Raw genomic sequence first — 72,089 nt, forward strand, 5'->3', positions numbered from 1 at the left:
TGGATTGGAAAAAAACACTGGATGCGATTAGTCTAATTAATAAATGTCCTAGTTACGGCACATATGCCTTTCTTTCACTCTTGTCGATGTAATCGTTTTTTACCTCGGAGAACCAGAGAGAGAGAGAGAGAGAGAGAGAGAGAGAGAGAGAGAGAGAGAGAGAGAGAGAGAGAGAGAGAGAGAGAGATTTGGCTCACTTCTGCCTACCTAACTCAGGTGGGTGCAGAGAGAGAGAGAGAGAGAGAGAGAGATAACTCTTGCTCCCTGCTGTATAACGCTCATAACCTCCTCATTGACTTTGAAAATGCTAAGACTGACATCGAAGGAATCTGATCCATTTGACAGGATCTGTTCAGAATTGGATCTCATCGCTACTGCTAACACCATCGCTCAGTATGGGCAGAATAAGTGTCTTTTAAACCGTCACCATGATTACCGTTTTTATATTCTTCGTGAGAAGGAGTTATCAATAATAACATAATTTCCCTTGCATAATTAATATCAGGTCTTAAGGTTAGACTTAGTTGACTGACATTACATAGAAAAGTCATCGACGCCATGCCTAACCCTTCTGGGGTAGGGTAGGTGCCTGAGTCCGAGCCTTTAGCTCATAAGACTGTCATTCGCATTTGCTCCCTTGGGGCGGGGATGGCAGACCAGAGAGGCCTAGCTTGTGGCTAGGCCTGGGGACAGTTGGTCCCAAAGATGAGGAGGTACTTGTGCCTCCTCCCATGGGAGACTTAGGTCTCAAACACTCCCTAAAGAGGGAGCCAAGGCCGGGCCACCACTTGGAAAAGGCCCGGGCCGGGAGAATACCGGCTAATCTTTAATAATAATAATAATAGAAAAGTCAACAGCTCATCTACCAGTCATCGCATCTGTTACAACGCTGTTCATGTAGACACACGTATTCATTCATTAGTAAATAGTGTTTACAACATTTATAAGTTACTAAATACATGTATCTTCATCGGCTTCCTTCGTCTCGTCTTCCGTCTAACCTAATTTTATAAGTACCAAACGTTTATCACTGCATTGATGCTACTCGGCAGTTTGTTCCACCCCTCCGAAACTCTATTGCTAAACTAGTGCTATTCTATGTCCTTACTAGAACTAAATTGGTCTGATTAGAGCAAATTGTTGCGAACCTGGTTTTGGTTGTATATTTTCAGTACGCTGTTTATATCCACCTTATTTATTTATTTATTTATTTATTGTTTTCCGTTTGCGCACTTTCATCATATTAAACTAAATTTACGCCTTTCCAGAGCGTACAAATTCGGTGTCCCAGTCTGTCCTCACAGGAAAGATTTCTGATAAATGGAAGACACTTCATCATCCATCTCTGTATGTTCCCAGCACATTTATAACAATCCTGTGATGTGGAAACCATAACTGAACAGCATAGTCTAAATAAAGTCTAGCCAATAATACTTAAATTATGTAAATGGTATAGAGAACCAGCAAGCTTATGAACGCTAGTGTCTCATTCATCAACTTGTCCGTTTTCTAAATCATTTATATAGTAATACCTGTCTGGCACAGCAACGTCTCAGTATCTTGTTTCAGAGAATTAATTCTTCAGTATTTGCCTACCCTCTTGGTATAACCTACTTCCACTAGTGGGTTTTGTCCACCATCTACCTCCAGCAGATTTGACTCACCTGTCTCCATATGTGAGTCCCTTCTCCGCGCACTTGTACATAATATCTTAGCACAAGGACTGATTTCCACAAACTCCTTCTCATCTTCCACTGTTCTTCTGTATAATGGACTGATGAAGGCACTGGCTGGCGTAATGTTTTCACAACAGAGATAAGCAAGTGTTCCGCAAGTGACGCATAAATCAGTTGTATATAAAGCTGAAATATACCCTGTTCGCCGTATTGCGAACAATTATGCGCTGTCTTGGTTTCAGTTTTTTTGCTAAATAGAACACCTAAATCTTTTCTCGCATTCAGATATTCCTATGGTGCTCTAGTATCCTCATCAGATTTTATTTATTTGAAAGCCTATTATCAGCATATATGCTTTTTTTCAATGTTTCAGAATTTATGTCGTTTAACAACAGAGAGCCCAATACAGACCAGTTGTAACTCGTCCCATTCAGATTTTCTTCCTCCCTCGAAGGACGCCCTATTACACCTCTCGAGTAGGGTAATAAGGCACAAAATGCGTGCTAAAGGATTAATTGGAAGTGTTGGCAAATGGATCTTTAACTTTCAAACCAACAGAGACAAAGAGTAAGTCGGAGGCTGCCACAGTGAAAAGTTCTATTCCACAAGATTCAGTACTCGCCTCCATCCTGTTCCTCATCCTCATATCAGACATTGACAGAGATATAAACCGTATCATTATATCTACTTTTGAATATGAGACTAGAACCTGCATTGTTCAACGAGTACAATTTTCAATTTTTCCGTTATGGAAAATTTGAGGAAATAATAGCTTGAACAGAGTATATTACACACTCTTACCACGCGATATAGCGAAAAACTAATGTGAATGACTTAGGAATGTTAATATCAGAGGATATCACCTTCAAGAATCACAACAGTGTTACTATCACATCTGCGGAGAGGAAAATGCTAGGATAGATAACGAGAGCTTTCAAAACTAGGTATGCCATGCCATGCCAGTGATGATCCTTTTTGAGTCACTTCTCTCTCTAGGCTGGAATACTGCTGTAAATTAACAGCCCTATTCAAGGCAAGTGGAATCGCAGTTCTGGAGAATGTACTGAGAACCTTCACTGCGCATATTAGTTCAGTCAAGCAACTTAATTACAATGAACATTTGAAGTCCCTTGACCTGTACTTCCTGGAATGCAGACGAGAAAGATACATCATAATCTATACTTGGAAAATCCTAGAGGAACTGGTCACATATCTGTGCTCAGAAATCACTCTCTAGGAAAGTAAAAGTCTAGGCAGACAGTGCAGCATAATCCTAATGAAAATCAGGGGTGCCATTAGTGCAATAAGAGAAAACACAATAAGTTTCCGGGGCCCAAGACTCTTCAACATCCTCTCATCACTGTTGTAGATGAATGGTTCAGAGAACCGACATGTTGTTGAATTAGACACATGTGCAACTCTTGGGTATCTTTATTGAGAAAACGTTTCGCCACACAGTGGCTTCATCAGTCCATACAAAGGAAAAACTTGAACAGGAGGAGAATGAGGTAATCAGTCCAGATATGGTAAACACGAGGAAATTAAATCTTCATCAGAGTACAAAACAAATTCTGGCCACAAAATAGAGCGAAACACCAACGTCAAAGACCTGGGAGTGATCATGTCGGAGGATCTCACCTTCAAGGACCATAACATTGTATCAATCGCATCTGCTAGAAAAATGACAGGATGGATAATGACAACCTTCAAAACTAGGGAGGCCAAGCCCATGATGACACTCTTCAGGTCACTTGTTCTATCTAGGCTGGAATATTGCTGCACACTAACAGCACCTTTCAAGGCAGGTGAAATTGCTGACCTAGAAAATGTACAGAGAACCTTCACGGCGCGCATAACGGAGATAAAACACCTCAATTACTGGGAGCACTTGAGGTTCCTAAAACTGTATTCCCTGGAACGCAGGCGGGAGAAATACATGATTATATACACCTGGAAAATCCTAGAGGGACTAGTACCGAACTTGCACACGAAAATCACTCACTACGAAAGCAAAAGACTTGGCAGACGATGCAACATCCCCCCAATGAAAAGCAGGGGTGTCACTAGCACGTTAAGAGGCCATACAATAAGTGTCAGGGGCCCGAGACTGTTCAACTGCCTCCCAGCATACATAAGGGGGATTACCAACAGACCCCTGGCAGTCTTCAAGCTGGCACTGGACAAGCACCTAAAGTCGGTTCCTGACCAGCCGGACTGTGGCTCGTACGTTGGTTTGCGTGCAGCCAGCAGCAACAGCCTGGTTGATCAGGCTCTGATCCACCAGGAGGCCTGGTCACATACCGAGCCGCGGGGGCGTTGACCCCCGGAACTCTCTCCAGGTAAACTCCATGTAGTCCCTAAGCCCCTCCACCTCTCCTGTCCACGGTTTATAAGCTGTTTCTCCGCTCATATGCCGTATTCTATTCAAGATTGATGGACTTAACACATCGACTCAAGGCTGAGGGACTGATTACCTCATTCTCCTACTGTTCTTCAAGTTTCTCCTTTGTATGGACTGATGAAGCCACTGTGCGGCGAAACGTTTCCTCAATAAAGATACCCAAGAGTTGCACATGTGTCTAATTCAACAACATCCTCTCATCACATATAGAAGGGGTGGGGATTACGAATAGAGTCCTGGCTGCCTTCAAGAGGGAACTGATCAGATACCTAGAGTTAGTGCCAATCAGTTGGTCTGTGATTCGTACTTTGGACTGGGTGAGACCAGCGTGCAATACAATCCACTGAAAGACCTCTTCGAGAACTGGGCCGCGGGGGCGTTAACCCCCGGGACAACCTCCAGGTAGACTCCTCGTAAGTAGATACGAAATATCGTATTCGTTACCATGATCTATCTACTTGAATACCATAGCAAGAAAAGTCACTAAATTCTTAAGGTATGAAAACCCCAGTGAAAAAACAGTGCTGATGATGAATTCATATTTTTCAAGGCGACTTCGGAATGCTTATGCATTTATTATTTCCATCCATTTTCAGACAATAAAGGTTAGGTTGACTGATCGAAAACTGGAACCTAAGGATCTATCTCCAGCTTTGTAAATGGGTATCACATTTGCCATTTTCCACTTATCTGGTACGAATCCCGTTTGTGGTGATCTTTGAAAAAACTAACTAATAGTTTGCTAAGCACCGCTTTACATTCTTTTACGAGCCCTGTGAAAAGCCCATCAGGTCCTTATGATTTGCTGACAACCATGTCACTTGTGATCTGTAGTTTTCTTTTTTTTTTTTAATTTTCACTTGAAACTTTCTCCATAAAAACAGAGGAGAAATAAGTTTAGAAGACTGTACACATTTTTTCTCACTTATATTTTTCCCTATATTTTTCATCTATATGTTTCCCTAATCTTACTCATGTATATGTGAGTGAAACCTTTTGGACTGGATTTTGATTACCTTGTGACTTTAATTAAATAATCTATTTTGGCTCTTCTCAATCCTTTTGTTTTAATTTCTCCCTTTTACTGAATGTATTGGTCTCTTTAAGTGTCTCTCTTCTTTGACTGGCTTGTAAAACCCTCCTATTTGGCCTATGAGATGTTTTAACCTATTGCTTATCTATTTAGGGCCATTTTTGTTTGAATATATTCAACCTGGGAAGTTTGTACAATCCTCTGAAAAATATCATATTTACAACCATTTCCGTTCATCTCCAGAAGATAATCTCCAGTAAGGTTACCCAAGTTTGTTCTGCCCAGATAATTCCTTAACCACATAAAATCGACTGGAGGAAAATCAGGAACCTTGACTTGGTTAGGTTATTAAGGTAACTATGTGAGCTACTGTGATGCGTGATCGCTTTCTTCAAGTTCATTGTAGTCATCAGATCTGGCACCTACACCCGTAGACATGATGTTAGCAGAAATTCAACTGTAAATAGAGGTTCTGGCGGCTCCAAGAGCTAGGCTGCGATCACAGCAAATGAAACTGACAGTGACGATGTAGTGGGTGACAGAGTGTCGCCGGCGAGGTCACGCAGCATTGAAATAAATGTAGAACTATTCGTGACCGTATTAAGTATATACTTCGTGAAACTCTGGTTTTACCTGACAATCTCCAGGAAGAACTTTGGAAGAGATAATATGTAACTCTCCTGTGCACATGATCGCCAGAAGCTCTCCCTGCCATAAATGATTACAGACATATTACTGAATGATCACGTACCGCGGCGAAACATTTTATTTTCCTTGTTGCTTATTTGTGTACGAATAATCATTAAGGAGAGCCGAAGCATAGATACAGTGTTGAAACGTTAATCTCTGCTAAGCGAGGAATCGCTAGTGATTCTCTGCACTGTTGAAATTATTCACAGATATATTTTACAAATTAAACTTGTGGACACTTGATGGTCAAGTCAGGTGACTTTCAGGGTAGCCAAAGTAATGAAAAAAGTGAAGTCCAGCATCCGAAACACCCTGACATGACCCAATTTGGGCTTGGACTTCCAGCAAATGTGCGTGAGCGTGTTAGATAGGAGCCAATAGAGACATGGTTTTTAGGACTTGATGTACTGTTGGAGTGTGAGCAAGGTAACATTTATGAATGGATTCGGGGAAAGTAGTAGGCCGGACTTGAGTCCTGAAGATAGGAAGTACATTGTCTGCGCTCTGAAGGAGGGGTGTTAATGTGGCAGCTTCATAACTGTAGTGTAAGTGCGCCTCTGGCAAGACAGTGAAGGAGTGAATGATGAGTTTTTCTTTTTTTGGCCACCCTGCCTTGCTGGGAAGCGGCCAATGTTTTAATAAAAAAACATTGAGAACGACATCGATCTTCAACTGCTGATGCATCGTATGAAATGGACAGATCGTTTCATGTGTTTAGGGTGTGTAGGCACCATTATTTTTGTTATGTGCAATGACTGTAAAATGCATCTTTTGGTGAGTTATAAACTTGTAGTGTTATTGTGTTTTTCTCAATGGAAACAATTTCTTGATGTCATCTTGTGAAAGTGTTCATGTGCCTGTTTTAGTAATGAAATTAGTTGTGACATAATTGGAGATGTCTCTTCTGATCAGTAATAAATCACAGAGTTTGACTTCATTTGATTATCCTAACTTATTTAAAACTTTTATTTTTTTTTTTTTTGGTCTCGTTGAATGGTCTGAATAAGATCTGGACTGTGTAATATCATGACTTATGAATGCATCTTCTGATTCCCTTCACATGCTAATTGCGAATATTTATTTGCAATATCAACTTATGCTTGCTCTACACAATTCTAATCGCGTGTTGGGGTTGTGGAATCCATGGATCCCTTTATGGGATCGGGCAGTAACTGAAATGCATCTAGTTTTATAATAGTTAAGGACTGATAACTCGAGTGGGGGCCAGCGATAAAATGCTCACTTTACCCACATGTAAATCCGGCCCAGAAGAGAGAATTTATTAACAGTTGCAGATCATGTGGCATTACACCAAAATCCGGCCCAGCAGAGAGAATTTATTAACAGTAAGGTCAGCGGCAAAAGGTGTTCTAGAACGGTAAATCCAGCCAGCGAATACAAGATACACCTTAGCTGTGTAAGTTTCTTGACGGCTGAGTTTCTAAGGTTGAGCTCAAACTCACAGTTGAAAAAAATTTAACATCCTGGATATCAACCACATCAGTTAGTACTAAGTCTCTGGAAAAAAATGGTATGGTGATAGCGACAAGATGTGGAAAAAGATACTTTTGTTCTGTTCAGGACATTTATTAGAGTAAACGTTTCGCCACTCGTGGGAAATGTTTCCTCTAATTAATATCCTGAAGTGTATATGGATGTGTAGGACTTCACTCGCCAGGTTCACTGGTAAGACTGGGCATGATACCACTAGTAAACAGAAAATGTGGCTCTATATAGTTTTAAACAAAGAAAATCCCAATGAGCGTCAGTCCACTCGAGCTATCGACTCAGTACGGTGTCACGGCAATTTCCTCCTCATCAACTTCCTTGCTTGTCAGTTTTACAGCAAACATTCTCCTAGACAACATTTCCTAAGGATTTGTTGATGTTAATGTCTCGAAGCAATGCCGCTGTGACGGTTAAAAACATGTATTTGGTTGTCAACGCCGTCAGTTGTCATCTTTTCCTCTATTCGTCAATATCCTATCTTTATTTCTTCGTCCACCTTAATTTTATTCACCCTTTCTTTCTTTCTCCATTTCCTACCTTACTCTCTTGTCCAGTCTTCCAGCCTTTCATCCCATTCCTGCCCCTTTTTGTCTTTTAACATTCGTTCTCTATTTTTTATCTGCCTCTTATCTCTCTCAGGTTCACCCATTTAATTTACCTCTTTCTTCATGTTCTCTCTCTCTTTCTCTCTCTCTCTCTCTCTCTCTCTCTCTCTCTCTCTCTCTCTCTCTCTCTCTCTCTCTCTCTCTCTCTCTCTCTCTCTTTTTTTTTTTATTTTTTTTTTTTTTTTTTTTTTTTTTTTTTTTTTTTTTTTTACACAGGGTTTGACAAGGTTAAGGATCCCTAGCTTTATTGACAGCTATTTACAGGTTAAGGATTCCTAACTTTATTGGCAAGCTAAGAGATGCTACCTACATCAGCTCATTTGAAAGCATTTTTATTGTTATGAGACATACAAGTAGGAAACAGGATGAAGTTGGAGCCATCTGTGGGCCAGCATTTTCATTTGATCAACTGACTTTATCTCGTTGACATCATTATGCTGTACGAATGTGTTCCATACTCTAGTCATCCTGGGTATGTATGATCTCAGATGGAGTGATGTTCTGGAGAAGGGTACAGCCAGAGTGAAGTTGCTGCTTTCTGCCCGTCTTGTGGCATAAAAGCTTGTTTCACGCTGTCCTCGAAGTGGATCCAAGGGTGGTATTTTGACAATATTGGCCTTGTACATAACAGTAAGGCCACCCACATCCCTCCTATGTTGAAGGCTCTGCTGAAATGACAGATCTATCCAGGATGGGTCCAGGCGAGAGATGAGACGTCTTGCTCTGTTCTCTACTCTGTCAAGCAGTCGCAGATGAGAGGGGGGGCAGGCAAACCAAGAAAGTGGAGCATACTCAAGGTGCGAGCGTACTTGTGCCTCGTACAGGATCTTGCTTCCCCTACTGTCAAGCAGATGGGAGATACGGCGAAGTGCTGTAAGCTTCCTGGCTGCCTTGTTTGCAAGATTTACAACATGTTTCTTCATGGTTAGTTTGGAGTCAAATTTCACCCCAAGGATATCAACTTCTTCTCCAGGTGCCAACATCCTCCCATTCATCCTTACTACTGCACCAGCATTACCATCATGGTGCCTAGAGACGATCATCATTTGCGTTTTCTCAGGTGCAAATGTTACTTGCCATTTATTTTCCCAAGCTGATATAGCTCTCAGCTGGTGATTGATGTAGCTTAGAGCAGCTGGCATTTCTTCTCTTGGATAAGTGAATGTCAGTGTACAGTCGTCTGCATATGCATGTGATTCTGGGATGAGATGAAGAAGGTCGTTGAAGTAGACATTCCATAACAATGGACCCAGCACGCTTCCTTGTGGAACACTTGCCCCAATAGGATGTCTTGCTGATTCCGTTCCATTGAGAACTACACTTAGAGATCTACCATGAAGGTAGTCACTGAGGAGACATAGCGTAGAGCCTGCAATTCCCAGTGCTTGAAGTTTTGCTAAGAGGCCCTGGTGCCACACCCGGTCGAAAGCGCCAGCAATGTCCAGTGCTACCACACAGCTGACTTTGGATTCATCCAGTGACTGGTGCCACTTAGTGGAGAGGTTTAACAACAGATCAGCAGCAGAGTAACCTTTCCTGAAGCCATATTGACGATCACAAAGTAGTGAGTGGTAGTCAAAAAACTCTGTCATTTGTCTTGAGATTATTGTCTCAAGGATCTTACCTGTGATTGACAGGAGTGACACTGGTCTGTAGTTGCTGATTTCTGCTCTGCTCTTCTTTTTGTGAACAGGGACTACATTCGCCTCTTTCCATAGAGAGGGCCATTTACACTGTACTAGGCAGTGCTGAAAGATGCGAGTTAGAGGTGCTGCTAGCTGGTCTGCACATCTTCTCAACAATCTTGGGCTCAACTTGTCTGGGCCCACAGCCTTTTCTTGGTCAAGCGATTTAAGTAGGAAATGCACCTCCTCCTGCCTTATTGTCACCACTGACAGTTTTGACACAGTTCTTGCAGCTAGCCAAGGAGGGTCCCTTGCTGGATCAGGAACTTGCATTTTGGTAGCAAAGTGTTCAGCAAAGAGGTCCGCCTTCTCTTGACTACTAGTAGAGGTGGTCCCATCCTGTCGATTTAGAGGTGGAATAAGTTCATCAGGCAGATAACCTTGTCTGTCCTTGACCAGGGACCACCAGGTTTTGGAGCCTACCCTACCTGATGCTAACTTTCTTTTAGTGTCCACCTCCCATTTAGCAATGGCCCACTTTTGAACATCACCCATATGCCTACAGGCTTGCATGTGCAAGTTCCTGTTATAGGTGGTAGGATGTCTCTTATACCTTCGCCATCCTTTGTACTTAGCAGTAGCAGCCTCTCTACAACGAAAGCCAAACCAAGGCTGATCTGTAGGCTTCGTCACATATTGCCGGTGAGGAATGTGTTCTTGTTGTAGATTAAGGATGTGTCCAGTGAAGGCTTTCACTTGGTTGTCAACATCCCCTTGGAGAAGAGCATTCCAGTCGGTGGTGGCGAGCTCAGAGCAAAGGGCTGGCCAATTACCTCTTTCCCATAGCCAGGTTGTGCGTGTGGACTCCTCACCTCTTTCTGTTGGGATCTTAAGTGTCGTAAAAACAGCCTTGTGGTCAGACGATCCAACGTAGCCGAGGGGTTGACAAGTGACTATGCCTTCTGCCAGATCACTCACTACTGGGTCAAGGAAGGAGCCAGAGATATGAGTAGGGAAATCAACAAAGTTTCTCATGTCAAACACTGCAAGAAGGTCATCAAAGTCCCTCTGTATAAGGTGCTGGTTGAGGTCACCAACAATTATAATATGTTGACAGTTGTGTTGTAGCAGAAGGGAGTCAATATTTTCCATTAGGAAGTTGATAGGGTCTGCATGTTGCCACTGAGGTCTGTACATTGCATATGCTAGTACAGAGGTACTAGTGTTTATACAGAGCTTGAAGAACATCATTTCAAGATGTGTAGGGGTGGCAACATCAATGTGCTGGGCATGAACACTTTTAAAGAAGCACACAGCAACACCTCCTCCTTGCCCTTGCCTGTCTCTTCTCATCCATGAGGTGTTTACCTGGAGTTTACCTGGAGAGAGTTCCGGGGGTCAACGCCCCCGCGGCCCGGTCTGTGACCAGGCCTCCTGGTGGATCAGAGCCTGATCAACCAGGCTGTTGCTGCTGGCTGCACGCAAACCAACGTACGAGCCACAGCCCGGCTGATCCGGAACTGACTTTAGGTGCTTGTCCAGTGCCAGCTTGAAGACTGTCAGGGGTCTGTTGGTAATCCCCCTTATGTGTGCTGGGAGGCAGTTGAACAGTCTCGGGCCCCTGACACTTATTGTATGGTCTCTTAACGTGCTAGTGACACCCCTGCTTTTCATTGGGGGGATGGTGCATCGTCTGCCAAGTCTTTTGCTTTCGTAGTGAGTGATTTTCGTGTGCAAGTTCGGTACTAGTCCCTCTAGGATTTTCCAGGTGTATATAATCATGTATCTCTCCCTCCTGCGTTCCAGGGAATACAGGTTTAGGAACCTCAAGCGCTCCCAATAATTGAGGTGTTTTATCTCCGTTATGCGCGCCGTGAAAGTTCTCTGTACATTTTCTAGGTCGGCAATTTCACCTGCCTTGAAAGGTGCTGTTAGTGTGCAGCAATATTCCAGCCTAGATAGAACAAGTGTGGCATGCAAAGAGTACGTAACCTTTATTCGGCGCATGTACACACCCTCATTTACAGGCTATCTCCCCCAACCAGCGAACCAGGTTGCTAAGAGTTGATGATGGGGCCCCATCGTTCAACTAGTGACCAGGTTCTAGCCAATAAGAAGATGGTTTTGGCAATCGCAGAGGTTATGTGGGTACCGCTCTCCTGTCTGCCCTTGTCATTCCCATTCTAGAGCTGGTTGAAGCACGGTCTGCTATCTTGTGGGTTCTATTTCTGCTTTGCTTACCGTGGAGTGCACTATACTTATCACTGTACATAGTGTACATATTGCTGTTATAAATTGGTGAAGGATAATATAAGTCTAAACTTTTTCTACTGTGTTTATTTGCTCCCATTACACCCGGGGTAACAGGCCATTTGAATCCTGGGTTGTAATAACAAGTGACCTGAAGAGTGTCATCATGGGCTTGGCCTCCCTAGTTTTGAAGGTTCTCATTATCCATCCTGTCATTTTTCTAGCAGATGCGAGTGATACAATGTTATGGTCCTTGAAGGTGAGATCCTCCGACATGATCACTCCCAGGTCTTTGACGTTGGTGTTTCGCTCTATTTTGTGGCCAGAATTTGTTTTGTACTCTGAAGATTTAATTTCCTCATGTTTACCATATCTGAGTAATTGAAATTTCTCATCGTTGAACTTCATATTGTTTTCTGCAGCCCACTGAAAGATTTGGTTGATGTCTGCCTGGAGCTTTGCAGTGTCTGCAGATTCGGGTGTCATCTGCAAAGGAAGACACGGTGCTGTGGCTGACATCCTTGTCTATGTCGGATATGAGGATGAGGAACAAGATGGGAGCGAGTACTGTGCCTTGTGGAACAGAGCTTTTCACCGTAGCTGCCTCGGACTTTTCTCTGTTGACGACTACTCTCTGTGTTCTGTTAGTGAGGAAATTATAGATCCATCGACCGACTTTTCCTGTTATTCCTTTAGCACGCATTTTGTGCGCTATTACGCCATGGTCACACTTGTCGAAGGCTTTTGCAAAGTCTGTATATATTACATCTGCATTCTTTTTGTCTTCTAGTGCATTTAGGACCTTGTCGTAGTGATCCAATAGTTGAGACAGACAGGAGCGACCTGTTCTAAACCCATGTTGCCCTGGGTTGTGTAACTGATGGGTTTCTAGATGGGTGGTGATCTTGCTTCTTAGGACCCTTTCAAAGATTTTTATGATATGGGATGTTAGTGCTATTGGTCTGTAGTTCTTTGCTGTTGCTTTACTGCCCCCTTTGTGGAGTGGGGCTATGTCTGTTGTTTTTAGTAACTGTGGGACGACCCCCGTGTCCATGCTCCCTCTCCATAGGATGGAAAAGGCTCGTGATAGGGGCTTCTTGCAGTTCTTGATGAACACAGAGTTCCATGAGTCTGGCCCTGGGGCAGAGTGCATGGGCATGTCATTTATCGCCTGTTCGAAGTCATTTGGCGTCAGGATAACATCGGATAGGCTTGTGTTAATCAAATTTTGTGGCTCTCTCATAAAAAATTCATTTTGATCTTCGACTCTCAGTCTGGTTAGCGGCTTGCTAAAAACTGAGTCATATTGGGACTTGAGTAGCTCACTCATTTCCTTGCTGTCATCTGTGTAGGACCCATCTTGTTTAAGTAGGGGCCCAATACTGGACGTTGTTCTCGATTTTGATTTGGCATAGGAGAAGAAATACTTTGGGTTTCTTTCGATTTCATTTATGGCTTTTAGTTCTTCCCGCGATTCCTGACTCCTAAAGGATTCTTTTAGCTTAAGTTCGATGCTTGTTATTTCTCTGACCAGTGTCTCCCTACGCATTTCAGATATTTTTTTTTTTTTTTTTTTTATCACACTGGCCGATTCCCACCAAGGCAGGGTGGCCCGAAAAAGAAAAACTTTCACCATCATTCACTCCATCACTGTCTTGCCAGAAGGGTGCTTTACACTACAGTTTTTAAACTGCAACATTAACACCCCTCCTTCAGAGTGCAGGCACTGTACTTCCCATCTCCAGGATTCAAGTCCGGCCTGCCGGTTTCCCTGAATCCCTTCATAAATGTTACTTTGCTCACACTCCAACAGCACGTTAAGTATTAAAAACCATTTGTCTCCATTCACTCCTATCAAACACGCTCACGCATGCCTGCTGGAAGTCCAAGCCCTTCGCACACAAAACCTCCTTTACCCCCTCCCTCCAACATTTCCTAGGCCGACCCCTACCCCGCCTTCCTTCCACTACAGACTGATACACTCTTGAAGTTATTCTGTTTCGCTCCATTCTCTCCACATGTCCGAACCACCTCAACAACCCTTCCTCAGCCCTCTGGACAACAGTTTTGGTAATCCCGCACCTCCTCCTAACTTCCAAACTACGAATTCTCTGCATTATATTCACACCACACATTGCTCTCAGACATGACATCTCCACTGCCTCCAGCCTTCTCCTCGCTGCAACATTCATCATATATTGACCTCTTTTAGCCGCTCTGTTATTCTTTTCCGTCGCCTGTAAAGGGAGCGCCTGTCTTTTTCTGTTTTACATCTACTCCTCCTTTTTCTTAGAGGAATAAGCCTTGTGCATACATCGAGTGCCACCGAGTTAATCTGTTTTAGGCATAAGTTGGGGTCGGTGTTGCTTAGTATATCTTCCCAGCTTATATCGGTTAGGACTTGGTTTACTTGATCCCACTTTATGTTTTTGTTATTGAAGTTGAATTTGGTGAATGCTCCCTCGTGACTAATCTCATTATGTCGGTCTGGGGCTCCGCGCATACATGACTGAACCTCAATTATGTTGTGATCTGAGTATATTGTTTTTGATATGGTGACATTTCTTATCAGATCATCATTGTTAGTGAAGATGAGGTCTAGTGTATTCTCCAGTCTAGTAGGCTCTATTATTTGCTGGTTTAAATTGAATTTTGTGCAGAGATTTAAAAGCTCGCGTGAGTGTGAGTTTTCATCAGAGCTGCCTCCTGGTGTTATTACTGCAACAATATTATTTGCTATATTCCTCCATTTTAGGTGCCTTAAGTTGAAATCCCCCAGGAGCAAGATGTTGGGTGCAGGAGCTGGAAGGTTTTCCAGACAGTGGTCTATTTTTAACAGCTGTTCCTGGAATTGCTGGGATGTTGCATCAGGAGGCTTGTAGACTACCACAATGACTAGGTTTTGGTTCTCGACCTTTACTGCTAAAACTTCCACTACATCATTTGAGGCATTTAGCAGTTCTGTGCAAACAAGTGACTGTGCAATGTACAGGCCAACCCCCCCCCCTTTTGCCTGTTCACTCTATCACATCTGTATAGGTTGTAACCTGGGATCCATATTTCGTTGTCCAAGTGATCCTTTATGTGGGTCTCAGTGAAAGCCGCGAACATAGCCAGCAATTCTTGCAAAATTTTCTGGAGTCCTGTCATCCAAAAATGTTTCAACAACAGCTATCATGTCGGGACGTCGAGTGTTCACAAAACTATGTGTGAGCTCTCCAACATTAGTAATGAAACCTCTAATGTTGGCCGACAGGATGCTGATAGACTGGCTCCTCATGAAGTGGTCAGCTTGAGGTGGTGGGTGTGTAGGGAATGTAAGGTGCCTGCCCTTGAGAGAGGTAGGGTACTGAGGCAGCTGCAGGGATGTAGGTCTGTGGTCTTGTATAAGGCGCAATCCCACCTGCTGGGCTGGGATAGGAGTAGCTAAGTGGGTGACGTGTGAGAGTGTTCACCAATTCAGAGATCCTGCTGGTTTGTTCTGAGAACAGGTCTCTAAACAGGTGGCCCTGTCTGTCAAGTTCCTTCTTCTTCCGACACTGGTCCTCCTTATGTCCTTTCTTGTAGCAGTAATTACACCTGGTATCTCGCAGGCAGTTGTTGGCAGTGTGCCCCTTCCGGTGACAGCGAGAGCACAGCCTAGGTGCCTGGGAGGGTGGACTAGGATTTGTTGCACCTCCTGAGTTTTGCAGATTTGTCCTCAGATTCTGCCGCTGGAACTGTGTTAGTGGAGGGTGAGACGGCTGTAGATGTCTTCCTCCTCCACGTCCTCCTCCACGTCCTCTGCCCCGTCCTCTACCAGTTCTGACAGATGTGTCCCTGCTGTTCGTACTTCGGCGCAGTAGGTGATCAGGTGCAGTGATAGTTCCCTGATCATTAACTGCACCGTTCTCTGGTGGAGAAACTCCTGGCTCAGAACTTGCTAACGAAGCACTGCTACCAGATTCTAGAATAGTATCGGCAGGTGTGCTGACAGGTGTAGGATCAGAGATGGTATGTGCACTGTCAAGTAGACTGGCAGTGGCTGAAGCAGAGATGTCAGGTGTAGGAGAATTAACAGATCCAAGGCTTCCCTCGTTGCTGGGAAGAGGATTTGTTCCCTCTGTGGTGGTCAGAGGAATTGTGTTAGGATTCCCGAAGGTAGTGTTTTGAACTCTGCCAGTCTGTGGGACCTTAGCGATGACAGAATTCCACCAGTTGTTTACCCCTGAGTTAAGCTCAGTGTGAGACTTCCAGTCTTTGTCAATAGTGTCACCATCAGCTGAGCAGCTTACGTCACTTGATGCAGGCTTGCACTGGCCTTCTACAATAGCTTGTAGGTTATCTAATGATTTGAGGAGCTCATGAAGTGCTTCCCTGTGATGGATTATCTTAGCTGCAACTTTACAACACAGCCCAAGAGGGCAGTCTTGATCTTTGGACAGGAGTCCCTGAGGTAGGACTTCTGAACCTTCCTCCTGTAGCTCCAGGCTTGTATCCACATATACCACAGGATTATGGATATCCTTAAATTTTCTGAAATTTTCAACCTGGCTGCAACAAAATTCTTCTTCTGGAATGCAATCTGTGTGGCAGTAGTTGGAACAAGTAGGCTCCTTACATCTAAGAAGAATTTTGTCCCTTGTGGTATACCCACAAACACTGCAGTAACTACTGGGACAATAGCCAGATAGCGTAGATATTCTTGCTATTTTGCGGTGTGAAGTCATCCCAGAGGAGGCTTGTAGGTTTGAAGTTCACAGGGGAGAGAGAGGGTGGGTGGTGATGTCGTGGGTGGGGTGGAGTGTCTCTCTCTCTCTCTCTCTCTCTCTCTCTGTTTCTCTCTCTCTCTCTCTCTCTCTCTCTCTCTCTCTCTCTCTCTCTCTCTCTCTCCCTTCAATCTCTCTCTCTTTTTTTACACAGGGTTTGACAAGGTTGGGTTAAGAATCCCTGCTTTATTGACAAGCTATTTACAAGTTAAGGATTCCTAACTTTATATTGACAAGCTAAGAGCTGTTACCTACATCAGTTCATTTGAAAGAATTTTTATTGTTATGAGACATACAAGTAGGGAACAGGATGAAATTGGAGCCATCTGTGGGCCAGCATTTTCATTTGATCAACTGACTTTATCTCGTTGACATCATAATGCTGTACGAATATGTTCCAGACTCGAGTCATCCTGGGTATATATGATCTCAGATGGAGTGATGTTCTGGAGAAGTGTACAACCAGAGTGAAGTTGCTGCTTTCTGCCCGTCTTGTTGTATAGAAGCTTGCTTCTCGCTGTCCTCGAAGCGGAGCCAAGTGTGGTACTTTGACAATGTTGGCCTTGTACATAACAGTAAGGCCACCCACATCCCTCCTGTGTTGAAGGCTCTGCTGAAATGACATATCTATCCAGGATGGGTCCAGGCGAGAGATGAGACGGCTTGCTGTGTTCTCTACTCTGTCAAGCAGTCGCAGATGAGATGGGGGGATGAGGCAAACTAAGAAAATGGAGTATACTCAAGGTGTGAGCGTACTTGTTCCTCATACAGAATCTTGCAACCCCTACTGTCAAGTAGATGCAAGATACGTCGAAGTGCTGTAAGCTTCCTGGCTGCCTTGTTTGCAAAATTTACAACGTGGGACTTCATGGTCAGTTTGGAGTCAAATTTCACCCCAAGGATATCAACGTCTTCATTAAACACTGGGACGACTTTTTCTACATTAAAATCTGTCACAACGGTATCAACATTAAATTTGGAGCTGTAAACCAAAACCATGAACTTGATATAACCTTGCATAACATTACCTCAATTATTAATAATAAGTAGGCAATTAAAGCATAATTAAAGAATTCATTAATCCTAAAGCGAAGTAGGACAACCTAACAGGAGATCAGACGAAAAACTGACCAATTTGATTGAAAGATGACTGATTTTTAAGGCAGATTACCTCACTCCCAATATATTTGATTCTACTTGACCTCGTCCCTATGACAAATTTTTTGCTTTCTTGTTTTAACAGCATTGGAGGAACAACTTGAAAGGAGTGGTCATTTTAGGTAGAATACTAAAAGAAATGAGATACCAGATCTCATACTCGTTAACAATTATATTGGACAAATCACTTAAAGAAGACAAAGTGTCATTTTAGTGGAATCTGGTGAACTTTACTCAGACATTTATAAAGGGAATCTCTGGAAGATTTTGACCAATTGACCCACTGGATGCATTTCGGTCACTGTGCGATCCGAAAAGGTACATCTGTAGTGCATAACCTCAGCCCTCTGTTTCTCAATGATCACAATAGGTATAATGCAGTGTGGCAGAAGTTTCTATTGCAATTAAATATTAGCTCTGGCAACTTGACGTAAATTAGAAAAGGCAGCCACTAGCTATTACTTGGAAATAAAAAAGTCACAATTTTTTCAACAAAATTGGCAAATTATAACGTACACATCGCAAAAATAATTCAAGCCTCTCATTAACAAATACCAACCTTGAAAGTTTAAGGCCAATCTGAAGTGGCATTCTCTAGTTATCTAGATCAATATCTCAAAATAAACTAGAACTTTCAGTTTGAAGCCTCTCAGAAACTGCATTATTAAATAATCTTCATTGCAATGCTGAAACCAAATGGACGAGGCAATCACAAACTATGGCAAGAAAAGCAATATTTCAGTTACCTACGCAGGCTAAAGTCAGTTCATACCTTTATCTAAGTATGATTAACCAGCTTTTTAGGTTTAAATCAGATCAGAAGAGTCATTCGCCAGTTATTTTGTGGAAACAAAATTGTTTTATAAAATTGGCAATTAAAAATTTAAATATATATATATATATATATATATATATATATATATATATATATATATATATATATATATATATATATATATATATATATATATATATATATATATATATATATATATATATATATATAAATATATATATATATATATATATATATATATATATATATATATATATATATATATATATATACATATATATATATATATATATATATATGTATATATATATATATATATATATATATATATATATATATATATATATATATATATATATATATATATATATATATATATATATATATATATATATATACATAACCTAAAATCAAAGAGAAATTCTCTTTGAGAAGAGACACATCAGCACTAATAGTCTGAAGTCAGACGGAAGATGTATTTTACAGTTACTGCACAAATTCCAACATTAATAGATTAATAAGTTATAAAAAGAGCATACGTACACTGCCTAAATTAAAAAAAAAACTTTTCATTCGTTCATAGATGACTGATGCCATTTAGAAAAGGCAAATTCCAGTCACTGAATGAAAAATAAAACTAAACTTCTTAAGATAAAACAGGAAAAATGATAACTATACTTTCCACTAACAATATCAGCTTTTTTCTAAGTAGCACACAAGGTTGAAGCCAATCAGATAACGTTTACTAAAGTTATTGCACAGAATCCAAAATTAGGAATGGTCTGTATAAAACCGGCCAGAGTGCATCTACACTTGCTAATTGTTCCATGAACCTCTCCTTACTCATAATTCATGAAGGGTGAAGCTGATCCGATAAGGTAATCTGAAGTTATAAAGAAAAGCCGTGAACCAGGTTACCGAAGAAGAGCCCAGGAGGTAAGATTGCGCTAGCTCAGGAATTAAATCGTACGATGATGTGGTATTTAATAGCTCACTAAACTCATGAAATTTAGAAAATCCATAAATATGTGAGTTGTCAGTAGTGAGTTGGACCTGACTAGCTTGGGCTCCCAGGTCTGGTGCCGTGCTCCTTCCTTAAGTGGAAGCGACCTGACTAGGTGGTCATTGTTCTAGGCCGGGGGTGGTATGAACCTGCTTCGCATGGATCAGTAGGCCTGTTGCAGTGTTCCTTCTTTCTTATGTTTTTATGTTTTAAGTTTTCTGAGAAATATTGAAAACATTTCATTTTCTAAAATGTCCAATGACATACAGGGTGGGCCAAAAGTAGGTTTACACTTAGTAGATATGCACTTAACTCCTGCACCTGTTCGGCATTTTCACACTTCCAATACTGCTTTAGTATTGGGATACTGGTTTGGAATAGTGGTTTGGAATAATGGTTTGGAATTGTGGTTTTGACAAATTAAATCGAAAACATGAACAAAAATTGAAACAACTACAAGCCTACTTTTGGCCCACCCTGTATAATTTTTAATAAAATTGGCAAATTGCTCTTATATCTTCCATTAGGATATTCTGTACCTGTACTTAGTACACAACACGGTATTGTGCCTTTTTGTTATTTATTTATTTATTCCTGTACTTAGTAATTGAAGGCGATAACAGAGAGATTCAATTGTTTCTAAATGGACACTAACATATTTTATAAACTTGGGAAATTAAAATTTACACAGCTGGAAACTAAGGCCAAGTTTTTTTTCTAATAAAATCAAGCAGTCAGGAAAGACAACCTCCAGTAATTACTTTGAATCAAACACTTCCCCGTTTTTAACAATATCGATTACATTTCATATTTGGATTTATGAACACTAAATTTAAGGGGCCTCATTCTTCTTATTGAGTTCAGCATTATTTTGTTACTGAATGTGATCAATATCAAAATTTATTTGGTAAACCCGGCAAATTGTGATCAGTGCAGCACAATAACAGCCGTACATTGTGTTCAGCGGAACACACCGATGCTTAAAGTTAGAAGCAGATCAGACGAGGCATTCTCCAGTTATCGCACAGTATCCATCGATTCTATTTTTTTTTTTTTACCAATTTCATTATACTGACAGTTTTGAACCAACACAAAATAAACTTATGGAGTAATATTCTGTCTGTTAGATGCGTCAGCCATTAAATATTGAAGTCGTTCAAAGGAGGTACACTCAGTTATATTTAACTTTATTTATAGGAAAGAATCGCACTATTTTATTCATTAAATTTTCAAATGAACAGATAAAAAACGATATCCGTTTTTTAAGAAAGTGTAATGAAAAGCAGAAGTCTTTCAAAAGTTGTTGGGCCCATTCCATGACACCTGGAATTTGTTCTATAACACTGATCATAGGGCTCATGCACTCCCAAATACGTACTCGCTTGAACTCTTTTCCACGTACAGTGAAACAGCGTAGGATAGTTGAAGCCGATCGGATGAGGCGCCTTGAAATTACAAAAGAAAGTTTGGTGGGGGAAAAAAAGGAAACCAGGCAACCAATTACAGTCCCATATAGGTAATACAAATTTAATATATATTTTTTTTCAGTTTAAGCTCATTCCTAAGAAACTCGAGTTACTCAGCTACATTTAGGAAACACATGAGCAGTAGATTACATACGATGGTGAGCATATCGTTACCCAGAAGATACTCGGTAGATACAACCTTGGACATCACTAAGAAACTAAAGTCACATGGCATAAATGCCAATCTTCATGACCGGACCAATTCACTGACAGGAAACAGGAAGTGATCTGAAGTGGGGTCTTTCACTGATCGGTCTTATGCCTAGTCTTCCTCTTAATATGCACTAAATAAATAAACTAGAAATATTACATGAAAACAAATTTATCAAGTTTACAGATGACATGAATTGTCTTTCAGACGCGGCCGACCGTCTGATTACTCAGAAAGACCTGGATATGCTGCCACAGTGGTCAGAAAAATTAGGGATGAACATCATTATAGGTAAGCACGAACTGCGTGTAACAAAACTGTGTATAACATTTCGAAACCAATTTATAAAGACCTTGGTGTGAAATGGTATGAAACTCCGCGACAAGGAGATTAACATAAATGTGGATAAGAGCTACTTCACAGATTTGTGGAGCACTGGAATAGTGCTAAATCAGTTCAGCTCTACAATAATCAGTTGAAAACAATTATTGAATATATTATTCTACTAATTTAATGTTTACTCTCAGCAGAAGCCACCAGCGGAATTTCCTGAACTACACAGGATGTACAGTTCATCATTGTGTACCCAGAACTCAGTATATAGAAAATGTAGTGGTGCAGCACAATTAGTTGCATTAGAACTCGAGGTCGTTGTAGGTCACGCTTCCCTTCAGCTTTATCGTATCTATGTCTATGCTAGTTTCACGAATGTAGTATTTTTTGTCTCCTGCAGATAGCCTCGATGTACACTGTGAAATCTGCTATCAACTTTTTTCATCACTGTCTATCTGTCTGTCTCTGCCTCTGTCCCTCCCTCCCATCTCTCTCTCTCTCTCTCTCTCTCTCTCTCTCTCTCTCTCTCTCTCTCTCTCTCTCTCTCTCTCTCTCTCTCTCTCTCTCTCTCTCTCTCTCTCTCTCTCTCTCTCTCTCTCTCTCTCTCTCTCTCTCCCTCTCTCTCTCTCTCTCTCTCTGTCTCTCTCTCTGTCTCTCTCTCTCTCTCTCTCTCTCTCTCTCTCTCTCTCTCTCTCTCTCTCTCTCTCTCTCTCTCTCTCTCTCTCTCTCCCTCACCTTCTGTTTCTCCCTTCTCCTGCTACCTTCAAGCTCTCCCAGCAGTGCAGAGGCGATGCATCAGCAATGATATATTTCATTAAGGACGGACCCCCGTGGCTACACGCAGCCGTCCGTCTAATAGCTTTCTCTTGTTTCCAATCCGTGCGTCAAAGCTGTGGCCAATCTAACTCATCAAACTATCCTGTGGTGCTGTCTGGTGCCTCTGCTGGTCCTGCTGCTGCTACTGCTGTTATTGCTGCATGTTGCTGTTTCTGTTGCTGCTTCTGGTAGTGCCGTTAATGTGGCTTAGTGTTGCCAATACTGAGCTCAAAGTTCGGCCAGTCTTCGGCTGCTACTGTTATTGCTGTCTGCTGCTGTTGTTGTTGTTGTTGTTGTTGTTGTTGTTGTTGTTGTTGTTGCTGCTGCTGCTGCTGCTGCTGCTGCTGCTGCTGCTGCTGCTGCTGCTGCTGCTGCTGCTGCTGCTGCTGCTGCTGCTACTGCTGCTGCTGCTGCAGCAGCAGTTGATACAACAATTAGCTTCAATTTTTGCTGTTGCTGCTGCCTACTGATGCAATTTTCTGTTTTCCTTTTTTTCTGTGGCTTATTGCGTAGCCCTCTTATACTTCTGCTGATCTTCCTGGAGTCTTCTATAGTCGATTTCGGGTGTCACTGACCTCGCGGTCAAGTTCAAGACCTAGCCTTTCAGTTCCTGGACTGATTAATAATAATAATAATAATAATAATAATAATAATAATAATAATAATAATAATATCTTTGTTTCTGCTAGTACATGTACAGGGTATACAGGCCTAGCAAACATTAATGACACACGACATGTAGAAAGCCGCTTGTTATGCAGAGCATTTCGGGCAAATTAGGTAACTTTTGTCCCTGGATGCGACCCACACCAATCGACTAACACCCAGGTACCTATTATTACTAATGGGTGAACATGGACAACCGGTTTAAGGAAACACACCCAAAATTTCCAACTTTTGCAGGGAATCGAACCCGGACCCCTCACCGAGTAAAGCGAGAGCTTTTGCCACCAGGCCACGGACCACCGTGGCCTGGTGACCAAGTTGTTGACGCTAGCCGTGTACACACCAAAATATGCATCGCGGCTAGCCTGATCAGTATATGATTTGAGTAAATTATCAGATCCCTGATGAAGAGAGCCTTGAGGGTTCATTGGTAATTACCCTTTTGCTCAAAGAAGCGTTCTGTTCTCCTTATCCTTATGCAATTCTCTTTGAGTGTACTCATTGCATCTCTGCTTCTCATTGGAGGTATTTTGCCCAGTTTCCTGCTTTGCGAAATTCATCATGGCTGATAAAAAAAATTTACACACACACACACACACACACACACACACATACAAACAAACACACAGGTATGAGGACCTTTCTGCAGGAGGTTTAGTGGGAAAGAGAGCTGGTAGGAAAGTCAGTAAACGAAATGGACTACGTAACAACAAAATGCAAAGAGGCAGAGGAAAGGTTTGTTCCCAAGGGTAACAGAAATAATGGGAAGACCAGAATGAGCCCTTGGTTTACCCGAAGGTGCCGAGAGGCAAAAACTAAGTGCGCTAGAGAATGGAAAAAGTACAGAAGGCAAAGGACCCAGGAAAATAAAGAGATTAGTCGATGAGCCAGAAACGAGTATGCACAGATAAGGAGGGAGGCCCAGCGGCAATGGGAAAACGATATAGCATCGAAAGTCAAGTCTGGCCCGAAACTGCTTTATAGACACTTAAGGAGGAAGATAACTGTCGAGGACCAGGTAATCAGGCTCAGGAAAGAAGGTGGGGAGCTCACAAGAAACGACCAAGAAGTATGTGAGGAGCTCAACAGGAGATTTAAGGAAGTATTTACATGGAGGCAGAAGGAACACTGGGAAAACAAAACAGAGGGGTACACCAATAAGGGATATACCAACAAGTGTTGCATGAAATACACACAACCGAGGAGGAGATGAAGAAGCTCTTAAGTGACCTTGATACCTCAATAGCAGTGAGACTGGACAACATCTCTCCATAGATCCTTCAACACATCCTTTGAAACTGGGCAACTACCTTAGATATAGAAGACGGCAAATGTAGTGACAATATTTAAGAAAGGAGACAGAACCGAGGCACTAAACTATAGACCAGTGTCACTGAGTCATGGAGAAGATTATCAGGAGAGTGGTGGAGCACCTGGAACAGAACAAGGTTATAAATGACAGCCAGCACAGATTCATGGAAGGCAAATCCTGTGTCACAAACCTACTGGAGTTTTATGACAAGGTAACTGAAATAAGACATGAGAGGGAGGGATGGGCTGTTTGCATTTTCTTGGACTGCAAGAAGGCCTTCGGCACAGTTTCTCGCAAGAGATTAGTGCAGAAGCAAAAGATCAGGCACATATAACAGGAAGGGCACTGCAATAGTTCAGAGAATACCTGACAGGGAGGCAACAGCGAGTCATGGTACGTGTTTAAGTATCAGAGTGAGCGCCTGTGACGAGCGGGGTGCCCAGGGGTCAGTCCTGGGACCAGTGATATTCTTGGCATACGTGAATGACATGATGGAAGGGATCGACTCAAAAGTGTCCTTGTTTGTAGTTGACGTGAAGTTAATGAGGGGAATTAAATCAGATGCAGATCAGACAGTCTGCAAAGAGACCTGGGAAAGCTGGACGCGTCGTCCAGCAACTGGCTCCTAGAATTTAATCCAGCCAAATGCAAAGCTATAAAGACCGGGGAAGGGCAAAGAAGACGACAGACAGATTATAAGCTAGGTGGCCAAAGACTGCAAACCTCACTCAAGGAGAATGATCTAGGGGTGAGTACAATACCGAGCACATCGCCGGAAGCACACATTAACCTCAGAGGAGTCAGTAACCAGTTAACAGTAACCAGTGTACCAGTAGATGACTCACTACCAACCGTCTCTACGTGAATCACTGCCTGTTCATATTGCTGCTGACCTAGCAGGATTTCAAGCGCCCCTCGCCCATGGGCACTCCTCAGGCAGTCAGTCTAGCCAAGGATCAGAGAGAGACAGGTTCGGCTGTGGCGCCCCTCACACACTATCCATAATATACGTACTACCAGCCTACGCGAGTATTTTTACCCTATCCACGTGTTCGAACCCCCACATGATAAATGGTGGCAGCGGTGTGGGAGCGTGGAATTAAGGGTATTTCAAGACGTTAGAAGACTGTTTGTGAGTAGCCGGCAGGGTCAAAGGTGAACCGTCTCAGCTACCGCTTACCCTCACTCACAACCTCCACCCTGCAAGCCTGTTGCAGCCATTTTTTCAAGCTTCCTGGCTTAGTTCGTGTGCTAATTGCTTCAATCTCCGAGGGGTTGACCCGGATTTTGCAATTAAGCCAGTCAGTAAGCCAGACTGTGGAAGTGAACGCCAGTCAGCCTATCATCCAGCCTGTCTCCTGTCATCCACCTGCTCCTCCGTGCTGTGTGCATCGTTACACGTCTTCCAGTCAGCCATTCTCGTGGGTTAAGCCAGTCAGCCAACCCAGCTTCTAACCCAGCTGAGAGAGAGAAGTAAGCCACGCAAGTTCCTCTGGAAGTTCCTCTGAAGTATTGTTTCATATATCGCTTTGTGCTCCCAGTTGGATGCCAGTTGGATGCTAAGAGTGAATTTCACCATCCCTGTGGCATAGTGGCTTATCAAGCCACCTTCGTGGGTAGTGAGTGGAGTGCGCGCCAGAGCGCCAGCGAGAGTCACCACCTCACCACCATACACTCACCCACCCACCACCAACCACCACCACCCCACCACCAGCCATCCACCCATCTACCTGTGGCTGTTTGCACCCTTGTACCGGGTCCTAATACTGTTTTGGCTCACATAATTGGTCAAGAGATTGTAGCTGAGCGCCGACGATAAAGCCAATTATGTGAGTTCACCGAGAAAGCGCATTTCTTCACGACGACAGTGTGAGTGTCGGCGTCATCACCGCGTAGGACAACCTTCCTCATCACCAGTCATCATCGTCGACTACTATAGACTTCAGTGATAATTTTCTGTTTAGAGACATTTTTCTTGCATTTAAAGACATTTGTGTGTGTGAGACATTTATAGTGAATTTCTTGTGTACTCTAAACCTTGTGTTTTCAGTGTAGACTCAGTGTTTCTTTGACTCGTTATTTTTGCAATATTTTTCAGTGTTTTCACTCATCTTATATTTTTTTATCTGTTTTTTTTATGCTACTCTCTGTCTGTAGTAAGTATTATTGTGTAGTGTACCAGTCAGTCACTCTGTGTGAAGTGATTCATTTTTTTATTGTATTCTTTCAGCATTGTATTCTCCAGTAATTGTCATTGTATTTCATGCAGTGATATTCACCCCAATTTACCAAATTATCCATTTATTTCTATGTGTACCTTTTTTTCGTATGCCAGCAGTGTCTCATTCCTCTAATTTTTTTGCAGACTGTGTACCATTATTTTTGCCAGCAAATTTTTGTCGTATCAGTCACAGCAAGATTTTGTTGTAAGAATATACTAAAATAATGAATACGTGATTAAGTGTTGTGTGCCCTGCCACTTGTAAGTGTTGTGTTCCCAGCCACTTGTAAGTGTTACACTTGTAAGTAAGTGTACACTTCCCGTTTTGTTCCTTTGTTTTATTTTTATTCATATTGTTCATATTTCTTTGAACAAATTCACTCTTGATGTAATTTCAATTACTTTTAACGTAAAGTGTTTTCTTTACTCTGTTTGAGTAAATTGTTTTGTCTAATTTACAATTAAGAGTTAAAGTGTTCAATCAGTTTTTCTTCATATTTTTATTTTATTATTTAACCTAAATTTTCCCAGTGAGACTTTATTATTGCAGTGATTATTTCTATGCCTTATTTTGTTGCACTTGTTCTGCAGTGAATTATTTTGTTGAACTTGTTCTGCAGTGAATTATTTTGTTGCACTTGTTCTGCAGTGAATTATTTTGTTGAACTTGTTCTGCAGTGAATTATTTTCTTTTATTGATATTTTTATGCATTATTATTCTCAGTTCATTATTGCATCTTGTTTTTCATTTTATTAATTTTCCTGATGTTGTCTTTGCATTATATTTTAATTTTGTTTATGCATTCTTAGAAAATATTTAAATTTCCCAGTTATCTCTCGTTGCATACAATTTAGTGATTTTATTTTCTACTTTTTACATTGATTTAAAATTTTATTAATTAATTTCTTTATTAGCAAGAGTAAAGACAGCTCATTTTGCATTTAATTCAGTCTCCAGTAATATTTTTACTTGTATATTTCAATGTAATTTTTTTTTTCTTGGCCAATAGTCCTTTACATTGAGTTGTCCTTCCTCTTGCAGTGTATCTTAGACATTTTTTTTATTACTTATGCAGAATTGTTAAGCATTTTCTTCCACTTAAGCTTACTGTGTCATTTCTCTATTTTTTTTTTTTTTTGCCTTATGTCCTTGAGTAAGTTCCCTGAGATCATGTCCCAGTCACTTTTGAATGTTCACTTAGTGTATGATGCCAGTCAAAGTCATTATGAATCAGTCCACAGTACCAACATTCCCTTACTGACTGAAAGACAATACCTAGCCCTTGAGCAATGTGTTTGTTCTCACAGCTTGTATCTGAGATTTGTTAAAGTGCTGCGAAATGTGAAGTTCAGATTAAGTTCCTATAGATCCGTGAATTACTTATTAACGTAGCCGAGCGATCAGGCACTAGTAATACTGTCACTCCTGTCTGGACTCCAGCTTGCAATATCATGCACGCAGGATAGTGCTGAGACTACTATCCTTGCGATGGCGACTTGTTCAAGTATTCGTTCCTTCCCAGGGGATGCTTTGAGAAGAACTTTACTTGCAACGAGTTATGCCATCTCTTGCTGATGCCACAAGCCTGCAGAAAGACGTTTCTGTGGCTAGTGTGCTCACTTGAGTGTTGTTGTTGTCCGTGTTTCAGATTGTGATCCCATCCTAGTTGACAGTAATGAGTGCATTGTAAGAAGTTATTTCTCGAGTAACTTCCACGTTGTTAACGTTTGTAAGTGAAGTTTATAGCTGATACCTCGTGTCACTGTGTGCGACTCAGATTGAATATCAGCATTGTTCACCGTGTTCATTTCTTTTCTCCTGTGCTTGCAGTTTGAGATAGTAGATTCGTTCTCCCTTGCTCATATTGCGTGTTATAGCGTTAATTTTTTTCAACCGGGGGGAGTCATCCACTCCACCGAGTTTGTTCATTCCTCCAGTAAGAAAGAACCGATCCCTTGTGTTCTGGTGATTCGATTCCTGCTCCAGGAAGATCTTATTCTGACTGTGAAGCCACCAGCACCCATCAGTGACTTTGTCATGAACCAAGAATTACTGTATCGAACAGCCGAGTTGGGTACTCCTAGCAGAAGAGTACACCAGTTAGTAATTCCACAGTCACTAGTGAATGTAGCCTTACGCTAGTTCACGATGTACCAGGTGTTGCACACCCTGGTATGGATCGTTCAGTAAAACAAGCCAGATTGAAATACTTTTGGCCTCGTATGGCAACTGATATTTCTGAGTATGTTAAGAAATGTAGTGTCTGCATGCAACATAAAGGTAATGCTAATGGTCCTAATCCAATCCAAGTATATCCAACCACTAGCGAACCTTGGGAAAGAGTTGCGCTAGATTTGTTAACTAATTTCCAATGTTCCCTCCAAGGCAACAAACATCTGTGTGTTATGGTAGACCATTTCACCAGATATTGTGAGTTAGTTCCTATTGCAGATAAGACTGCCGAGACAGTAGCTAAAGCGTTTAAAGAACGCATTATCTGCAGGCATACCACCCCTAAGTCCCTAGTAACAGATAATGGAGGTGAATTCTGTAATGAGATTCTTGAAAATTTGTGTACCTTGTACAAGATCTCTAAATCCACCATTGTTCCTCATCATCCTGCCAGCAATGGGTTAGCGGAACGAACCAATAAGAAAGTACTTGATGTCTTGAGAGCCACTATCAATCCCAACAGTGAAACTTGGGATGAAGTTATACCTGATGTGCAGTGTGCTATAAATTCTGCTTACAATGTTTCTATAGGTGACACTCCACATTATGCATTGTACGGTGTAGATAAACGTTTGCCTTATGAGTTGTTATATTCTAATCCGAAACCAAATTACAACCCTGATGATTTCATAGCAACTCGTACCAGCTTAGCTCAAAGTGTTTTTAGAAGAATCCGTGAAACACTTCATAAATCAACAGCAGAATTTACAAGAGTCGCAAACACTCGAGCAAAGCCATCCAAAATCAAAGTAGGTTCGAGAGTTATGCTGATTAACTTTAACAAAACGTCTGCAATGCCAAAGCTTGATCAAAAGTTTGTGGTCCTTATCGAGTAGTTGAACATATCACTGGTAATAAGTATAAGGTTAGAGAGATTAGTACTGGTCAGTATAAAGAATCGCATATAGATCATATGAAGTTAGTATGTGATGATAATGATGTTCCAACCCAGACTAATGTGACAGACTCTGACAATCCTCCGGATCCTGTACTCTCTTCCTCTGATACTCAGTCAGACGATCAACCTGAATGTCGTTATTCCCTACGTACACGACAGGTATTGAGAAATCCTCAAGTATCAATTGTAACTTCCAATTCAGATTTGCCTCAAATACAGCATGAGTTAGACAATGCAACAGAGTTTGATCCTCCCAGAGATGACACCCATTCTGCATATGTCAATCTTACCCTAGCAGAGTTGGGGTTAAATGTAAATAACCTGTATAGATGAATAATTACAGTATCAACTTATCAGTATTCAAGAATTTTTTTTTTGTGTTCACGTTCTCTCCGAATTCTGAGAGTTAACAGTCTAGATTTGAGTGCACCGAATCTGCCTTTCTGTTAAACACTTCTTTCTTTGTATATATTCCTTCCTCAGAATCCGTAGATCACATGAATACAGATCGATCGATCAATTTTTTTTTTATCATTTCTTTTGTGTAATCTCAACGTTGAGTTTCATTCGATGAGTTGTGCTATATTATACCTTGTATTGCATTACAGTTTCAGTTACGTAAGCTTCCATTCCAATGTTCTACTTATGTATGTTATAATGTTCAATTGTTGTGTACTTTGACATTGTATAGAATCAGCCCAAGCCATATACCTGCCATCTCTAGTTTGTATTAGTTGTATGTCGGGACGACATACGTTAGCGTCGCCGAGCTCTCAGTAGTAGTAACCAGTTACCAGTAACCAGTGTACCAGTAGATGACTCACTACGTGAGTGAATCACTGGCTATATTCATATTGTTGCTGACCTAGCAGGATTTCAAGCGCCCCCTCGCCCACGGGCACTCCTCAGTCAGTCTAGCCAAGGGGCAGAGAGAGGCAGGTTCGGCTGTGGCGCCCTTCCACATACTTCAGTTACAATATACGTACTTCCAGCCTACGTGAGTATTTTTACCCAATCCACGTGTTCGAACCCCACATGATAAGGTAAACAGGCTGAAACGAGTTACCAGGGTATAGCCCAGAGAAGACAGCATATGAAGCTGGGAGGCCCAGCAGTAAGGAAGGAGGCATAACTTACGTTAAGGCCATATCAGCCTACCAAGCAGGGCCAAGGAATGAAGGGGAGAGCAACTAGGCACAGGTGGAGAGAGGGATAGGTCAAATGCAGTGATTCAAACATGTCACTAAGAGCTACAGGAAAAATCAAGGGAGAAAATGACCATGTACAGACAAGAATCAGAGTCACAGAGGGAAAGGCAATGAGAGGAGGAGACGGTGCTTATTCATGGGCTTCAGGAGAGAGAGGGAAGGACGCACACTGAAAGACGGCAGGCAGAAAGAAGGGAGATTGAGAACATCATCACAGAAATAGGTGAAGAGGACATGTCTGAGATTGCAAATTTTCAGAGGGATAGGAGGGCATTTGAAGGGGAGAAGACGACCAATCAAGCTGATTTTCAGGATGGAAACAGTGCAGAACAGGATCCTCCAAGAGAAACCACAGTTGAAGGACTCGACAAAATACAAGAGGGTGTTCCTAGACTGAGACAGAACACAAACAGAATGACAGCAGCTGAGGGAGAGAACACAAAAGCGACAGGAGCTAGGAAGAGAGACAAGGACAAAATCATCAGAGGACAACCAGAGCAGTATAGAGCAACAAGAGCAATCACACACAGAACCATCCCCAAAACCCTACAACCAATCATGCTATCCCAACACAAACCACAACCCACACCCACAGCTCCCACCCAACACTCAGATATAAAATCTCACAGTACACTGCCAGGTCCCCCACCCTCACAGCCCCCCAAAACACAGTGTTGAAGAGGAAACTGAAAGTATGCTACACCAACGCTGATGGAATAACAAATAAGTGGGAGGAGTGGCACGAAAAAGTCAAAGAGGCATCACCGGACAGCACAGCTCTCACAGAAACGAAGCTCACAGGTATGATAACAGATGCCATCTTTCCAACAGGATATCATATCCTGAGGAAAGACAGAGGGAACAGAGGGGGTGGAGGAGTGGCACTGCTGGCCAAAAACTGATGGGAGTGTGATGACCTGGAGAGAGGAGACAGTGGAGAAGGAAGAGATTACATAGTAGGAACACTTCAGTCTGGAGGTCCCAAGGTGGTAATTGCAGTGATGTATAATCCACCACAGAACAGCAAGAGGCCAAGGTGAGAGTATGATGAGAGTAATAGAGCGATGGTTGATACAATGGCTGAAGTGGCAAGAAGGGCTCATGCGAGCAGGGCAAAGCTACTGATCATGGGTGACTTCAACCACAAGGAAACTGACTGGGAGAACTTGAAGCCACATGGGGGACAAGAAATGTGGAGGGCTAATGATGGAGGTGGTACTGGAAAACTTCATGTACCAACATGTAAGGAACACTACCAGAAAAGAAGAGGGGATGAACTAGCGAGACTGGACCTAGTTTTCACCTTGAGTAGTGCAGATATTGAGGACATCATGTATGAAAGACTCCTTGGGGCCAACGATCATGTGGTTTTAAGGTTCGAATACACAGTAGAGTTACAAGCGGATAGAGGAACAGGAAGAGCCAGACGAATGAAGCCAAACTACAAGAAAGGGAACTATGCAGCAATGAAGAACTTCCTGAATGGGGTTCAGTTGGACAGAGAACAGGCAGGAAAGTCAGTAAACGAGATGATGGAATATGTGGCTACAATATGCAAGGAAGCTGAGGAGGGGTTTGTACCCAAGGGTAACAGGAATAATGAAAAAGCCAGGACGAGCCCGTGGTTTACCTGAAGGTGCAGGGAGGCCAAAACCAACTGTGCTAGGGGAATCGAAGAAGTGTATAAGACAAAAACCCCAGGAGAATAAGAAGAGCAGTCTTAGCGCTAGAAATGACTATGCACAGGTAAGAAGGGAGGCCCAACGACAATATGAAAATGACATAGCAGCAAAAGCCAGATCTGACCCAAAGCTGTTGCACAGCCACATCAGGAGGAAAACACAACAGTCAAGGACCAGGTAATCATGGTAAGGAAGGAAGGAGGAGAGATCACATGAAACAACTGCAAAGTATGTGAGGAACACAACATGAGATTCAAAGAAGTGTTCGCAGAGGAGACAGAAGGAAGTCCAGAAAGACGGAGAGGTGGGGTACACCACCAAGTGTTGGACACAATACATTCAACCGAGGAAGAAGTGAAGAGGTTTCTGAGCTAGCTAGACACCTCAAAGGAGATGGGGCTGGATAACATCTCTGCATGGGTCCTGAGAGAGGGAACAGAAGTGCTATGTGTATCCATAACAACAATATTTAACACATCTATCGAAACATTAATGATTAATATAAAGCTGGATATTAATATTTTCGACACACTATTTACTTGGAACATGTTCCATTCTGTGATGATACATAAATATAACAGCTTTTATTTATTTGCAGACAAAGAAGGCAGAATCGTATTCTCCACAAAACACACGTATTTCCGAATATAATGTTAAGGTTCATGACAGCAATAATTCCCAGACTACGTGAAACCAGACAGACGGAAGTCAGTTTGGGAAGGCAACACACAGAGTAGGTGAATTACACTGGAAGTTGACCTAAACGTAGAAAAAATATTTTTTGTATCAAACACAGTATTTCAACGATAAAAGGATCCATTGTTGCCAATATATTTATGATTTGGTCCATTGAATCCGTAAATCTAAGTTGACGGCCAATATGGCGGCCAGCACTCCTAAACAATTTCATAAAAGATTTTGCTTCATTTTTTATTCTTCTTTCAGCTTTTTTCATTTATATTTTATTTGAAGATCACTAAAATCCCAAAAGAAAGATATATTTTATTTTGATTATCTTAAAAATTCAAGATTATAAAATTGGCAAAACAAGACAGAATGGCACCCACACAGGCTAAAATTAATACAAAAATACTTCCTATTAATATTTATTTATTTATTTATTAATTTGAACATGATACAGAGAAGTACAAAGGAATACAGTTATTACAGTGCAACATGCCAAAGCCCCTTGTATGCAGAGCATTATGAGCAGGCTTAAAATTAACTTAAGATTAACTAAGTAATGATATATTCAGTCGTTAAAACATTATTGTAAACAGATAACAATTTAGCACAAATGAGTATTACAAAGACAGGTCATATGGTCATTTACTGTGTTGCTGAGCATTCAATAGAATGGAGTATTCTGTTAGGTAATGTATTTAAAAAAAAAAGTTTGATTGGGTCACAGGTTAGACATTTATGAGATACAATAATGAGAAACATTTATGAGATACAATTTATGAGATACAATTATTCAGTATTTATTTAGTTTTGGGTGAGTAAGTAATTTTTGAGAAGAGACTTGAATTTATAAACAGACAGTGTTTCTTTTATATTCGCAGGTAATGAATTCAAGATTTTAGGGCCTTTTATGTGCATTGAGTTTTTGCATAGCGTGAGATGGACACGAGGAACATCAAAGAGTGATCTGTGCCTTGTGTTATGGTCATGTGTTCTGTTAAGGTTGGTAAGGAGACGTTTGAGGGGAGGGTTTATATCAGAGTTAAGTGTTCTATGTATGTAGTAGGTGCAGTAATAAGTATGGATGTTTTGTATGGTGAGTAGGTTTAGAGTTTTGAATATTAGAGTGTGCTGCCTGTAGTGGGAATTTGTTATCATTCTGACTGCAGCCTTTTGTTGGGTAATTAATGGTCTGAGATGGTTTATTGTTGTTGAGCCCCATGCACAAATTCCATAGGTGAGATAGGGGTAAATAAGTGAGTGATATAGGGCCAGGAGGGCTGACTGTGGAACATAGTACCGTATCTTCGATAGTATGCCTACGGTCTTGGAATTTTTTTTAGGAAATTTGTTGTATTTTTATTATTATTATCACACTGGCCGATTCCCACCAAGGCAGGGTGGCCCGTGTGGCATGCAAAGAGTACGTAACCTTTATTCGGCGCACGTACACACCCTCATTTACAGGCTATCTCCCCCAACCAGCGAACCAGGTTGCTAAGAGTTGATGATGGGGCCCCGTCGTTCAACTAGTGACCAGGTTCTAGCCAATAAGAAGATGGTTTTGGCAATCGCAGAGGTTATGTGGGTACCGCTCTCCTGTCTGCCCTTGTCATTCCCATTCTAGAGCTGGTTGAAGCACGGTCTGCTATCTTGTGGCTTCTATTTCTGCTTTGCTTACCGTGGAGTGCACTATACTTATCACTGTACATAGTGTACATATTGCTGTTATAAATTGGTGAAGGATAATATAAGTCTAAACTTTTTCTACTGTGTTTATTTGCTCCCATTACACCCGGGGTAACAGGCCATTTGAATCCTGGGTTGTAATAGCCCGAAAAAGAAAAACTTTCAACATCATTCACTCCATCACTGTCTTGCCAGAAGGGTGCTTTACACTCCAACAGCACGTCAAGTATTAAAAACCATTTGTCTCCATTCACTCCTATCAAACACGCTCACGCATGCCTGCTGGAAGTCCAAGCCCCTCGCACACAAAACCTCCTTTACCCCCTCCCTCCAACCTTTCCTAGGCCGACCCCTACCCCGCCTTCCTTCCACTACAGACTGATACACTCTTGAAGTCATTCTGTTTCGCTCCATTCTCTCTACATGTCCGAACCACCTCAACAACCCTTCCTCAGCCCTCTGGACAACGGTTTTGGTAATCCCGCACCTCCTCCTAACTTCCAAACTACGAATTCTCTGCATTATATTCACACCACACATTGCCCTCAGACATGACATCTCCACTGCCTCCAGCCTTCTCCTCGCTGCAACATTCATCACCCACGCTTCACACCCGTATAAGAGCGTTGGTAAAACTATACTCTCATACATTCCCCTCTTTGCCTCCAAGGACAAAGTTCTTTGTCTCCACAGACTCTTAAGTGCACCACTCACTCTTTTTCCCTCATCAATTCTATGATTCACCTTGTTGTATATGTGTTTGAAATTTGAGTCTATTGTCAAGGTGGATTCCTAAGAATTTTCCCTCTGTGAGTTTTGTGATAGGTGATCCGTTTATCATTATGTTAAGAGGGACGTCTGTAGTTCAGTTACCAAACTGAATGAAGTAGGTTTTGTCAATGTTTAGAGTAAGTTTGTTAGTACACATCCATATAGATATATTCTGTAATTCGGTATTTACAGTATTGGCTAGCGTGACTGGGCTCGGGTGAGAGAAGACGTATGTAGTGTCATCTGCAAATAGTATGGGTTTGAGTAGTTGCGATGCATTTGGTAGGTCATTTATGTATATGAAAAGAGAAGAGGGCCTAGGACACTTCCCTGTGGGGCACCAACTGTAATTGGCTGTGCGGAAGAGTTTGCCCCGTTTGTGTACACATATTGGCCTCTGCTGCTGAGGCAAGACTTTAGGTAGTTGAGGGAGTGCCCTCTTATACCATAGTGCTACAATTTTATATGGAGCAAGTCATGGTCGACTGTATCAAAAGCTTTACGTAAGTCAATGAAGATCCCCAGTGGGACTTCTTTTTTCTCTACTGCAGTGCATATGTGTTCTAGCATGTGAATAATTGCATTATTAGTATTTTTATTAGGCCTGAACCCAAATTGACCGGGGTTGAGTATGTTGTGGGAGATGAGGTAGGAATAGATTCGCTTATGAATTAATTTTTCGAAGATTTTAGAGAGAGGGTGTAAGTTGGATATTGGTCTATAGTTATTCAAGTCTGTTTGGTCTCCTCCTTTATGGATCGGGGTGATCCTTGCTATTTTGAGACCTGTAGGGAAGGTAGAGGATTCTATGGATTTGTTAAAGAGTGTTGCAATGATTGGTGATAGTACTTGTGACGCTTTTTTGTATGTAAAGTGTGGTAAGGTATTTAAATCTCCTGTCTTGTTTTTTAGTGTGTTGATAATAAGGGAGACTTCAGTAGGGTTAGTCGGAGCTAGGAACAATGTGTTCGGGTAGTTGCCAGTGAGGTAGTCATTGGGTGGGGTATCTGAGCTTGGGATTTTATTGGCAAGGTTTTTTCCTATAGTGGAGAAGAAATTATTGAGTCTGTTTGCTATTTCAGTTGGTGGGAGTTGGGGTTCATCTGGTTTTGTTAATTCAATTTTGCTATTTCGTGATATCTTTTTTGTTCCTAGAATTTCTGATAGGGTTTTCCAGGTCTTTTTTATATCACCTCGTAAGTTGGATAATCTGTTCTCATAATAATACAGTTTTTTAGCCCTTCTTATCAAGCTGGTTAGAATTGATGAGTAACGTTTTGATTGGTCTCTGGTTATGTGACCCATTCTGTACTATTTTTCGTATAGGTGCTTTGTATTTATGGATTTGAGGATGCTGGGTGTTAGCCAGGGACTGTTCAGTCTCTTAGCTGTCATCTGTTTAGTTTATGGGGGGCAGTGCTTGTTATAGAGGTATTGGATCTTTTTTAGAAAATTATTAATACATTCGTCAATATCTGTATAGATTTCTAGCTCAGTGTGCCAGTCAATGTTTATCACTGCTGCTGTGAAGTTATTAATGGCTGCCTCATTGTGAAGTCTGAAAGTGACTTTAGTAGTGTCTTGGGGTAATTTGCCAAGATTTATTATGAGGAAGGTAGGGCAGTGGTATTATCTGTGGTATTATCTGTGATTATGCCTGATTTTAAAGGGGATATGGTGTTTGTCCAGATGTGGTCTAGTAGAGAAACACTAGTCTCTGTAACTCTTGTAGGTTTTGTTACTGTTGGTAGCAACATGCAGTTACTCATAGTGTTTGTGAATTCAGTAATGTGTGGGTCCTGGTCTTGCAGGAGATATGTATTGAAGTCACCTGAGAGTAGTAATTAGGGTTTGAAGCTGATCAAACGAGGCAATCTCTATTTATTATATTAGAAAGAATTTATGAAATTTACACAGCTCAAAGTGAATGATAACCTATGGTTTAATAAAGACCACCAATAGTAAAAGTTTGAATCCGATCAAAAAAGGCATGCGCTAGTAATTGACCTAGACTAAACTCATAGGGTATTATCATCTTCCTTGTACAATGCATTGCTAAACACAATTTGAAGACGATCAAATGAAGAATTCTTCAGAAATTCAATAAAAAATTAATATCACTATTTATTCAATGAAACTGGCAAATAGGACTAATGCCCTCCAATAGGCAGTCTACAGTTATGGCACGAATTCCAGTTATTCCGAGATATTTTACTATATCAGCAAACTTGCCAGCAAGCAAACGAAATTTAGTAGGTACTATCGTAGCCCTAAGATGCATCAGCCAATAAATAATGAAGCCGTTCAGAAGAGGTAAATTGAAAACTGCTTAATATTATTTCACGGGAATAAAATTTGCACAGTTTTATACATAAACTTATTAAATTTTCACCTGCACATTTGAAGGTGGCTCTTAAAAACATAAGAACATAAGAAAGAAGGAACAATGCAACAGGCTTACTGACCCATGCGGAGCAGGTCCATGTCCCCCCCCCCGGATTAATCCAATGACCCACCCACCTGGATTAGCCCAATGACCCACCCAGTCTGCTCACCTCCACTCAAGGAAGAAGCACGGCGCCAGACCCAGCAGCACAAGCTAGGCAGGTTCAACTCACACCCATCCACACCCACTCATGTATTTATCTAACCTAATTTTAAAACTACACAACGTTTTAGCCTGAATAACTGTACTCGGGAGTTTATTCCACTCATCCACAACTCTATTACCAAAGCAGTGCTTTCCTACATCCTTCCTGAATCTGAATTTTTCCGACTTGAAACCATTGTTGCGAGTCCTGTCTTGGCTGGAAATTTTCAGCACGCTGTTTACATCCCCTTTATTTATTCTTGTTTTCCATTTATACACCTCGATCATATCCCCCCTAATTCTACGCCTTTCGAGAGAGTGCAGATTCAGGGCCCTCAGTCTGTCCTCATATGGAAGATTTCTGATACATGGGATCATCTTTGTCATTCTCCTCTGTACGTTTTCCAGAGCATTTATATCCATTCTGTAATACGGTGACCAGAAATGAGCAGCATAGACTAAATGAGGCCTAACCAAGGATATATAGAGTTGAAGAACAACCTGAGGACTTCTATTATTTATACTTCAAGATATGAAGCTAAGAATTCTGTTAGCTTTGTTGGGAACACTAATGCACTATTGTCTTGGTTTCAAATTACTGCTAACCAGAACTCCCAAACCCTTTTCGCAAGCAGTAGTATCAAGATCCACATTATTTAGTTTATATGTGACATGGTTATTTACCTGTCCAACATTTAGAACTTTGCATTTGTCAATATTAAACTGCATCTGCCACTTCTCCGACCAATTGCATCAGTCTATTCAAATCATCCTTGGACGGCCTATTTTGGTGTCATCAGCAAATTTGCTTATGTCGCTATTTATTCCCTCATCTATGTCGTTTATGTAAATTGTGAACAACAACGGGCCCAACACTGACCCCTGTGGAACACCGCTTGCGACGTGCCCCAATTCTGATTTCTCCCCATTTATGCAAACTCTCTGCTGGCTATTTGTCAGCCATGCCTCTACCCAGGAAAAAATTTCTCCTCCTATTCCGTGTGCCTTAAGTTTCCTCAATAGCCTCTGATATGGAACTCTATCGAAAGCCTTACTGAAGTCCATATACACAATATCATATTCATTACCATGATCTACCTCCTCAAACACCTTAGTGAAAAAAGTTAGTAAATTCGTAAGACAGGAACGCCCCTTTGTAAAACCATGTTGAGATTCATTAATCAATCTGTACCTATCAAGATGGCTACGAATTGCTTCGGAAATTATTGATTCCATAAATTTTTCCACTATAGAGGTAAGACTTATTGGTCTATAGTTCGAAGCCAATGATCTGTCACCTGCCTTGTAAATAGGTATTACATTTGCCATTTTCCACTTATCAGGCACTAAGCCAGCTTGTAGTGATATGTTAAAAAGATTAGCCAAATGTATGCTAAGTTCCTCTTTACATTCCTTTAACACCCTTGCAAACAGTTCATCAGGGCCTGGGGATTTGTTAGGTTTTAGCTTCTCTATTTGTCTGAGGACCATGTCAATAGTTACCGCAATCATGCATAGTTTATCATCCTGTTCTACATAATCTATTATTTCAGGAATATCGTTAGTATTTTCCTGGGTGAAAACTGAGAGGAAGTAGGTATTGAGAATTTCACACATATCCTTATCACTGTCAGTGATCTGACCAGAGTTACTCTTAAGTGGGGCTATCTTGTCCCTAATCTTACTTTTGTATGCTTGAAAGAACCCTTTTGGGTTAGTCTTTGAATCCCTTGCGACCTTAGCCTCATAATCCCTTTTTGCTTTTCTTATTCCTTTCTTTATTTCTCTCTTTAACTGAATATATTGATTTCTTAACTGCCCATCCCCTCTTTTGATACGCCTATATATGCCTCTCTTTTGACCAATGAGATGTTTTAATCTATTGTTTATCCATTTGGGATAATTTTTGTTAGATCCAATTTCCCTTCTCGGAACAAAAGTTGTCTGGACAGCTAGAACTATGCTCTGAAAAACGTCATATTGGCAACCAAGATCACCTACCTGACCCATAGTCAGGGCATCCCAATTTAGCCCACCTAGGTCATTTTTCAGTCCCATGAAGTCGGCGAAGCGAAAATCTGGGACAGAGATTTGATTGCAATTATCTGGGTAATTCCATGATATATTGAAACTAAGTGATTACCTGGAGTTTACCTGCAACGTCTGTGACCAGGCCTCTTAGGTCAGTGTCCCAGGATGCGACCCACACCAGTCGACTAACACCCAGGTACCCATTTTACTGATGGGATAGACAACAGGTGGAAAGAAACACGTCCAATGACTCTGGCTGGGAATCTAAGTGATTTGTGATCACTTTTCCCAAGCTCATCATTAACCTCAAGATTATTAATTAGTGAATCTTTGTTGGCAAGAACCAAGTCAAGCAGATTGTTTCCTCTAGTTGGTTCTGTCACAAACTGTTCTAAAAAGCAATCCTGAACCGTATCAAGAAAGTCACTAGACTCAAGATTTCCTGTCATATTGTTCCAATCAATTTGTCTAAAGTTAAAATCTCCCATTATCACAACATTTTCATATCTAGATGCCTTATGAATTTCGTCCCATAACAGCTTACTGCACTCCCTATCAAGGTTTGGGGGCCTATAAATCACACCCAAAATTAATTTGTCAGGTCCCTCGAGAAACTGTAGCCAAACAGATTCTGTGTTCGATGTTTCTAATCTTATATCATGTCTAAGACAACAATTTAAATTTTCTCTGACATACATCGCCACTCCACCACCCTTCCTGTTGACCCTATCAGTGTGGAATAGTTTATAACCCTGTATGTTGCATTCAGAAGGCATTTCTCTATCTTTCAGGTTGAACCAGGTCTCTGTTATACCAATAATATCTATATTACCTACACTTGCAAGTAATCTTAGCTCATCTATCCTATTTCTTAGACTCCTACTATTTGTATAGTAAACCTTAAGGGAGCTAGTCACTCGTTGCCCTCTACTATCTCTTTTTGTTTGTTGATCAATTAATTTGCCATTAATATGAACTTTATTTTGAATATTGGTTTTTAAACATATCCCTGAAGTATCCCGGTAATAACGGCTGTTTTTAACCCTAATGCTGCAGCCTGATTATTTCCCACAAACACCCATACCTCTATAATCTATCAGTTTAAATTCCTTGACAAGTCATCAGTTACCCTCTCAATCGAATTGGCTAATGCAAACACTCCATCCCCAGAGAGATGACCCCCATCCCTTGCATACATATCACGTTTGCCAAAGAATAGGTCCCAGTTGTCAATGAATGGGATTGCAAGTTCCTTGCAGCACCTGTCTAGCCAGAAATTTATACCAATTGCCCTAGACGTCCATTCATTGCCCACTCCCTTTCTAGGCAAGATGATACATATGACTGGGATCCCTCCCTTAGACCTAACTACTTCTATGGGTGACCTGTACTTATCCAGCAGCTCCTCTCTCCTACCCTTCCCAATGTCATTACCCCCAGCACTAAGACAGATAATGGGCTTGTTCCCATTACCTGCCATAATATTATCCAATCTGCTGACTATGTCACCAACACCAGCTCCAGGAAGACTCACTCTCTGTCTGACTTTTTTGTCTCTGTTACAAAATGCACGGTCCCTATATCTTACCTGAGAATCGCCTACTATTAAAATATTCTTACCTTGATTAGCAGGGGAATCAGTGGTACCTTCAACCTCACTCACCACTGAAGTACGTTCGTCTTGGAGAACAGAGAATCGATTTCCTACCTTCACATCTTCTTTATTAACTCTCCTCATCTTCTTTCTTCTTGAACTGTGAACCACTTGCCACTTAAAGCGGCTGCCACTCTCACTGCTGGTGACCATTCCTTCCTTACCAGCTAAATCCTTCTCACACTCACTCCCAAACTCATCTATGCGAAGCTTCAGCTTCCTATTTTCCTCCTGAAGAAGTAGAATCCTTCAACACTTGAACCTGAGATTCTAAAACACTACAACAAACGCTAACTCCCAAGAGCTTAGGCCCATCTTCGATTTTTTTAGGACCTATGCTGAACGTTCGAATCTCCGCTACTGAAACTTTTGTAAATTATGCGAAATGGGTTAACAGCTTTGATAATAGGACACGTGAATATTCCAACTGTTCCATTAATTTGATCCCTGTTACCATACACAAGTGTTGATAATTTGAAGCCGATCTGATATGTTCTCGAGTTATTAAGGAAATAATATCGAGAAGTTGGGATACTTAATGATAATGAGCATGGTTATGATGATGACAATAATGATAGTAATAATGATGTGAATGAGGATAATAAATATTAATTAGGTACCCCTGATGAGGTAACTTATCCATGTTGCATGATTTTTTTTCCTTTTTCTTCTTCCTCAAACTTTTCGATTTTACTTCGCTCATAACTCGAGAATACCTCGCCCATTCGGCTTCAAACCTTCAACACTCGCGTACAGTATTGAGGACCAAATTCTTGAAACAATTAGGATATTAACGTTCCCTATGACCAAAGTTATTAAACCCAAAATCCTCAGTGGCTGAGTTTTAAATTCTCAAAAAAGGTGAATTTTTTGCAACGACTGGAAAATGCATCTTCTGGTCAACATCAAACTTTCAGTGTTGATGTGTTAACGTTAAAGGAAACATTCACTTGAGGTTAGGTTGTGCAAGTTATTAAGCGTAATTTTTCTAATGAAATTGGTTTCTGTGAAATAGTTACAGAATATCTTTAGTGATCAGAAATAAGTTATAGTGTTTGACTATATTTGGTTACCCTAGTTAAATAAATTTCATGTTTTTATGTGCCTATAAAATTTATGTGTTCTTAAGACCAGTGTTAACAAAATGTATGTTATATACACTAAGCTTACATAAAACTTACTTGCTTGATTGCTTACTTACTCACTGTACTTACTTTCTTAAAAAAGTGGTCATTCTTTCTTATAGAAAATTATGGATTGATCTGGGGTTGTGTAGGTCCCAACCTGCTATTTTTGAAAAATGGAATAATTGAAATGCTACTTTACATGCAAAATTTTTTGTGTTCCACGTGATGAACTTCAACCTTTCCATGCTGATAATATTATAATGCTATGTCCAAACGGATTAATTTGCTTATGTATTTTAGAATACTGATCATTTTTAAAAGGTTTGAATAAGAGTTGGACTGTGTAATATCCTAAATTACCATTTTGTGTTTAGAAATTTGAGTATTAGCTTCCTTATGATGACTTGTGAATGCTCCTTGATATCTTCAACTCTATTATTTAACCGCGTTATCAAACTCTGATGCACTCTGCACTATTCCAGTTACGTACATTTACGCACTTGGAACAGGGAGGCTGGAATACGGAGATACCATTCTCTGATCGCTCATGGACATAAATACATCTAGAGATGATTGCTCTGTTAATGAGAGGGTAATAAAAATAACGAGGTCGAGAATAATAGCGATAATGATAATGACAACAATAAACACGTAATATTAAAGGTAATGAGAGCTGTGATTAGTAAGTGATGATGATGAAGATGATGACGGTGTCCACTAGTGATGATAGGGGTGAGACAGCACTATCACCTAGGAGTAGTGATGGTGATGCAGACAGAATACCACCAACTAGCACCAGTGGTGGTGTTGCAGGCACAGTACTACCAACTAGGGGAGGTGGTGTTGTTGCAAACACAATACCTCCAGCTAGGACTAGTGGTGGTATTGCAGACACAATACCAATATCTAGAAGTGGTGGTGTTGCTGCGTAGTGCCATCAGCTAGGAGTGGTGTTGCTGTTGCATACACAATACCCCCATCTAGGACTAGTGGTGTTGGTGCTGCAGAAACAATACCACCAGCTAGGACTAGTGATGGTGTTGTTGCAGAAACAATACTACCAGCTAAGAATGATGATGTTGTTGCAGACACAATGTCACCAACTAGGAGTGGTTGTTGCAGACAGAGTGCCACCATCTAGGAGTGGAGGTGCTGTTGCAGACACAATAACACCAGCTAGGAGTAGTAGTGGAGGTGTTACGGAAACGGTGCTATCAGCTGAGAGAGGTGCTGGTGCTGCAGACACAGCACCACCGCTAGGAGTAGTGGTGGCGTTGCACGAAAACTACCATCAGTTATTAGTGGTTGTGTTGTTGCAGGCAACATACCACCAGCTAGCACTAGTGGTGTTGTTGCTTACACAATACTATCAACTAGGAAAGCTGTTGTTGCAGACACAATTCTATCAGCTAGGAGCGACGGTGCTGTTACAGACAAAATACCACCAGCTAGGGCTAGTAGTGGATTTGTTGTGGACACAATACCACCAGCTAGGAGTGGTGGTGTTGTTCGGTACACAATACACCAGTTGGGAAAGGTGTTGTTACAGACATAATCCCACCAGCGAGAAGTAATATTGTTGTAGACACAATATCTCCAACTAGGAAACGTGGTTATTACATACACAGGTGTAGATATGACCTGCACACGTTGCCATAATACGATAACCATTTAGGAATAAAAAAAAAAAACAGGAGAAATAAACGAATATATATATAATTCACCAAAAATAACCCTGTATTTATAACATATATAGCTCAAATACAGTATTTGCTGCAATGTACAATGAGGCAAATGCTACGATAAGACACGGTGATCAATGAGGCAAAAGCAAGCACATGACACCGTAAACTGTGACTACCAGCAGGGAAGGCAAGTCAACCAAAGGTGTTTCACCAGCGTACCATTATCGTTATACCAACATTTTGGTATAACGACGGGGCTCCTGATCTTTAAATCCTTAGCACCTAGTTCGTTGGTCGGGAGGCACGCCTATATGGGTGTGTGACATACGCTGAATAAAATGAAACAGACGCTTAGCATGCCACAGTAGTGTTGTTGCAGACACAATGCCACTGCTAGAAGAGGTGGTGGTGCTGCAAGCACAACGGGGTACTTTTACACAATACTAACAGTTAGGAGCACCACCAGCTAGGAACAGCAGTGTTGGTGTTGCAGACACAGTGCTAGCAGCTAGGAGAGGTGGTATTGCTGCGGACACAATGCCACCAGCTGGGAAAGGTGTTGTTGCAAAGACACTATACCACCAGCTAGGAATGGTGTTGTTGCAGACAAAATAACACCTGCTAAGAGAGGTAGTGTTGTCATAGACACAACACCACCAAGTAGCAGTGGGGGTGGTGTTGCAGACACAGCTCCACCAGATAAGACAGGTGTTATTGTTGCAGACACAATACCACCAGCTAGGAGTGGTTGTATTGTTGCAAACACAGTACCACCACCAAGAAGTGCTAGTGTTGTTGCAAACAAAATACCACTAGCCATGAGTGGTGGTGTTTTTGCAGACACAATACCACCAGCTAAGAGAAGTGTTGTTGCGATCACAGTACCACCAGAGAGGAGAGGCGATGTTGTTGCAGACACAATACCACCAGCTAGGAGAGGTATTGTTGTTGCAGACACAATACCACCAGTTTGGAGTGGTGGTGTTGTTGCAGACAAAATACCACCACCTAGGAAAGGTGTTGTTGCACAAACAATACCACCAGCTAGAAAAGGTGTTGTTGTTGCATAGATACAATACCACTAGCTCGGAGTGGTGGTGGTGGTGAAGACACAGTGCCACCAGCTATGAGTGGTGGTGATGCGGAAACAAAGCCACCGACTAGGAGTCGTAGTGTTGTTGCAGACACAATAGCAGTGTCTAGGAGGGGTGGTGCTGTAGGCAAAACATCACCAGCTAGGAATACTACTGGAGGTGTTGCAGACACAATACCACCAGCTACGAAAAGTGTTGCTGTTTCAGAGACATAATATCACCAGCTAGGAGTGGTGGTGTTGTGCAAGAAGGGTATAAAATACCGACAATATGGAAGTTAAGACACATGTGCAACATCTAGATATCTTTATTGTATATAACCGCCAGTCTTCTTGCCTTTGCTCCAGATTCTCCTCCACCACGATGCTGTGAACACTAACTCCAAGACTGAGGGACTGATTACCTCATCTTTTGTATATAGCTCTACTGTCTTCTAATTATGTCCTAGAATCTGTATTGATAAAGCCACTGGATGGCGAAACGTCTACAATAAATATATCCATATGTTGCACATGTGTCTTAACTTCCAGTGGTGGTGTTGTTGCAGTCCCAGTACCACCAGCTTGGACTAGTGTTGGTGTTGCAGACTCAATACCACCAGCTAGGAGAGGTGGTGTTGCTGCAGACGCAATAAGACCATCGAGGAGTGCTATTGTTGTTGCAGACACAAAACCACCAGCTAGAAGTGTTGATGTTGTTGCAAGCACAATAAAACCAGCTAGGGATGGTGGTGCTGTTGCAGATTTATTGCAACCGTCTAAAAATGGTAGTTTTACGGACACAATACTACCAGCTAGGAGAGGTAGTGTTATTGCAGACACAATGCCACCAGCTAGGAGAGGTAGTGTTGCAGAAACAATACCATCAGCTAGGAGAGGTGGTGGTGTTGCACACACAATAAAATAAGTAGGGGTGGTGTTGCAGATACAATACCACCAGCTAGTAGAGGCGGTGTTGCATTCACAATACCACAAGCTAGGACTGGTTATGGTGTTGCTGACATTAACCCCATCTAGGAGTAGTAGTGTGGTGCTGCAGACATACTGTCACCAGCTAAGAGAGGTGATGGTGGTGCAGAAAAAGTACCACCAGCTAGGAGTGGTGTTGTAGTTGCAGACACAATACCACTAGCTAGGAGAGGTCTTGTTATTGCTGACACAGTTCCACCAGCTAGGAGTGGTGGTGTTGTTGCAGATATAGTGGTATCAGCTAGTAGTGGTGGTGTTGTTGCAGACACAATACCACCAGCTAGGAGTGGTGATGTTGATGCAGACACAATAAAACCAGCTAGAGTGGTTGTGTGCTTTCAGACACAATACCACCAGCAAGGAGTGGTGGTGATGTTGTAGACACAATACCACCAGCTAGGAGTGGTGATGTTGCAGACACAAAAGCATCAGCTAGGATTAGTGATGGTGTTGTTGCTCAAACAATAGCACTAGCTTGGACTAGTTTTGGAGTTGTTGCAGACACAGTTCCACCAGCTAGGAAATGTTTGGATTTTATATACTCAATGCCACCATATTGAAGTTTTGTGTTACTGCAGACACGGTTCCACCACCTAGGCGTGGTTGCATTATTCCAGACAGAGTTCCACCAGTTATACTCAATGCCACCATATTGAAGTTTTGTGTTGTTGCAGACACCGTTCCGCCAGCTAGGAGTGGCTGTGTTGTTGCAGACACAGTTCCTCCAGCTGGGATTTATGGTGCTGCTGCAGATGCGCTACCATCAGCTGGGAGTAATGGTGGTGCTACTGACGCAGTACCACCAGCTAGAAGTGATGCGTCTGCTGCAGACACAGCACCATCAGCTGGCACTGGTCGTACTGCTGCAGACAGCACTACCAGTTGAAAGAAGTGGTGGTCCTTCAAACGCAACACCACCAGTTGGAACTGGTGATACAGCAGACATTGTCCATCCAGCTGGTTGTAATGTTGGTGCTGCATAAACATTATCACTAACTGTGAGAGTTGGTGGTGCTGAACATACAATACCACCACCTGGGAGTGGTGGTGAGGTTCCTGGTGAAGTGGTCTCGTGAGAGTGTATCCAAGTTAGGCTCATTTTTGCACTGTCATAATAGATGGAAGAGAGGAGACAGGAACCTGTTGTTATTAGTTCGGCCTTTCCCATGTCATGTTAAAATTAACTTGTTTTAAGTCACTTTGTGAATATTGGGTTTGAAGAGGTGATACATAATGTGGCACAGTTATAAGAGTAAGACATTCTTAACCCTTGGAGATGGAGTGAGTGCTAATATATTTCGGACGGAGTCAATAGTGTCTACTCCTGCTGTGACCTCTATCTGTTCTCTATATTCCACCTTTTCCTGTTCTTCACAAATTATATTAATGTTGAATAAAAATATTTATTTTGCAATGTGTTGGGTATGGGTCATGAATAATTAACAAAATTAAAAAAGAAATATCATAATTTAAATAACACATAATATCACTTAATAAATATGTGGAGAAGTATATAGTGTAATTAAGACAAGGGTAAAACTTGTGGTCATAGCCTTGTTTTGCCAAAACTAATATAAAACAATAAATGAAATCTACTGATATTATAAAGATAATGTGGAAACCAATTCCACCAAGAATATGCGTGCAATGACATAATTAATAACAGTGATTATAATAAATAATATATGAACCAATATGAATTAATAAATCAGCAAATAAGCTGCTAAAATAAATGATGACCCATCATTTAAATGGACTGACATGAATCTTATGAAAATATCATACATAACAAAATGTGGAAAATAGAATATCAACATTAAAAAGACTACAGTTATATTAATACCCAAGTTACAGTAGACCAGAAGATATCTTTTCTCTTAAAGCGTAAGTCACCGTAAGTATATCATGTATAACTCATCGGTAATAATAAATATATATATGTATGTGCTGCTGCTGCTGCTGCTGCTGCTGCTGCTGCTGCTGCTGCTGCTGCTGCTGCAAATGATTTAGAAGTGGTGAGGGTAGTGCATAAGCACTGTAGTGCATGAGCACTGATGGAGAGCTACTGGCCTGCGGAAATAGGACAAAACCCTGCGAGACAGTGCCTCAAAAAGACAAAACTCACCAGGGCAGAAGACAAGAAAGTCACTGAAAATAAAGGTGAAGAGGTAAGGAGGGGAGACTAAGATCAGGTCAAGTCACGAGTGTTCTGAAGTTTTGAGTATTTGACAACGTAATAAGAATGGCAGGCATGTACGGAAACAAATCCAGCACTAAGATTCATGTTAGGAATGATGTGTATAAAGGATACTTAGGCGAGGTGGATTCTGTGAAGACTAGAAAGGTAGACAGTTTTGGCAGAGGACCGATTAAGGAGGCTACAAATGGAGCACAGGCTCAGGGGGGGGGGCAAAGGAGTACAGGCTCAAGGAGAAAGACCTCGAGGGGTGAGTATTCTATTCGAGCATATCGCCTGAGGCACACATCAGCCGAATACCTGCTGCAGAAAAGGCGTGTTTGGCAAACCTAAGCAAAGTGTCGTTCATGACACATGTAAGGCATATATAGGACCCATACTGGAATACAAAACACCATTATTAATCCACATCTGATCAAGTATGTTAGGGAACTAAAGAAAGTGGATTATAGGAAAGAAGAACTGATGTGATATAATAACAACGTATAAAATAATGAGAGGAATTTATATGGTAGACATGAACAGATTGTTCGAGAGGTGGGAAATAGGAGCACGAGGGCACAGCTAGATGCCGAAAACGCAGATGAGTTACAGGAACATTAGGAAGTATATCTTAGCCTTAGGGTTGTCAGGAAGGGGAACGGCCTGGACAGTAAAGGGGCACAGGTAGAATGCATACATTGCTTTAAGAAGAGGTATACTAAGGCTCTCAAATCCTGGAGAGATTGAACCTAGAAGCAGCCAGTAAAGAGGCGGAACAACCAACTAAGACTCGACCCCTGCAGCTGCTTAAAGGTGAGTACAAATAAGCACATAATATGAAAGTAGCATTACAGCAGGCCTAGTGGCCCATGTTAGGCAAGTCCAACTCTCACTCACCCACCCACACTCAGTCAAGTACTTGTCTAATCTATTTTTAACCTACCAAAGGGTTTTGCTTCAATGACGCTGCTCGAGAGATTGTTTCAGTCATCCACAACTGTTACCAAACGAATACTTTCCGATATCCTTTCTAAATCTAACTATTTTTTAACTTCAACCGATTGCCTTGAGTCCTGACTTTGTTAGATATTTTTAGCACGTTATTTACAACCCTCTTTTCTATTCCTGTTTTCCATTTATGCTAGAGATGTACCGAGGTATCGGTATCTGCGAGTATCGACCATTTTTACGGTATCGGTAAAAAACAACCTATGCCAGCCAATATTTTTTAAAATATGTGTGTTTAAATATATAAACACCAACATTCTACCTCAACATTGTGAGAGTTACTCTTACCCACACACACACACACACACACACACACACACACACACACACACACACACACACACACACACACACACACACACACACACACACACACACACACACACACTATATCAACAAGTGCCTTTGACAACCAGTAAGTAACACAACAGGTCATGTAATGAGTAATATAATATCTCAAAGAAATTAAGTTATTTAATATTTAACCTTTCTGTATTATTTAATACCCATTGCACAATAAACTTAGTAATTTCGTAAGAAAGATTTCTGATACATAGGACCAATTTTGTCATCATTCTCTACGTTTTACAGCGCATTTGTATCCTTTATGTAATACGGTGACAAGAACTACGTAGCATAATCTAAATAAGGCCTAAATTTACAACGATATATAGAATTGAAGTATAACCTGAGGACTCCTGTTATTTATACTGATATGAAGCAAAGAATTAAAGAATTCTATTCGCTTTATTGCAAACACTTATGCACTGTTGTCTTGCTCTTGGATTTCTGCTAACCAGAATTTCTGTAACTTTTTCGCACTCAGAGTAACATAGTTGATAGACTGAGCACATCGACTCCAGGCTGAGGGACTGATTACCTCAAACTAATCTTTATCTTCCACTATTCATTTATGTACTGGACCGAGGAAGCCATTAAGTAGCGAAATATTTCCACAATAAAGATACCCAAGTGTTGCACAAGACACTAAGTTTTCTGAACAATTTATATAACAATCGGCTGACTCTGTCAATTTTCTTACTATTGGTGTATAATTCGAAGTTAATGACCTGTCTGCTGCTTTGTTGACAGGTTTCACTTTTGTCATTTTTCCCTTTTATCTTCTCCCCATCCTTAATTTTATATATCTGAAAGGAACCTTTTAAGTTATTCTTCGAATCCTTTTTTACTTTAACTTCATAATGTCTTTTAGCTTTTCTTATTCCATTTTTGTTTTTCTTTTTACAGAAATATATTGATTTCTTTAGTATCCCTCTTCTCTTTTCTTTCTCTTGTAAATGTTTCCTTTTTGACCTATGAGATGTTTTAATCTATTGTTTGTCCATTTAGGATCATTTTTATGGAACATAAGTTGTGTGGCAGCTTGAACACACTGACTTGAGTGTAAGAGTGTGAGAGTATGTTTGGGAGTCTTGTCACAAGACTTGATAGTTTTTAATTATCGAATCAAGTGTATAGTAACGAACCTTAGTTGATGAATGTCAGAAAGAAGGGAGGAAACAATAAAAGTGGAAGACAAAATGAAGGAAGGGAGGAAACAATAAATATGAGAGATGCTTTGGAAATATGTCATATTGGTAACCATCACCGCCTACCTGACCCCCAGGATAATGACGAGTCAGGTCACACTAGTTCACCTCACATATATAATTCCTCAGCCCCATGAAATCAGCTAAGCGAAAGTCAGGGACATTGACTTGGTTGTAGTTATTAAGGAAATTCCGTGAAAGACAATCAACAAAGACACATTTTTACATATTCAAAAAAGAAACACAGGCCAAGTGTCTGTGGTCGAGTATCTTTGACAACTGGTAACTAACTTAAAAGGGAATGGAGAACTAGAGAAAGAGAAGCAAATAAATGAGATAAGAGAAGCGAGCATATTAGCCTGAAACATATATACAACGGTGACCACAGGAGAGTTGTCAGAGATCCGGAAGTCAGTGAATGTAATCCGTCTAGTTAAGAAAGGAGACTGTATGCGTTGAGCTAAAAACTAGTTTCCCTCATCTATATGTGTTTGCAGGGGTCGAGTCATAGCTCCTGACTGACAGGCATACTATGCAAGGAAATGTTAAAAATATTCAGAGAGAGAAAGGGGTTTCATAAATAATTTTAAAAGCAACCAGCAGGGGTTCAGATATAGCAAACCATGTCTGCCCAACTTGATGGAGTTGAATGTCATCTGAATTCATACAAGAGAGAGAGAGAACAGGATGGGTGGACTGTATTTTCTAAGACTGAGAAGGCATTTGATACCGTACCCCACAAGACACTAAGCCAAAAGCGTGAGGTACTGCCAAGAATAACAGAACGTACACCAGTGGACTAAAGCCCACCTTACGGTAAGGTAGCAAAGGGGTATTGTCCAGAAAAAAAAAATTCCATAATGGGGAAAAGTAACAAGCGATGTTCAGCAAGGATCGGTATTAGCAGCAATACTGCTTCTGGTTTAGGTGAATGGCGTACCAAATGGAACTGAGTGAGAGAAATCCTTGTTTGTTGATGTAAAATAAATAAGGAAAACAAAAATAAAATCGGAAGTCAAGTTGTAAGCTTGCTCAGGTAAGTGGATGCTAAAGTTCATCCCCAGAAAATATAAGGTTTGAAGGTTTGGGAAAGGGTAAGAAGAGTAGACATAGGGTTTAGACACAAGCGAGAGACCTCACTCAAAGATAAAGACCTGAGAGTGAGTATTGTGATTGGCATTTCCCCAGAGGCTCAGACTAACTAACTGAATAACCTCTGCGGCTAATGCTCGTCTGGCAAATCTGAGCGTAGCTTTCAGGAATCTCAACGAAGAGTCATTTCGGGCCCTATATATAATATACGTGAGCCCAAACTTGGAGTATTCAGCACCAACGTGGAACCCACACTTTAAAAGACATGTAAAGAAACTGGAGAAATTGCAGAAGGAAGCAACGAGGCCTGGAACAGAATAAAAGGAACAAGCTACAAGGCTAATGGAATTGAATCGAGCAACAATAGTGGACAGAAGAACCAGGGAAGCCATGAAAAGGACATGCAAAAGACTGAACATGAAATAATGGGGTAGACAGGTATAGACAGAGAGGCGGGAAGAAAGTTTTCGGGGGGTGGGGAAAATCTGGAAGTTAAAAACAAGGATGAGCAACAGAGATACAAGGAAATATTGACCTCGACGAAGTGGTGGAATCAAACTCCATACATAGTTAAAAAAGAAGGTACGACAGGGCCTACTAAGCCATGAGGGAGCGAATCTGGCAAACGGCAAGTTGATAGGCAGGGCCATGAGCTAAGAGTCGGCCCCAGCAACCAGGGCTGGATTACCGCATAGGCAAACGAGGCATTTGCCTAAGGCCCCGCGCATTTGGGGGCCCCGAGGTCCAAAGGGTTCAGGGGCTCATCCAAGACTGCGCACATGGTGCAAGTGCAAAGGGGTCCCTACCTAAAAAGTTCAAGTGTTTGGAGAGTAAAATTGATTTTTAAAAATTAATCAAAACAAAAATAAATAATGAAATAAAATAAAATAAAAATAAATAAACCTAACCATAGATGGCAACACTCAACACGCCTTTGTTTACATCAGAACAGCTGTGTTTTCCCGCTAATGGGTGAGTATGGGAGATTCCTCTCCAATATTCTGTAGTAATTACACGTTATCTAGACTTGTGCTGTGACAAATTAACTGAAGTGTTGTTGATAGACATTGATGTGTATGGATAAATGTTTGTTTTCGCCTCTAAATGTTAAGGGAGGTACCTGATAGGGTTACTTGACCAGTAAAGACGCATGGACCAGTAAAGACGCATTTTTCGTAAAAATACTATAAAGAAAACCCTAAAACGCAAACTGACTTCCGTTTGTAGGTTTTAAAAGCACTTTGTTCTGTCTTTAAGTCTTTATCATTTTAATAACAGATCTCAATTGATTGATGTTCTATATCACTTCCGTCGCAAATGCTTAGTTTTCAAGTTGCGACGGAAGTGATGTAGAACATCAATTAATTTACTACATATTTCCCCAGAAACACATAAGCCACATCAGATAATCGTTGGTTGGGTGAAACTGAAAATTGTCCCTGCATTCTTTAATTCTCATGTCCTTATCTATGGTGGTAGGCCATATATCATGCAAAACATAATGATTAGTTTAGTTATGAAAATGGTAGTATAAATACCATTGTGCATTGTTCTTGGACTCAGTATGATTTCTGTTTAAGTAAATTGGAGATCAAGGAGGATGAATTAGCAAAATATTCGTAGCCCAAATCACTAACCTAATCTATGGTAAAAGTTATGTATATGACTCCTTTCTGGTAACGTTTTGAATTTTTAGATGCGCAGCCAGAGGAAAGGGGGCTACAAGGGCCATATCCCCCCAACTGACAGAAAAAAAAATTTAATAATAATTAAAAAATTAATAATAATTGATAATGAAAAATTTGTATTTGCATGATTACAGACAGTGATACATCCTCATTATGGCATCTCGTGAACGTGATGTTGGACGTTCTTATGCGAGTGAGTCACAGAAAAGAAAGAAGAAAATTCAAGAAGAAGAATAGAAAAAGAAAGATGTAGGAAGCTGCAGAAAGATCAGACATGCTCACGAAAACAGTTTCTGATGTTACCAGTACAGTTGAATCTGCAGATACGTCAGATCATACAGGAAGCCCTCCCTCCATTATTTCTCAGCCAGCATCTACTTCTTTTGTGTCTCCTCTCAATGTCTCAACGGGCATTTCATCCACAGGATTTGTCTTAAAAGATCCTGCCTCATGGCCAAATGTAATCCCAGATTCTCTACGTAATGCTTTCATTGCAGAAAATTTCAGTCAAACTCTGAACATTGACTTTAGGAAATCAGCAAGGATTTATGATGATGGAAGTCGTCGTTGTTTAAAGTCATCTATGTTTTATAGGAAGCTTGCAAATTCAGAAACTGTGAAAAGATCATGGATGGTATACTCTGAAAGCTCAAGAAAAGTGTACTGTTCAGCATGCAAGCTACTTTCTACCAAAGAAAATACCTTCACACAGGGGTTCAATGACTGGAAAAATTCCAAGCGTTTCGAGGAACATGAAAACAGCACCACTCACAGGAGCTGCATTTTAGCCAGTGTATTTCATGCACAGAAAAAAGGCTTATTGGATTCTCATTTGGAAAATCAAACTGAAAAAGAGCGCACTTATTGGAGAAAAGTTCTAGAAAGAGTTGTTGCTGTTGTAAAATTCTTAGCTCTAAGAGGACTTGCTTTCCGTGGAGAAAATGAGGTTTTTGGTTCGGAAAACGCTGGCAATTTCCTAGGGATTATAGAACTGTTAGCACAATTCAATCCATTCTTAGCAAATCATGTGTCACGCCTTGGGAATGCAGGAAGAGGCACTGTATCTTACATGTCATCTACTATATGCAATGAATTTATTGAAATGATGACTAAGAAGGTCCTCAATAACATCATAGCAGCTGTGAAAACTGCAAAATACTTTGCAATAAGTGTAGATTCAACACCAGATATTTCACATACAGATCAATTGACATTCATTGTTCGCTTTGTCGACTCCAGTGGTAAGCCTGTAGAGCGCTTTATAAAATTCATTCCTCTTTCAGGCCATGATGGAGAAACAATGATGAATGTAGTACTGGATACTCTGCTTGAACATGATCTCTCTATTATGGATTGCCGTGGCCAGAGCTACGACAATGCAAGTAACATGTCGAGTAAATATAATGGATTGCAAGCCCGTATCAAGCAAATCAACCCACTTGCTGAATATGTGCCCTGCTCAGCACATTCTCTTAATCTTGTTGGGTCATGTGCTGCTGAGTGTTGTGTCGCTGCAGTTTCATTTTTTGGACTTTTACAAGTACTCTTTAATTTTTTCTCTGCTTCAACGCATCGGTGGAGTATACTCAAGTCAACCATTCATGGAGATGTCATCAAATCATTATCAACAACAAGGTGGTCAGCGCAGCATGATGCAACACATGCTTTGAAAGACAGCTTTGCTGAAATACGTTCTGCTTTGATCCAAATAGCAGAGGATGAAGACCAGACAGCAACTACAAGAAGCGAAGCAGCCATCTTAGCATCAAAATTGGAAGATTTTGAATTGGCCTTACTCTGTGTGCTTTGGGACTGTATACTGGAACGGTTAAATGCCACGAACAAGACACTTCAGAAAACTGAAATTGAAATGGCTACTTGTGCTAACCTCTATGCAGGCTTAGTGGAATTTGTAAGCTCACTTCGCAATGATGAAGCTTTAGAAATGTTTGAAGAGAAAGCTAAACTGCTGGTGAAAGACTACAGTTACCGGGCTGATCATCAGCGGTCAAGGAAGAGGAAACGCAATTTTGAAGAGCCAGACAATGAAATTGTGTTGCTACCAAGGCAGAAATGTAAGACAGCTACATACTTCGTCATTCTGGATTCACTGATTACAGAATTGGTGAAAAGAAAAGAAATCTACCAGAATCTCAATGACAAGTTTGGATTTCTGTTCAAAATTACTACTATGCCAGATGCAAAATTGAGAGAAGCTGCATTAAAGTTGCAACAACACCTTTCAGCAAATGTTCAGGACACATTTGTTGAAGAAATAGTTCATTTTTCTGGGTATATGAATCAGATTAAAACTCCACCTGAAAAATGTGCGCCCTCAGCTGCTTTGAAACATTTAAGAAATGCAGGTATCTCAGAAACCTTCCCTAATGTTGACATAGTGTATCGCTTTTACCTAACACTTCCAGCTACTAACTGTGAAGGAGAACGTTCATTTTCTGCTTTGAAAAGAGTGAAAAACATGCTCCGTTCAACAATGAGCCAAGACAAATTGTGTAACCTAGCCTTGTTGACCATTGAGTCTGATCTAACAAGAAATATTGATTTTCAGAATATAATTGATGATTTTGCCAATATGAAATCCAGAAAAAAGTTTATTTAAGAAGTGCCTGTGAATATAAACAATTCTTTACTTTCTTGAGTTTATATGATTTGATAGTCTTATGCATAATGCAATGATAACAATAATGGTCAGTGATTTATAAAGGGAATAATAGTGCTGTAGTGGTTATGCTGAATATAATAGGTACATAATGTCACTACTTTAATAGCCTAATCTAGTAATACTATGCTGTCTTGAGTTTATTCTCTTTAAAATGCATGATTTAACAAGATAGTTATAATGGCTGTTGGTAAATGGTTTTGGTTGTCTTGATGTACTTTCCCTATTAAATTTAATCTAAATAGCCAGAATGTATTTAATTAGACCTTAAACAGGCTCACACCGACCCCCCCTCCACCCCCAAGCTGGAAGGGGTCGCTTCGCTTACCCGTAACTCAAAGGGGCCCCGCCAATCTGAATAGTCTAGGGCCCGGAGACTTCTTAATCCGGCCCTGCCAGCAACTACAAGTGAGATTATATAGGTGAGAAAAGACACCGCCGGGCCACCACACGGACAAGACCCGGGCCGGGACTATGCCTACGAATCATACTGGAAATGAAAGACACATACACAGTTACGAAATGCGACGTCTACTGCATAAGCATCTACCAGAGAATACTAGGTCGACTTAATGGCTCCACCACCTCAAGATAGTCAAGATGTGTAATAACCTGGATAAAGAGGTGCTATTGGTAACTCCATACTTAGATTTAAGGATAGATATGATTCGGTTCAAAATGTTGGGAAGGAAGGAATCCAGCAGCTAACACTGAAGAGGGAAGGTAATCAGGAACCTCGACTCCATCTCAGTATCATGAAGAGGTGAATTCACTAATGATGAAATAAGGTTACAAGAAGATTTGGATAAACTTCAAAGTACCATCTAGACTAGGGATTATCTCAGAATACAGTAGTTTAAAGTCTTTGTAATAATCATTAATCCCAAAGCAATCCCCAGCAGTGTATATGAACATAACATCAGCAACACATGTTAATCAAACAAATGTAAGAATTTCATTCAGGAAGCAATAGAAAGATATGTTTAATGCACTTTTTATCTCATTGAATGACCCATTTATAAGTACGCCGCGCCGGTGTGGACGTCTGGAAAATGAAAGTGAAACTTGAGAAAAGGTAATTGAGTGCAGGAAGAGTGGCTCTTGAACTGAGTGTATTAAGAAATGAGGAAATAACGCGAAAACTAGAAATTCTGTCACTGCACGATTAAGGAAAATGAGGGGATATGATCAATAAACATAAAATATTTCGGGGCAAAAACAAGGTAGACGAGTTAGGCTCCTTACCAGGGATGCAATAAAACTTCATAAAATAGCTGGAAACTGCATATTTAAACTATTCACGGGAATATCTGAAAGCATTTCTTCAACATCTTCGTGAAGTGCAGTGAGCTCAACAAATGCACACTGGATTATTATTATAATCAAAGGGGAAGCGCTAAACCCGGAGGATTATACAGCGCCTGGGGGGGGGGATGTGGAAGGCATTCAGGCTTAATTTGGGGAACTGGAGCACAGATCCAATTTCCTAAATCAAGAGCCCCTCACCAACATCAAGGAACCTTACTTGAGGGGGATGCACACTGGAAGCTGACGCCATACAGGAGTTCACAAGAAGCGAAAGCAGAGCTTAATAACGTCAATCAATCTAAAGTTAAGAGGCGGGACCAAGAGCTAGAGCTCACCTTCTCTCGCCCTCATTCATGTCACTTCCTTCCCGCAGACTCAGGTAAGTATAAGTGCTGGTGGTAACTCTTCTCCTGCTAGCCAACATATTTTCTGATCCAACGAAAGGTAGTGGGTCATTCATCCCAATTTATTGTTAATTGTTTTTCCTAGTTTCGACGTGGCTTCCTCCGTCTGTATGTGTCTGTGTCTCCCCCCCCCCCGTCTCTCTCTTCCTCTCTCTCTTTCTCTCTTTTCTTTCTTTTTTCTCCCTTTCCTTCCCTCCGTCCCTACCTCCCCCTTGCTCCCTCTCTCCCCTCCCTCCTTCCCTCTCTCCCTTCCTCCTCTTCCCCTTTCCTTCACTCCCCTAATCCCTCCCCATCCCTCACTCTCCCCACATTTCTCCCTCTCTCTCTCTCTCTCTCTCTCTCTCTCTCTCTCTCTCTCTCTCTCTCTCTCTCTCTCTTTTACACATTAGTTTTACATGGTTAGTTAATGATTTCCTACCTTTATTTACAAGCTAATAGCTGATAAATTAGACACATGTGCAACTCTTGGGTATCTTTATTGAGGAAACGTTTCGCCACACAGTGGCTTCATCAGTCCATACGTAGGAGAAACTTGAAGAACAGGAGGAGAATGAGGTAATCAGTCCCTCAACCTTGAGTCGATGTGTTCAGTCCATCAATCTTGATTGATGGACTGAACACATCGACTCAAGGTTGAGGGACTGATTACCTCATTCTCCTCCTGTTCTTCAAGTTTCTCCTACGTATGGACTGATGAAGCCACTGTGTGGCGAAACGTTTCCTCAATAAAGATACCCAAGAGTTGCACATGTGTCTAATTTATCTACAAAGCTAATAGCTGTTACCTTCGCGGCTCATTTGAAAGCCATTTGAGTGTTATGAGACATACAAATAGAAACAAGAATGAAGTTAAAACCATCTGTGGACCAGCGATTTCATATGGTAACTAACTTTATTGCATTATGCTATGTGAACATGTTCCAGACTCGGGCCATTCTAGGAATGAATGATTTCAGATGAACTGATGTTCCTGAGAAGGATACAGCCAAAGTGTAGTTACTATTCGCTGCCTGTCTTCTGTAGTTCTCTTCCCGCTGACCTCGAAGTGGAGCCCAGTGTGGTACCTTAAGAGTATTAAAAACCTTCATACATAACAGTAAGGTCACCCACCTAATACCCTCCGGTGTTGAAGGCTCTGCTGAAATAACAGATCTTTCTAGCCCGGGTCCAGACGAGAGATGAGCCATCTTGCTCTGTTCTGTATTCCGTAAAGAAGTCGTAGCTGAGATGAGGGGCAGAGAATCCAAGAAGTTGTATCATACTCAAAGTATGAGCGCATTTATGCCTCATACAATCTTTCAGTTTCCACTGTCGAGATGTGAAATACGTCTAAGTGATGTAAGCATTTTGGCCGACTTGTTTGCGAGATTTACTACGTGGTTCTTCAAAGACTAGAAGCCAATTTCTCCCTGCTTTCTTTTTTTTTTTTTTTTTTTTTTTTACACAGGGTTTGACAAGGTTAAGGATCCCTAGCTTTATTGACAAGCTATTTACAGGTTAAGGATTCCTAACTTTATTGGCAAGCTAAGAGCTGTTACCTACATCAGCTCATTTGAAAGCATTTTTATTGTTATGAGACATTACAAGTAGGGAACAGGATGAAGTTGGAGCCATCTGTGGGCCAGCATTTTCATTTGATCAACTGACTTTATCTCGTTGACATCATTATGCTGTACGAATGTGCTCCATACTCGAGTCATCCTGGGTATACAGGATCTCAGGTGGAGTGATGTTCTGGAGAAGGGTACAGCTTTCTGCCCGTCTTGTGGCATAAAAGCTTGTGTCACGCTGTCCTCGAAGTGGATCCAAGTGGGGTACTTTGACAATATTGGCCTTGCACATAACAGTAAGGCCACCCACATCCCTCCTATGTTGAAGGCTCTGCTGAAATGACAGATCTATCCAGGATGGGTCCAGGCGAGAGATGAGACGTCTTGCTCTGTTCTCTACTTTGTCAAGCAGTCGCAGATGAGAGGGGGGGGGGCAGGCAAACCAAGAAAGTGGAGCATACTCAAGGTGCGAGCGTACTTGTGCCTCGTACAGGATCTTGCAACCCCTACTGTCAAGCAGATGCGAGATACGGCGAAGTGCTGTAAGCTTCCTGCCTTGTTTGCAAGATTTACAACATGGTTCTTCATGGTTAGTTTGAAGTCAAATTTCACCCCAAGGATATCAACTTCTCCAGGTGCCAACACCCTCCCATTCATCCTTACTACTGCACCAGCATTACCATCATGGTGCCTAGAGACGATCATCATTTGCGTTTTCTCAGGTGCAAATGTTACTTGCCATCTATTTCCCCAAGCTGATATAGCTCTCAGCTGGTGATTGATGTAGCTTAGAGCAGCTGGCATTTCTTCTCTTGGATAAGTGAATGTCAGTGTACAGTCGTCTGCATATGCATGTGATTCTGGGATGAGATGAAGAAGGTCGTTGAAGTAGACATTCCATAACAATGGACCCAGCACGCTTCCTTGTGGAACACTTGCCCCAATGGGATGTCTTGCTGATTCCGTTCCATTGAGAACTACACTTAGAGATCTACCATGAAGGTAATCACTGAGGAGACATAGCGTAGAGCCTGCAATTCCCAGTGCTTGAAGTTTTGCTAAGAGGCCCTGGTGCCACACCCGGTCGAAAGCGCCAGCAATGTCCAGTGCTACCACACAGCTGACTTTGGATTCATCCAGTGACTGGTGCCACTTAGTGGAGAGGTTTAACAACAGATCAGCAGCAGAGTAACCTTTCCTGAACCCTGTGTCTCTGTCTGTCTGTCTGTCTCTGTCTCTGTCTGTCTGTCTGTCTGTTTCTCTCTCTCTCTCTCTCTCTCTCTCTCTCTCTCTCTCTCTCTCTCTCTCTCTCTCTCTCTCTCTCTCTCTCTCTCTCATACACACGATTGGTGAGCTTCAATCATTCCTTAAGGCACTATTTTCTCCCAGGATGAAGGTCAAACTTAATGTTACTTTTCACAATTGTGTCTAATATAGCTAAATTTCAATTCTCTAGGTATGTTGAGATATAATATATCTAAAAACATCGTTTGTTTACAGAGATAATTCCACAATAATAATTTAAAATCCTTTATAATTATGCCCCTCATAAGCCAATATTCTATTAACTGGTTGACCCCAGACTAACGGGCTTCTCTTAATTGTTTCATCCAGTAATTAATCAGTATATGATTTATAAGTCAAATTTTAAGTTTAAAACTGAACTACTGTGGCTGGTAGAAGTGAAAGGCGTGTATAAATTATGGAGATAAAGTAGGCTGCTGAGTGTCTCTAGCTAAGATACAAACTTGAACAATCGACTAATGATGGATAAATACAAATTTAGGAAGGATGCAGGAAGCTACTGGTTTGGCAGTAGAATTATAGATGAATGGAATAAACTGTCAAGTAGCATCAGTGAAGCTAATTCCTTTCAGCTACAGTTCATTAACTGAGCTTAAAGCCTATCGACACACGAGGGTCATTAAGCTGCGTATAACCTATTCACCACTAATCAAGAATACTTTAGTCTCAAATGTTGGCCTATTGGGACTCAAGTAAACTTTTAGTGCATATAAGATATGTACGCAAATATACGCTGATGTACCTGGCGCTGAGGAAAATACTCGTATGTGTTAGCGTCTGCTGGCCACCAAGAGTTAGTGTGGCATTTGTTAATAAAACACCAAATAAGCATTTTCCTATTATGGAAATAGACAATATAAAAAACAAAGATCACCCAAAGAGCAACATGGATACATTGCAAAGGGATAAAACTTGCAAGTCCCATTTTAGTGAATTTCCTGAGAAAGAACATTCAGTCTAGATCACTAATTGCTAGAATGAAAGGCTATGAAGAAACAGTTTCCCATCTTGATGCACAAATTTACTTTGCATACGGTACAGGAAAATGAGGATGTGACATGATTTTCCTTTGTCAGGGTACTCCTCGATCGTAATGCCTTTCTCTTTCTCGGCTAATTTAGGCTTTTTGGATGGCCTACCTACCTGCTCCCCATCACTTGACACCTCTGCATCCAGTGGAAAGTATTCAACACCACTATCAAGCAATTCCAAGTCATCTGCTTCTGGATCTGAGTCACTTTCCTCCAAAATGCAGACATATTTGCACTTCTCTTTGGAGGAACCACCATAAAACAATTTCTCATTGATCTGGAAGGACAATAAAATCGTTCTGTACACACCCAAACCAGTACAGTATTCATATATGCATTAGAAATTTGTTTGTAAACATTTATTTACTGAAATTGCTAACTGGGCCATGACAGGGGGGACCATGTATGCATGGTCCTTTTTTCATGCACTTGTTTCAATTGCATGGTACATTGACATTATGTTTCGCACAGACTTTACTTATATATCAAAATATGCCTAAGCTATTCATTTACGCACTAGACATTGCAGAGGGTAAAATCAAAGAGTATATTAGTGTCACACGAGAGAAAAAAACTACTTTCGGCGACGCCAAGCTAGAAGTGTTTAAATTTTGGTTTCTCAACCAATGGGAAGCGAGCAGACGCCATCGCCGCTTAGCTGGAGCGACTCACGGGCTTCTGATTGGTCAGAAATAGAAAACGGGAACCCAGATGCGTGGTGGGAGTAGGAAGACATGCACAAAAAAATATGCTTTTAGGACCGTTTGTACGCAGTCCTGCCCGATAAAGTGGAAGGTAAAAAGAGGAATGTAACTGACTCTCACAGGTTAGGACTGAACTGTTTGCAACTTGAATATATATATATATATATATATATATATATATATATATATATATATATATATATATATATATATATATATATATGTATATATATATATATATATATATATATATATATATATATATATATATATATATATATATATATATATATATATATATATATTACTGTAACTACGAACAAGTGGTATTTCACTGCGACTAGCCAGGGGATCGAATCCGAGTTGTTTTAGCCTGCTTCATGGTAAGCGAAATTTTACGATGCTCTAAGCCACTGGACCATACAATCCTGCAAGAATCACGCACCCAGCAGAGCTAGGAGATGTACCGTTATCTGAGGACATACGATATATATATATATATATATATATATATATATATATATATATATATATATATATATATATATATATATTTACATATATCAATAGCAACACTGCACTAGCCAAGGTCTCGAACCCATGCTGCTTTGGTCTGCCTCATGGTGGGCGAAAACACGTGATACACTAATCCACTGGACCATACGATCCTTAAGAGTAGCGTATCCAGCGGAACTGGATGTTGTACTCGCTACCCAAGGACACACGATGGTGTCGATGACTCTTGGTTAATTTCATTCTAGTCACTGTTTGGTGTACTAGAACAACGAGCAGTATTTTACATTATTCTGACCACGAGTGAGTGATATTGATCAATAACAACACTGCACTAGCCAAGGACTCGAACTCTTGCTGCTTTCGGTTCGAGTCCTTGGCTAGTGCAGTGTTGTTATTGATCAATACCACTCACTCGTGGTCACAATAATATAAAATACTGCTCGTTGTTCTAGTACACCAAACAGTGACTAGAATGAAATTAGCCTAGAGTTATCCACACCATCGTGTGTCCTTGGGTAGTGAGTGTAACATCCAGTTCCACTGGATGCGGTACTCTTAAGGATCGTATAGTCCAGTGGATTAGGGCGTCATGCGTTTTCGCCCACCATGAGGCAGACCAAATCAGCATGGGTTCGAGTCCATGGCTAGTGCAGTGTTGTTATTGATCAATACCGCTCGTTCGTGGTCTCAATAATATATATATATATATATATATATATATATATATATATATATATATATATATATATATATATGATGCAGACGGGCGATCCCAACTATGCAGGAAAAGCCGGGAGGGGGGAAATCCCCAGCTCAAGCACCCTTACACTTCCCAGCGCGTCACCAGGAGCTGTGCAACGTTGCACAGCTCCTGATGACGCGCTGGGAAGTGTGAGGGTGCTTGAGCTGGGGATTTCCACCCCACCATGGCTTGTCCTGGATATATATATATATATATATTTATTTTTTTTTATTATTATCACACTGGCCGATTCCCACCAAGGCAGGGTGGCCCGAAAAAGAAAAACTTTCACCATCATTCACTCCATCACTGTCTTGCCAGAAGGGTGCTTTACACTACAGTTTTTAAATTGCAACATTAACACCCCTCCTTCAGAGTGCAGGCACTGTACTTCCCATCTCCAGGACTCAAGTCCAGCCTGCAGGTTTCCCTGAACCCCTTCATAAATGTTACTTTGCTCACACTCCAACAGCACGTCAAGTATTAAAAACCATTTGTCTCCATTCACTCCTATCAAACACTCTCACGCATGCCTGCTGGAAGTCCAAGCCCCTCGCACACAAAACTTCCTATACCCCCTCCCTCCAACCTTTCCTAGGCCGACCCCTACCCCACCTTCCTTCCACTACAGACTGATACACTCTTGAAGTCACTCTGTTTCACTCCATTCTCTCTACATGCCCGAACCACCTCAACAACCCTTCCTCAGCCCTCTGGACAACAGTTTTGGTAATCCCGCACCTCCTCCTAACTTCCAAACTACGAATTCTCTGCATTATATTCACACCACACATTGCCCTCAGACATGACATCTCCACTGCCTCCAGCCTTCTCCTCGCTGCAACATTCATCACCCACGCTTCACACCCATATAAGAGTGTTGGTAAAACTATACTCTCATACATTCCCCTCTTTGCCTCCAAGGAGGCAAATATATATATATATATATATATATATATATATATATATATATATATATATATATATATATATATATATATATATATATATATATATATATATAATTAAAGTTGCTTCAGTTTTGAGGGAAACAAATACTCACAGTATTTTAGTATATCTATATTTATTCATCAGCACCGTATTAGATAACATTTGCATGAAACATTTAGAAGAATAATGCATCAAACTTCTTATTCACTGCAAATTAAAATTGCTGCTGTACCTGTACAACAGTTTGATGATTTACCGAAGAAGACTCGACATAAATACCTTACTTCATAAAAACAACAACGTTGACCCATTTATTAAATTCACTCTAAAGAAGAAGAGCAGCAAACTTCCGTTCTTGAATGTCCTGGGCACAGATGGATATAGTTGATCTTCAAACTTAAAAAAAAATTCGGCTAATTATACTGTTGTTTATATCATGATAAACGGATTAGGAGAGACGGATTGTCATGAGATTCTTCCTCAGAGTACATACTGCAGCCCAAGAATGATCACTAACTGGATGTGTCATGCTTTCAGTTGAGGAGGTAACCAGCATCACTAATGTACTCACAGTTCAAAAAATGAGCGTGGCCACTAGCTCATCATTCACCATCAGGAATCAAGCAAAGAAGCAAACGGAGAGTGCGCTGGAAACTAGTATAGGGGTAGGTGTGTAATTCAGCTTATTTGGAGGATGCAACAATGTGTAGGCAGGCAAAATAGCCACATACCTGAGAATAAGAGAGCATAACTACAGCACGAATGTGTGATATACAGTGACCTGCAACGTCACATTATGAAATGGAAAAATGACAGATTAATTTTAAAGGAAAATGACTTGCACAAGCAACATTGTCTCAAGGCAACTCTGACTGCATTATTCAACACAGAATTCTGAAAGTTTTAGCATCTCAGGTGTCCTCGCTAATCTAATTCTACCCCAGGACATGCTACACTCACGCACTGGTAAGTGACCTTCTCAACCTTAACCCACGTAATTCACCTAGTCTTCGTCCGCTATATATCCTGTGTTCTTTTATACTCTGTATTTGATTTATAATATATCTAGAGGCAAAATATATCTTAATAAAGCTTCCTAAGTGATGCTTAAATGTCTTGATTCCCATTAAAATTAGCTGCTACTCTAAATCACTTTTCAGTGAGTGTAATCGCACCAGTGTCCTGCACCGCAGTGTTCACGCTAACTGGAGAGAACACCTTGTAAAAATTTCTACGCTTTTTATCTTTTCTCCTTTTCCGTTCTGGTTGGAAGTAATTTTCCCTGAATCTTTAATTATATTAGCATGTGAGAGCTGGTTTTGACATTTTTTGCCGTTCTCTTTTCCCCATTAACGGAACCATAAATATCCTGACGAGAACGTCAAGAGTTAAGCAGCAACGCAAATGACACTCGTTCACTCAGCTCGCATTTCACTGCGGTATCTAGTTACTGACATTATTATTATTTCCTTCGATTGTCTAGGACAGAGTTTCCATCTGCCCGCTGGCACTTCTCCATAGCGTCACATTTTCGTTCTCACTCGGAGGCCTAGTCCAACATTGCCGTGACGGGGAAACTTGGCTTTATTGGCTCAAGACCCTGGTATTTTGCGGCTGTCCAGATACTGTAATTTATGTCAAAAAAAATCCAAAACTAGTAGATGTATATCACTAATTCACGAAGAATTTAATATACTTCAGTGGTTGCTTGCATTAATACCCTGTTGGATGCGTTAGCGTTTGCTAATCATCGGGAAAACCATCAACTGACATGAACCAGCGACTGCAGACACTACCGCCAAGTGAAAAACAAGACAGAAATGAAGCTACTACACATATTACAGAGAAGATAATAAGTAAAAGTCGGCTCTACTGCAAATTGAGTCTTAAATAACAAAAAAGGCATAATACCGTGACTGGAACAATACACAAATAACCCGCACATAGAAGAGGGGAGCTTACGACGACGTTTCTGTGGGCATCTAGCTCCCTTGTGGGCACCTAGCTCCTTTGTGGGCACCTAGCTCCTTTGTGGGCACCTAGCTCCCTTGCAGTGCTCCTCTTTCTTAGTATTTGACTGGCTCTTCCTACTCTTACTACCTCCCCACTACTACTTCCTTCCCTCCACTACTACCACTACTGCTGCTATTACCACCTCCTGCCTGTATATACCCATCCTGCTTTCCTTTTCGTTAGTGTGACTTTGTAAATGGTCCAAGCCGGACCGAAACGTCGTCGTAAGCTCCTCTCTTTTATGTGCGGGTTATTTGTGTAAAATGAGTCTTGCTTGATGAGTTTTCTGAGCTAACAATTTATCCGAGGTCAAGACGTCGAATGACCCTTACGGCTTTAGCTCTTACCCACATTATATAATGTGAGGATAATATATGAATTTTCTTCACCAGGAAATGGTATCCTGACACGGGTCTTTTCGAGATGGTGGTCCGTTGAGTGTCTAGTGAAAGTAGTGTTGATAGAGGACGGTAATGTAAAATTTGTAGATGGGTCGCCAATGATTATTGTCCAGCAACCAGGGTGTCGTTGACTGTACAGATGGTTGCGGCTGATCATAGCAAGTGGTAGTGTCTACTATCTTTCTAGTGGAATCAGTTGTATGTATCATCGCACAGAGCAAGTCATAGGTAAACATCACACTTCGTATTCTCCAGACGCATACAACAATAGGTTAACATTTGCAGCAAGTTTAACAGGTTAACATCTGCAGCAAGTTCAACGCAGGAAAATGATAAACTTTATTTTAGGAAACTGAATTGGAAATTAATGATGACACAGTACACAGCTATGTTAAACCAGTCACGGAGTATATTGCACCAGATGGGGTTCCACCTCCTCCAACCTCCCTTTTTCAAAAAAATAGAGAAGATTAAATGATTCATTGTTCATAGAGACATAACCGACTATGCTGAAGTAACGTCACTTATAAGTTTTTAAGTTATCAAAAATCCCTAAAACAGGAATTTAAGTAGACTCCTTCGGTATGTACACAGAGTTATACACCTCTCGCTATCTGTTTTTTTTATATATATATATAAGCTACATCTTTTCGTCAGTCTCTAAGTTCTTGCTAATTCACTTCTGAAATAACGTCCAGAGGTTCCATCACCACTAACAATCAAAACAGATTTGATGATTTGTATACAAGATTTGTATACAAGAATCAAAATAATTCCAGTACGACACTCTTCTAGGAGATGTACTCTGATACCGATGAAGATCAAAATCAAACGAGTTTGAGTTACCCACCCCTTCCTAGGATCAAACCAGATTGCTTCTCTATAAATGTGAAAATAACAACACCAATTATAAAAACAACAGTAGTAACAGCAACAGCAATAATAATAATAATAATAATAATAATAATAATAATAATAATAATAATAATAATAATAATAATAGTATTAATAATAATAATAATAATAATAATAATAATAATAATAATAATAATAATAATAATAAAACAATAGTAATAACAATAATAAGATTATTATAATTATAATTATTATTATTGTTATTATTATTAGTGTTGATGTTATTGTTGTTGCTGTTGTTTTAATTAATTTATTATTTAACCAATACGTTTCCTAGTCTTAGGTAATTGCAAGGAAATGCTATTCATACATAGGTTTACTAGTGAGAGGACCTCTCTCCCCCATGCAACGTGAATAATCATGGCTCCCCACAGTAATCCCTTTAAGTGGCAGAGTCGTGTTGTGTTTGTGGGTGAGCATACCTGTGTGTGTGGGAGGGTGAGCATACCTGTGTGTGGGGGTGAGCATACCTGTGTGTGTGTGGGGGGGTGAGCATACCTGTGTGTGTGTGGGGGGTGAGCATACCTGTGTGTGTGTGGGGGGGTGAGCATACCTGTGTGTGGGGGTGAGCATACCTGTGTGTGTGTGTGGGGGTGAGCATACCTGTGTGTGGGGGTGAGCATACCTGTGTGTGGGGGTGAGCATACCTGTGTGTTTGGGGGGGTTGAGCATACCTGTGTGTGGGGGTGAGTATACCTGTGTGTGTAGGGGGGTGAGCATACCTGTGTGTGTGGGGGTGAGCATACCTGTGTGTGGGGGTGAGCATACCGGTGTGTGGGGGTGAGCATACCTGTGTGTAGGGGGTGAGCATACCTGTGTGTGGGGGTGAGCATACCTGTGTGTGTGAGCATACCTGTGTGGGGGGTTGAGCATATCTGTGTGTGGGGGTGAGCATACCTGTGTGTGTGTGGGGTGAGCATACCTGTGTGGAGGGTTGAGCATACCTGTGTGTGGGGGTGAGCATACCTGTGTGTGTGGGGAGTAAGCGTACCTGTGTGTGGAGGATGTGTGTGTGTGTGTGTGTGTGTGTGTGTGTATGTACTCAACTAATTGTGGTTGCAGGGGTCGAGACTCAGCTCCTGGCCCTGCCTACTCAGCTCCTGGCCCCGCCTACTCAGCTCCTGGCCCCGCCTACTCAGCTCCTGGCCCCGCCTACTCAGCTCCTGGCCCCGCCGTGTGTGTGTGTGTATGGTCAGCTTACCTGTGTATGTGTGTGTATGGTGAGCATACCTGTGTGTGTACTGAACACCTCTATGTGTGTTTGTGTGGCGAATATACTGTGTGTGAAGAGCACACCTGTGTGTGGCACTGTCACACTAGTGACATGCACCTGTGTGTTGGCCCCTCACTGGCCACTTTCTGTAGCCCCCCCCCCTCTTTCTGTTTCTCTCCTCTCTCTCTCTCTCTTTCTCTCTCTCGCCAAACTATGGTCCTGGGCGTTACATTACCGAAGCACGCAAGCACATCTATTCATTAGCAGAGAAAAAACAGTGCGGTGTTTTAAGCCACTTTTTTCAGGTCTCCTTGGATTTGATATAATAATTGATGTCGGAGGAGAAATGCCTTTTTCGTGTTAAGCAATCACGCGCCAACCCCGATAAACTGGAGTCCGCCAACTGTTTTTTGGCCTGAGCTTTCCTCTTGATTTTGCGAGATGCGGAACTGTATAAGAAAGGTTTTAAGAAATCAACAAATGCTTTTGTTAGTGTTTGTTTCATCATAGAGGTATACCGCTGTTGTTCATATACACGAACCATTAACGCATCTAAACTAAAAATCTCTGCAAGATGTACTCCCAGCCTCCGTTGTGGAGATCTTATACGAAAGTATTTGGGATTGTGTTATATTGCGAGGGAAAATTTCACCAGAGTGGTTCCCCCTTCCGTATCCACAAAAGCTTTTACCACAGAAAACGGGACTCCCTCGGGAGGGAGGGGGATGCGAGGAGGGGGGCGTGACGTCACGCCCTATGCGCTTGCCGAAGGATTAAAACACAAAACTGTGCAACATCCTATTACGTTCAGAGTTAAAAACTTGTAAAGCAGTAAAGGGACTCTGCAAGTAGTGGAGGGAGGGGGAAATGGGGAGGAAATGGCACGTAGGTTGTTTCATATATCTAACGAAATGGTTATTTTATATCCTTCGTTTTCTGTTAGTGCAGCTGTCAGTTTGACTACTACCTCTGACTTTACCATCATTGGCACCTTCCACTGACACACTTGTAAGTCAACTTCTGTCAGTGTAGCTGTCAGTGTGGCTGCTACCACAGACTTGACCACCGCTGACACCTTCCACAACATTATCTACCTCGACAATGTGAATTATTTTAACTGCAGTAACTATATACGTTAATATTACTTCATATTTACCGGTAACCAACAATTTTGAAAGGTTACTTCTGGACGGCGTTTTGGTCCATCCAGGTGTGACGGAAGAGTCTTCAAAACATCCTCTCTATATTATGGATTTGTCTCTGAATTATGTGTCCACGAAAGATGACCAAAAGAGGGTGCATGATTTTTTTTTTTTGATTTCTTCAATTTTATTTCACTTATAACTCGAGAATGCTTCAAGCAATCTCCTTCAAATTTTCAACGCTTCTGTACGAAAACAAGAACCAAATTGAGAGTAAGACACATGTGCAACATCTGGGTATCTTTATTGTAGACGTTTCGCCATCCAGTGGCTTTATCAATACAAATTCCAGGACTTAACTTGAAGACAGTAGAACTATGTACAGAAGATGAGGTAATCAGTCCCTCAACCTAGGAGTAGGTGCGAACAGCACCATAGTCGTGGAGATACCCAGATGTTGCACATGTGTCTTACTCTCATCTTGTCGGTATTATATACCATTCGTACACAAGAATCAAATTCCTGGAACAAATGGCGTGTTCATGTGCCCGGTGACCGAGGATGTTGAAGCCATTCCCAGCACCCTGGAATGGCGCTGCCTTCAGTAGTGTAGCTTCTAAGTTTCACAGAAGGTATCAAAAAATCGTCGACGGTGGAGAGTGATATTGAAATGAGTTGTTGTAAATTGGACGATTTTATGTGTTAAAAAGTGTAAACAAATTATTCCCGTTTAATCACGTTAAATAATTTTCAGTTTATTCTTCTGAACTTGGTTAGGGTCAAGGTAGTACCTACTATTTTTCGTTTGCGAGCTGGCAAACGAAACGTAAAAGAATAATAAAAAAATTAGAATCGTTGGAATCC

This window comes from Cherax quadricarinatus, chromosome 27 (genome assembly GCF_038502225.1).
Source record: "Cherax quadricarinatus isolate ZL_2023a chromosome 27, ASM3850222v1, whole genome shotgun sequence".
In the NCBI taxonomy this organism is placed as follows: domain Eukaryota; kingdom Metazoa; phylum Arthropoda; class Malacostraca; order Decapoda; family Parastacidae; genus Cherax; species Cherax quadricarinatus.